Source organism: Muntiacus reevesi, chromosome 1, assembly GCF_963930625.1.
Source record: "Muntiacus reevesi chromosome 1, mMunRee1.1, whole genome shotgun sequence".
In the NCBI taxonomy this organism is placed as follows: Eukaryota; Metazoa; Chordata; class Mammalia; order Artiodactyla; family Cervidae; genus Muntiacus; species Muntiacus reevesi.
In genome coordinates, this window is record NC_089249.1 from 195516891 (window position 1) to 195581305 (window position 64415).

The 64415-nt window shown below is 53.9% G+C and overlaps 3 protein-coding genes across 5 annotated transcripts in view; 1 reads left to right on the top strand and 2 right to left on the bottom strand.

Moving 5' to 3' along the window:
* LOC136166581 (CD209 antigen-like protein C) overlaps nucleotides 1-2819 on the bottom strand; it is a 3306-nt gene extending 487 nt beyond the window's left edge. The window contains exons 1-7 of the mRNA XM_065933034.1: nucleotides 2682-2819; nucleotides 2458-2532; nucleotides 2252-2341; nucleotides 1897-1986; nucleotides 1548-1625; nucleotides 1164-1315; nucleotides 561-673 (exon numbers count right to left, since the gene is read on the bottom strand). Coding sequence (XP_065789106.1) covers nucleotides 561-673; nucleotides 1164-1315; nucleotides 1548-1625; nucleotides 1897-1986; nucleotides 2252-2341; nucleotides 2458-2532; nucleotides 2682-2721 — 638 coding nt within the window. The 5' untranslated portion in view covers nucleotides 2722-2819. The remainder of the gene's footprint in view (nucleotides 1-560; nucleotides 674-1163; nucleotides 1316-1547; nucleotides 1626-1896; nucleotides 1987-2251; nucleotides 2342-2457; nucleotides 2533-2681) is intronic.
* Nucleotides 2820-21538: 18719 nt separating this feature from the next.
* Nucleotides 21539-53790, top strand: EVI5L (ecotropic viral integration site 5 like). Of its 3 annotated transcripts, none has more exons than XM_065917876.1 (20): nucleotides 21539-21693; nucleotides 35870-36053; nucleotides 37352-37541; nucleotides 37854-38078; nucleotides 38160-38234; nucleotides 38817-38942; nucleotides 40082-40225; nucleotides 40362-40451; nucleotides 41582-41679; nucleotides 41767-41827; nucleotides 44844-44897; nucleotides 45715-45747; nucleotides 46756-46896; nucleotides 49757-49885; nucleotides 51171-51311; nucleotides 51392-51547; nucleotides 51634-51780; nucleotides 51859-51954; nucleotides 52037-52132; nucleotides 52305-53790. In XM_065917876.1, the coding sequence occupies exons 2-20, from the start codon at nucleotides 35917-35919 to the stop codon at nucleotides 52581-52583; spliced, it is 2418 nt and encodes an 805-aa protein (XP_065773948.1). In that variant the 5' UTR covers nucleotides 21539-21693; nucleotides 35870-35916; the 3' UTR covers nucleotides 52584-53790. The 3 variants fall into 3 exon arrangements, with proteins under 3 accessions (XP_065773948.1, XP_065773950.1, XP_065773949.1); XM_065917877.1 differs by lacking the exon at nucleotides 21539-21693 and adding an exon at nucleotides 25789-25931; XM_065917878.1 differs by lacking the exon at nucleotides 45715-45747.
* A 2988-nt stretch (nucleotides 53791-56778) lies between these two features.
* On the bottom strand, nucleotides 56779-60681 carry PRR36 (proline rich 36). The gene is made up of 5 exons (XM_065933048.1): nucleotides 60414-60681; nucleotides 60202-60301; nucleotides 59857-59969; nucleotides 57568-59775; nucleotides 56779-57377 (listed from the first exon to the last, which is right to left on the bottom strand). The coding sequence occupies exons 1-5, from the start codon at nucleotides 60679-60681 to the stop codon at nucleotides 56869-56871; spliced, it is 3198 nt and encodes a 1065-aa protein (XP_065789120.1). The 3' UTR covers nucleotides 56779-56868.
* Nucleotides 60682-64415: the final 3734 nt, after the last annotated feature.

Below are 64415 nucleotides of genomic sequence, written 5' to 3' on the forward strand. Positions count from 1 at the left end.
GCCCCCAATTTTGGAGGGGCTGGCCCCTGGACCTTGACAGCAAATTGCCAAGTACCAGCCAGAGGCTGGTGAGGAATTCGGAGGCAGGGTTTTTGAAATGTGGGTTCAAACACCACACCCACCAGAATCAGTTCTGGGAAAGTTAAATGTGGGCTTCCCTGGTAGCTCAGACGGTAAGGACTCTGCCTGCGATGTAGGAGACCCAAGTTTGATCCCTGGGGTTGGAAAGATTCCCTGGAGAAGAAAATGGGTACCCATTCCAGTATTCTTGCCTGGAGAATTCCATGGACCCAGGAGCCTGGTGGGCTAGAGTCCATGGGGTCACAAAGAGTCTGACACGACTGACAACACTAACACAAAATTAAATGCAGATTCCTGGGCTTGTACCTAGACTTACAGAATCAGAGTCCCACCCAGCTCCTATCCCCTACCCCCAGAGGAAGGCAGGACTCTGCATCTTCAACAAGCTTCTCAGGTGATGCTTTCCAGTCCAGAGTTTGCGCACCCTTGTTTTGGAGTTCCCGCCCACCTCTCCTGGACCGTTGTCACTGGGAGGTTACCTGAGTTGGACAGGACTGTCATCAACCCACCGCCAGGACCCCTCATTGTGGTGGTCGCTGAGGCCGATCCAGGTGGGTTTATTATTTCTGGCATACCAAAAGTTCAGGAATTTCTGGGGGTGGGTGGGAAGAGGAGTATCAGGAGGAAGATCCCTGAACGTGACACTTCCCATGTCTGCCCACATTTTCATGGTCCCCCGCCTCCCATAGAAGTTCTTCTCACAGTCTAGCCTAGAGGCCCTACTCAAGTTGTATATGTTTACACGTGCATGGAGGCTGTGGATGTGTGTTAATGTAATGCACATGTGGACATGTCTTAACTTATGTCTCAGTCAACAAGCATTGTATACAGCCTCAAGGGCACTCTAAATTCCCTTCCTATCCATACATGGGCTCCTCTCATCCATGTTCTTCTCTCACGTGACCTTCCTGAGTCCATTATGATTCCTCCTCCAAGAAGCCTTCCCTGATTGTATCTCACCTCTCACGCCCCCGCTCCACCCCCAGCTGCCCATCTCTCAGAGGGGCAGAAGAAGGAGGCAAAAGGTTCTTGGTTGGCCTGGCAATATGGCCCAGACTCTCGGGGGACCTTGCCCGGCCCACCTCCTCCTCAGTACTCTCGATGATAACTAGGTGGGCCCCAATAAGCAGACAGGCGGAGACGGCAGATCTCCAGTCACTCTGGGTCCAGGAGAAGAAGTAGCAGCTTCCATCGAAGAACTCCCAGTTCTGAGGACAAGGATGGCACAGGCCAGCTGGGGAGGAGGGGTAGAGTTGGGACAGAGAGGTTGCTTGACTCCGAGGCTCCAGATCTTCAGAACCCAGGGCTGGGCCCTTCTATTCAGCTGTCAGAGCAGTTTCTCAAGAAACCCATGAGGAACACCCCAGCTCTGCTCTGCCCTCCTCAGCCTGGCAGCTGCAGCAGGTGTGGCCCAGCCCCACCCACCATCCTGTGACTTCCTCTTGACTTTGGTGTGGGTCCCTTACCCAGGGTGGCGTTCATCCGGGTCAGGTGCTGTAGGATCTCCTCCAGGTTTGATTGCATCTGCTTCTGTGCAACTTCAGCTGCAGGGGAAGGACATCAATTATTACGCACCTACTGTGTGTGTTGTGCAGAGAGCCCCATGAGAACATCATGCGTGGATGTCAGGTGACCTGGAGAGCCCATCATACAGACGAGAAAACTGAGGCTGAGAGAGGGACTTGCCCGACATCGCCAGCTCACCAGGACCTCTTGCAGGGGTCCGGTCCCCTCCCCCACCCCTGCCCTCTCTCCTCCACCCCCGGGCAGTGGTGGCTTGTCCACAGCTATAGAGCCCCAGAGCCCCCTCCCTACTCAGACTCCGGAACCTGGTGTCCAGCCACTTATCCAGGCTGTTGTTCTCACGGTCTCCCGAATCTCTCTGCAGACACCGGATCCTGGAAACTACAACGGGGCAGAGAATTCCCCCGTTAAGCACTGACCCTGAGCCAAATCTACTTTCAAGGTCTCCCCACGGGGAGGCTGAGCTACCTTTCACATGAGGAAACAAACTTAGGGAGAGTGACTGGCCCATGGTCACACAGAAGGTGACACAGAGCCCGAACGACCCAGCCCTAGTAGGTCTAAGGACTGTGAAAAAGGGCAAAGACCATCCCAGAGAGAAAACCCAAAGGGACCGAGGACCCCAAGCCCCTCGAATCTCACTCACCTTGAACCAGAGTGGTCAGCTGGAGTGTGAAGAAACCCAGGGAGACGAAAAGGAGCAACAGGAGAAGCAGAGGGGCCCAGGTCACACACTCTGCAGGACCAGCAGATGGGTGGGGTTTGGGGCTGGGGGCAGAGTCTGCCCCCACTCCACCCCCTAACCGCCCCCTTTCCCCCGGCTGCCTGCTCCTGAACCAATCACCCCAGTACCTGGCAAGCTCCTCAAACTGTGCAGTAGTCTAGGGTGCCTCTCAGCCAGTCTCTGGCCCCCAAATGTCTCCTCCTCTGGAGAGAAGAGAGCACACGCACGTGAACTTGGAAGTCTGCGGAGCCCTGCTCTCAGAGTTGCAAGCTGGATGCCAGCCCCCAGCACCATTAGGACCCTGGGGCCCTGTCATCCCCACCATCACCCCAGACCGGGGGCCCAGCCTCACCAGAGTCATCTGGCTCCTTGGGTTCATACATCTCTGCCATCCTTCTCCCCTTTCTGTTCCCCTTTCCAGCTCTTCTCTGGACGATGGTTTTTATAACCTCACGTATTTCCCTCTGTAGCCCCTCCTCAGACCTGTTCTTTCTCAACTCACAAAGAATGAGGAACACGATAGGGATAACACTTCCTCCCAGAAAAATCTGGGGAGACATGAAGCGGCTGACACAACTAAAGGAAAGGTCACTTAGGGTGGGGCAGAGGCTGGGCCGTCAGCTTTGCAGCCAGAAGGCACTAGTCCAACCCCTATCCAACTCTGGTACCTTCAGCCTCACGGTTCCAGAGCCTCAGTTTCCTCACCTGTGAAATGGCACAATTAGCCTGCCTAAAGGAAATTGACCCTGAATATTCCTTGGAAGGACTGATGCTGAAGTTGAAGCTCCAATACTCTGGACATCTGATGCAAAGAACTCACTTACTGGGAAAGACCCTGACGCTGGGAAAGACTGAGGGCAGGAAAACGGGGTGACAGAGGAGGAGATGGTTGGAGGGCATCTTTGACTCAGTGGGCATGAGTTTGAGCAAAGTCTGGGAGATAGTGAAGGACAGGGAAGCCTGGAGCGCTACAGTTCATGGAGTCACAAAGAGTTGGACAGGATTTAGTGACTGGACGATAGCAATCCTGCTTCACACTATAATTATGAGGTTGAATACAGTGCACTAGTAATGTATATAAACTGCCTATTCTAATGATGAATACACAGTAATAACAGCACTTAAGCATGTGCCAACCATTCTCCTTGGTGTGTGTTCTCCCTCACTGCTACAAGTAATAAATCTAGATTTGTTAGCCACAGTGTGTTCCTGATGGTCTAACAGTTCTCACAATAGCCCTGCGAGAAAGGTAGTTACTATCCTTCTTTACAGATGAGGAAATTCAGAAACAGAGAGGGCAAGGAACTGCCTGAGGTCACACAGCTCAAAAGCAGTGGGGCTGGGAGTTGACCCCCGAATCCCTGCTTAACCACTACACAAAGCAGTGACTTTTTCCCCCTTTGTAACTACAAATATAATATAGACAGTCACCTGGAAACTTTGTGTATCGAACTTCCTATTTACTTCTATATGGACCCTATCTGATTCAACTGAGTATATACAACTGTCTTTCCCCCCTTAATCTAAAGTGGGTGTTTTGTAGACAGCATATAATGGGATCATCTGTTTGATTCTTTCTGTCAATCTTTACCTTTTAGTTGGAGAATTTAACCCTTTTATATTTAACATAATTACTGATAAGGTAGACTTTCCATCTACCATTTTGCTATTTGTTTTTCATATGTCTTATTTCCTTTTTATTCCTCAGTTCCTTTGTTACTACCTTTTTCATGTTAAATAATTTCTTCTTTTTTTAAAAAAATAAAGAATTGATTTACAGTGTTAATTTATGTAAACTGGGAAGCCAAAGAATTTATGTGGTTTGCTTCATTGCAAAATTTGCTTTATTGTGCTAGAATCAAAATTCACAATACCTCCAAGGTATGCCTTGTAATATAATATGGCAACTATGGATATCATATTCTACCTCCTCCTGAAGGTTTGTTGTCATTGCTATTTTCCATAGTAGTTGTTTCTTGTTTATTTAATGATTTTTCTGAACTAATTCTGCAAAGTCTCTATTCTCTGTCATGTACCATCACTTAAATCTCTACTTAGCTTTGTGTTTAGCTAGTGATTGAACAGCCTTCCTTGAAAATCTGAAACTAAAAGTCTTCACCCAGGATCTCTCTGTGTTTTGACACATAGTCAACACTCAGTCAGGAAGCTTGCAACCCAGCCTTAGCTGCCACTTCCCGCTTTCTTGGAGCCTCGAAGTCAGCCAGAATTAAGAGCTTAGGAACTTGTCAGATCTTTCCTGGGTATGCACATGGCCCTCCACATGCATGTGGCCTTCCAGATTCCCAGGAAAATGTTGGAACTTTTCAAAGCCTCTTATGTGCATGCTCAGTCGCTCAGTCATGTCTGACTCTTTGCAGCCCTATGGACTGTAACCCACCAGGCTCCTCTGTCCATGGGATTTCCCAGACAAGGATACTAGAGTGAGTTGCCTTTCCTCCTCCAGGGGGTTGTCCTGACCCTGGGATTGAACCCTTGTCTCCTGCATCTCCTGCATTGGCGGGTGAATTCTTTACCACTGAGCTACCTGGGAAGCCCTTTCAAAGCCCCTAGGGACATCTCATTCCTTAACTTTTCCTTTTAAGACTTTTTGGTTATGTTATTATTTGCCCCAGCTGTTAGCCACTTGCTCAGGGAGCTGTGATGTTAAAATATTTGACAGACATCCCCTGGGGAGAGGTTTTTAGCATTGGGCAAGTTCGAGTGAGGTTAATGAAAGACAATCTTTGCAAGGGTGGTCTTCCAGGGTACCACTAGATAGACCAGGTAATACTATTCCTTGGGAACGAGGCTTTATAAGAGCTCTGACTCCATTTTTCTTCCTGTACTAGAAATGTGACTTGTTATTTTTTAAGGCTATCTTGTTTTTAAATTTTATTTTATCAAAGTATAGTCAGTTTACAATGTTGTGTTCATTTCTGCTGTATGGTGAAGTGGTTCAGTTACTCACATATATACGTTCTTTTTCATATTCGCTACCATTATGATTTATCACAGGATATTGAATAAGGTTCCCTGAGCTCTACAGTAGGAACTTACTATTTACTTATCCTATATATAATAGTTTGCATCTGCTAATCCCAAACTCCCAATCCTCCCCACCTCCTTGGCAACCACAAATCTATCCTCTACGTCTGTGAGTCTGTAAAGCTATTTCTGGGTTGGAGAGTGGGGAATGGGACTAGGGTGAGTTAAAATTCCACCAAGCTCACTATTCTTTATTGAGATTCAGCTGTATTGCTTGTCTAAATACTCCCTGAATTACTGTAAGCTTTTGGTTGATTGCCAGCATTCTAAAAGTGTTGATTCTGACAAATTCTGCAGTTTTTCCATTGCTTTCATGGAAGGGCAAAATTTTTACTCTGCCATTTTTGCTGACATTTCTTTTTTTTTTTTTTATTCTGTTTTTTGATGCTTAAAGTGTCTTTGATTTGGCTAGTGGGAGCCTTTCACTCTGGCTCTGTGTCCATTTGACATGTGCTTATCAGTTTTTTGCTGATCAGACTTTCCTTGCCCAAACCCTGGAATCACCCATTTTCCAAGAGACCTGGTTGCTTTTAAGTGGAGAATGACATTTAGAAACCAAGACCTGAGTGTTAAGTGCATCATCATTATTAGGGTGTCATTGATCCCAGAACCTCTGAGTAGACACACAAGAAAACAGATACAAGCACATATATGTCTCTATCAGTTAGTTCAGTCACTCAGTCGTGTCAAACTCTTTTCGACCCCATGGACTGTAGCACGCCAGGCCTCCCTGTCCATCACCAACTCCCAGAGACTGCTCAAACTCATGTCCACTGAGTCAGTGATGTCATCCAACCAGCTCATCCTCTGTCGGCCCCTTCTTCTCCTGCCTTCAATCTTTCCCAGCATCAGGGTCTTTTCCAATGAGTCAGCTCTTCGCATCAGGTGGCCAAAGTATTGGAGTTTCAGCTTCAGCATCAGTCCTTCCAATGAACACCCAAGACTGATCTCCCTTAGGATGGACTGGTTGGATCTCCTTGCAATCCAAGGGACTCTCAAGAGTCTTCTCCAACACCACAGTTCAAAAGCATCAATTCTTCTGCACTCAGCTTTCTTTATAGTCCACCTCTCACATCCATACATGACTGCTGGAAAAACCATAGCCTTGACTAAACGGACCTTTGTTGGCATATTTCTCTATATCTATCAGAGAGTTGGAAACGACTGAGCGACTAAGCGCACACACATATATGTTGAAAACCATGAGTTCACACCAACACTAAATACAGTAGAGTTCATTTCTAATTTACCCTCTGTTCTTCTTCTTTTTTTTTTTTTTGGTCACACAGTTTGCGGCATCTCAGTTTCCCAAGCAGAGACTGAACTAGGGCCAAGACAGTGAAAGCCTGGAATGCTAACCACTAGGCCACAAGGGAATTCCCACTCCATTCATCTTTGTAACACTCCTCTCTGATGGTGGGAAACCTGGTTCCCATTATCCTGGATGTATTTATTTACTTATTTCATCAATCCCACCATATGCATAGCCAACCTCATCTTCGCATCACCAACCCTTATATTGTGTAGATTTACTGGGCGCTGACCCCCTCCGGCCAGGCAGACGGGCCCTCATGTTGTCCTTCTTACCTCACTTGGGCTCTGACATCCCACACCACTCGTCTCTCCACTAGGACGCTCTCCTCCCCACGTCTGGACTCCAACACTCTAGTGGCCATCATTTTGAATGCTTCCTTCTGTCATCTAAGAACTGACTGATTTACCTTGTCCCCAAAACACTTCTCCATCCATGTAAGCCTGTCCATACTCAGAGCTTGTGCCTGCTTGTCCCCTGGTATAGAAGCTGCAACTGCTCTTGGCTCACCTACTAAGAGTTCTTTTATCGTTAATTTAAAAAAAAAAAAGGTCACCCCATATGGCACTTGGGATCCCAGTTCCCTGGCCAGGGGTCGAACGTGTACTCCCTGCAATGAAAGCACAGAGTCTTAACCACTGAACCACCAGGGAAGTCCCTGAAGGGCTCATTTTTACTTCTGAAACCTAGCTCCTCGAGGCTTCCTTGCATTTACCACCCTGACTAGTTCTATTGAAAAGTATGGGGTCTTCTAGTTATCACCGTAGAAAGGAGGATCTTTGGGAAATTTCTGCATTCTCACCAGCGGAAATCCTGTCATCACCCTTTCAACACTTATTTTGTGCTAAATGCTTTTCAGACACCATCTCAGCAAATCTCCACAACACAGCTGCTACTGTCCCCATTTTACCTATGAGCAAACAGATTCAAGGGCTTCCCAGGTGGTGCAGTGTTAAAGAATCCGCCTGTCAATGCAGGAGGTGAAAGAGACGTGGGTTCGATCCCTGGGTTGGGAAGATCCCCTGGAAGAGGAAATGGTAACCCACTCCAGCATTCCTGCCCGGAGAATCCCATGTACAGAGGGGCCTGGCAGGCTACAATCATAGGGTTGTAAAGAGTTGGACATGAGTGAGCAACTGAGTACACACATACAAACAGAGGTTCAAAGGTCACATCAATTGTCCATGATCCATCAGCTTATAAATGCTGGAGTTTAATCCATGAAAACACATCATTTTCTTTTCTTATATAGGTTTGTTTGTTTTTTTTTTTTTTTTAGTTTTGGTCATGCCCTTTTGCATATGGGATCTTAGTTCCCCCACCAGGGATGGATCCCCTGCATTGGAAGCACAGAGTCTTAACCAAGCACATCATTTTCATTCATCACTGTGTCCCCTCAATTCAAACCAGCTCAAAAAATACCCATTGAAGTGCAGAGTGGGAATTGATAGTTTCGCATCTCTTAACTGAGAAGTCTAAGAGAAAGAGAGCACCAAAGAATTGATGCTTTTGAAATGTGATGTTGGAGAAGAATCTTGAAAGTCTCTCGGACAGCAAGGAGATCAAACCAGTCAATCCTAAAGGAAATCTGTCCTGAATATTCACTGGAAGTTAAAGCTGAAACTGAAACTGAAGTTAAAGTTAACTGAACTTAAAGCTCCAATATTTTGGCCACCTGATTCAAAGAGCTGACTCATTAGAAAAGACCCTGATACTGGGAAAGATTGCATCAAGAGGAGAAGGGGGTGACAGAGGATGAGATGGTTGGATGGCATCACCGACTCAATGGAAATGAGTTTCAGTGAACTCTGGGAGATAGTGAAGGACAGAGAAGCCTGGTGTGCTGTAGTCCATGAGGTCACAAAGAGTTGTACACAACTGAGTGACTGAACAACCGCAATAAGAAAAAGAGAGAAGAGGACAAGATTCAGGTTCAAAATCTGAACCTAGCTGTCTCACCCAGAAGGTAACCTTCTAGACCAAAAATTGGCAAATGTTTTCTGAAAAGGACCAGATATCAAATATTCTGGGTGTCATTTCTGCCACAGTTATTCCACCGTACCCCTGTAAAAACTGGGACAATATGTACCAGTGGTTGGGTGGGGCTAAGTTTCACTAAACTATTTATAAAAACAGCTGGAGCCAACTGTTCAGAGGAAGGAGACCGAATGTTTTATTCACTGCTACATCCCAGTGTTAAGAACACTGACTGGCAAGTGATGAGAAATTCAAAGATGATAATAAATGAATTATTACTTGTATATTCTTTTTTCCCTTCCTCTATTTCTCTTTTTAAGTTTTTTTTTTTGGGGGGGGGCGCATGCCATATGGCTTGAAGGATCTTAGCTCCCCAAACTGGAATTGAATGCACGCCCTTAGCAGCGAAAGCAGAGTCCTAACCACTGGTTGTTGTTCAGTTGCTAGGTTGTGTCTGACTCTTTGCCACCCCATGGGCTGCACCACGCCGGACTTCCTGTCCTTCACTGTCTCCCGGAGTTTGCTCAAACTCATGTCCATTGAGTCGGTGATGCCACCCTCTGTCGCCCACCCCTCCTCCTGCCCTCAATCTTTCCCAGCATCAGGGTCTTTTCCAATGAGTCAGCTCCTCACATCAGGTGGCCAAAGTACTAGAGCTTCAGCTCCAGCATCGCTCCTTCCAATGAATATTACCTAACCACTGGACCACCAGGGAAATCCCATCACTCGTATATTCTTAATGGAAAAGTAGTGATACAACCAGAGTGAGCTGTGCTGGTGGGATGGTTGGACAGAGCATGGGAGATTCAAGTGTGCAACATGTTCAAGGTGTTTTGGAGGAGTTTCTGCTCTTTAAAGAAAGGAGGAGGAATGGGACTCCCATGGGGGTCCAGTAGCTGAGACTGTGCATTCCAATGCAAGGGACACGAGTTCGATCCCTAGCTGGGGAACCAAGATCCCACATGCTATGGCCAAAAAAACAGTTTCTTTAAAGGAGAGAAAGAAATGAATTTTATTGTGCAACTGTTTGGTACCAAGAGACCTAACTTTTCTCATGACAGACCTCTGAGGTGGGTCTGAATCATAGACTGAATGCTTATGTCCAACATCCCCACCTTGGTATTCCTACTTTGAAACCTAATCCCCAGTGAGATGATATTCAGAAGTGGGGTATTTGGGAAGTAATTAGATCAAGAATGGGGTCAACACTCTTATAAAAGAGACCCCAGGGACTTCCCTGATGGTCCAGTGGTTAAGATTCCAAACTCCCAATGCAGAGGACTACCTGGTTCAATCCCCTGTCAGGGAACTAGATCCCACATGTTGCAACCAAGGGTTCACATGTTGCAACTAAGACCCAGCACAGCCAAATAAATTTTAAAAAAAAATTTTTTTTTTAAAGAGAGACACCAGAGAGCTCTTTTCTGCTTCCGCCACCTGAGGACATAGCCAGAAGGAGCTGGTCTTCCATGAACCCGGAGGCATATCCTCAGGTTGTGCTAGTGGTAAAGAACTTGCCTGCAATGCAGGAGGTGAAAGAGACGTGGGTTCAATCCCTGGGTTAGGAAGATCCCCTGGAGGAGGAAATGGCAACCCCCTCCAGTATTCTTGCCTGGAGAATCCCATGGACAGAGGAGGCTGATGGGCTACAGTCCATGGGGTCACAAATAGTCGGACACAACTGAGCACACACACACAAAAACGCAAAATTCTCAGCAGACACCAAACCTCTCCACATATTGATCTAATTATTTTATTTTTTGGCTGCACTGGGTCTTTGTGGCAGCATGTGAGCTCTTTGTTGTATTGGGCAGGCTTTCTCTAGCTTAGTTTCTAAGCTCAGGCTTAGTTATTCCCTGCATGTGGGATCTTAGTTCCCTGACCGGGGATTGAACCCCCTGTCCCCTACATTGAAAGGTGAATTCTTAACCACTGGACTCCCAGGGCAGTCCCCTCACATGTTGATCCCAGACTTCCAGCCTTCAGAACTCTGAGAAATAAATGTTGGTTGCTTAAGGCCTCAGAAGTCTATGGTATTCTGTTACAGTAGTCTGAATGGACTAAGATGATCTGTGTCCCCATTTCTCACATGGGGAAAACTGAGGCTCAGGCTCAAGAGTTGCGGAGACACACCACTCATGGCCTCAGAGTTAGACACACAGCTGGGAAGATGGTGGCTTTCCCATCTCCAAAGACACCTCGGCAGAGTGGGAACACCAGCCTCTCAGAAAGGTGAGACAAGACACTCTACTGGACGGGCTATTCCTACTACGTTCACTGCAAACCTCTCTGCCTTGTAGGTCTTCCTTGGTGGCTCAGCTGGTAAAGAATCTGCCTGTAATGCGGGAGACCCAGGTTCAATCCATGGGTTGGGAAGATCCCCTGGAGAAGGAAATGGCAACCCACTCCAGTATACTTGCCTGGAAAATCCCATGGACAGAGGAGCTTGGATGGCTGCAGTCCATAGGGTCACAAAGAGTCTGACACAACTGAGCAACTAACACACACTGCCTGGTGTTCAGTACTTGGTGATTGGATCCTGAACTGGCCACCCAATTTTTCTCTCCTGGGGCTGCAGAGGCCTGCTGAAAAACTTTCTGTTCCTCTAGGAAGCCACATTCTCTTTCACTTCCTGACCTCTGCACGTGCTGATTGCCCGAACAGAAAACACCCATTCTCCTACCACCCTGTCCCATCTCCTCTTGAACAATCAGTCCTTCAGGATGTAGCCTTTCCCCTAGAATATGATCTTAAGAAAGCTCCAGAGTATTTTCCAGCATCCTTGAGCCATTCTCCAAGTCTCACCGGACTCCAACATGGTGTCCTGCAGACTGAAGGCAGTTCTGACATCATCCACCTGGAGACCAAATCAGATCTGTTTAAAAAAAAAAAAAAGCAACTGCGTATATGTTAAAGATCTCGTCGGCTTTATTCAGTGATGCATGAATTGGGCAGCATCCAGTTTGGCAGACAGAAAGGAGCTCTGAAGGGCTGTACAAGGTTTGAGGTTTTCTAGGCAGACGGGAGCAGGGTCAAGGAAGTTGTATCTGAAAAAAAAGTGGGTGGGTCATTGCAAAGTTACTTTCCAATAGAGGGATGGCAGGGGTCTATCAGATGATTCCTGATTGGCTGGTTTAAGATTTCATTTCTGAAACAGCTGAAACTGTCATGAAGACTGAGTTAGGCTTTATTGAGGCTTTCACCGGCTAAGTCAAAGATATCCCTTGGTGTTAATAAATGTCACATTGCACTTGAAAATATGTGGGTTATTTTTAAATATCTTTTGACATTGATTTCTGACATAATTCCACAGTGATAAAACAACAGACTCTGTATGGTTTCAATACTTTTAGACCATGATATTTTTGCACCTGTTTTATGTCCCTAGATATGTTCCAGTGTCTCCTAGTTTGTAGTCTATGGGAACTTGAATAGAATTTGTATCCTACTGTTGTGTGAAAATTGTATAAATTTTAATTATGTTGAATTGGTTCATACTGCTTTTCAGGTCTACTGTATCCTTCTACTTTTCTATATATTCATTCTATTAATTTTTGAGAGTTTTATATTGAAACTCCAGCTAAAAATCTTAACTTATCTACTTAAAAAATTTGTAATATATAGTGGAACAATTGGAGAAGGAAGTGGCAACCCACTGCACTATTCTTGTCTGGGAAATCCCATGGACAGAGGAGCCCAGCATGTTACAGTGCATGGAGTTGCAAGAATCAGACACAACTGAGTGACTAAACCACCACCACCAGGTATATGTAACTTTGTATTTTCCAAGTCTCCTGTAAATGTATTATCATGCCTTCATAGTTTAAAAAAACTTTTTAAAGAAATAAAGAGAAAGAAAACCTGGGTTAGCTGTCATGAAACTTACCATAAGTAACTCCACTTTTGGTCTGTTGCCTTATTATTTTTAAAATATTTATTTCTAAGTTGCTAAGTCATATCCGACTCTTTGCGATCTAATAGACTGTAACCCACCAGGCTCCTCTCTCCATGGGATTCTCCAGGCAAGAATACTGGAGTGGGCTGCCATGTTCTCCTCCAGGGGATCTTTCCAACCCAAGGATCAAACCCACGTTTCTTATGTCTCCTACGTTGGCAGGCAGGTCCACTAGCGCCACCTGGGAAGCTCCATTTATTTCTGAATGTACCTTTATTTTTGGCTGTGTTGGGTCTGAGTTGTGGCGGCTAGCTCAGTAGTTGAGTCCCTCGGGCTTAGCTGCACCCTAGGCATGTGGGATCTTAGTTCCCTGACCAAAGATTGAACTCATGACTCCTGCATTGGCAGGTGGACTCTTAACCCCTGGAGCATCAGGGAAGTCCAGATATATTTCCTATTGTATCACAGAAGCTGTCCTAGGTTCCCTCCAGGCTGGGTCAGGTGCCTCTTCTGGGCAATCCCAACCCCCTTTTCAGGTATCACACAAAAGTTCTCTGCTTTCAGATCTGTGTCCCCCTCCAGATTGTGAGTTCTACAGGAGAACGTGTCCTTGGAATCAAAGCAGGTGTTCGACAAATGTCTAGTAAACAGATGAGATGAGTGAAGAAATCTTGTCTCATTCTATTGCCTATTATCATCTTCTTTACCACCCAGACATGCACAACTGCCCAGGCCTCCATTCCCACCCAGAATCTCACCTCTCTCTTCCACTGACAAATCACATCTTTTAATACCATCTTCCTCCAGGAAGCCTTCCTTTCTCAGCCACTTGGAGCCCCATCCAAAACCAGGTGAGGAGCAGACTCTGTCATCCCTTAGAAGATCTCATCTGACAGCAGGAAGATTTCCTCACAAAGACTTGCCCCCGGTTAGACCCCACTTTCCTCCACAGCTCTCTGACGAGTGCCACCCGCTGCTATAGAGGTATCATTGAAATAGGGCTCAATGGGCTGGGCTGGCGTCACAGAAACTTCCCAGCACCAGAATTCCAGAACCGCAGCTAACATCGAAGACCAGGAGAAGACCATGCTGGGCTGTGGGCCGGAAATCAGGAAACCAACAGCCTAATGGGTTTCTCGCCAGGCTGGACAGCGCCACCCAGTGGTCAAGAAGGCTTCGACATAGGTTAACAGAGCAGACCCCTTCCTGCCTCCTTGACTTCGCCGTGGGCTGGTCCTTCTGCCTGGCATGCCGCTCTTCCTCCTCTCTCAACGTCTTACCTGCTCTTTAGAGTGACATCACAGTCCTCCAGTTTGCTCGTTTCCTCACTTTAAGCCTTAGCTCCTCTAGAGCCCCAGGAAGGAAGGCATGCCCCACCACACATTCTGCCCTGCAGTAAAATGTCCTGAGCCAGATGTTCCTCCAGCCTCCACGGCTCCACTCCTGGCCTTGTGGGTAAACTGCGCCCCACGTCTTGGAACAGGAAGACTTCCAGGAACAGGACCACACTTCTTCCATCTTTGGGGGGAAACCTCTGGGTATCATCACACTTCTCAGAAGAGGGCTGTTCTCATTCCTGCCTTCACCCTTGCCCCAAATCACCAGTCATGGTATCTACCTTTCCTTTGTGAAAAACAGCAGACCCATTTTTGTCTTGGTCCCACCCATGATAAAGGGGGCCACTTCCTCCTTCCTGCCTGAACTCCACTTTCCTGGGACTTCCCTGATGTCCTTAGCTGCTGTGTCTCCTTCTTCCTCCTGGGCTGCTCCAGCTCCATCTCTCTTCCTCTTCTTTTGCCTGACCTTGCAACTTGCCTGTCATTGATGAATCTTTGCTATCCAAATCCTCTTCTTCTGTTGGGAGGACGAGAAAGGAAGAATGCCAGGGATGGACTGATTGTCCAGTTTCTCCAGGATTGCAGCCAGCCTGAGGTTGCAGAAGGCAGCAAAGTCAGAGGGAGACACCAGGGCCAGAGCCGAGTAAGAAGCCATCCAAGATCCAATAGGTCAAAAGTGAAAGCCCAGGGATTCCCCTGGTGGTCCCGTCATTAAGACTTCACGCTTCCAGCCCAGGGACCTCCCTCCTGGCGCTAATGATAAAGAATCTGTCTGCCAGTGCAGGAGATGCAAGAGATGCAAGTACAATCCATAGGTCAGGAAGCTCCCCTGAAGTAATAGGAAATGGCACTCTGCTCCAGTGTTCTTGCTTGGAGAGTCCCAGGGACAGAGACGTCCATGGCGTCACAAAGACTGAGAACATGCACACCTGTGCAAACACACATACACACTCTTTTCCAGTGCAGGGGGGCATGGATTTGATCCTTGGTCAGGAAACTAAGATCCCACATTCTATGTGGTGTCACAAAAAAAGAAAGAAAGCCCAAACTGGTTTTAAACGCCAAATGGCCACAAGCTAAGGTATAGGGAGACCAGGGTGAGGCTATACAACCATCTTATCCTGATGCTATTTTAGGTACTTGGTCTTTAATCATCTTCCTTTTGAGCATCTCCTATGATGTTTAGTCTGCTCAGTTTCCAAACCTCTCCTTCTTGGATCCCTTCGGATATCTTGTGTCATTCTATGATCTATTTCCGAATTGTTCTTTGATTTGTTTGTTTCAACTCTGGCTCCTCTACACAAAAGTTATCTATTATTGTATAACTAATTGCTACAAACTGAGTGGATTAACACATATTTATTATTCCAGGTTTTTGTGGGTCAGGAATATAGCCATGACTTAGTGGATCCTTTGCCTAGGGTCTTTCTTGATGACCTAGGGGGTGGGGTGGGGAGTTGGAGGGAGATTCAACAGGGAAGGGATGTGTGTATACATATGACTGATTCACAGTGTTGTGCAGTAGAAACTAACACAACCATTGTGAAAGTGAAGTCGCTCAGTCGTCTCCGACTCTTTGCAACCCCATGAATTATACAGTCCATGGAATTCTCCAGGCCAGAATATTGGAGTGGGTAGCCTTTCCCTTCTCCAGGGGATCTTCCCAACCCATGGATTGAACCCAGGTCTCCTGCATTGCAGGTGGATTCTTTATCAACTGAGCCACAAAGCCAAACCCAAGAATACCAGAGTGGGTAGCCTATCCTTTCTCTAGCGGATCTTCCCAACCCAGAAATCAAACTCGGGTCTCCTACATTGCAGGCAGATTCTTTACAAACTGACCTATCAGGGAAGACCAAAAACATGTGAAAGTAAAAGCTGCTCAGTTGTGTCTAACTCTTTGCAACCCCATGGACATTTCCAGGTTAAAATACCGGAGTGGGTAGCCTTTCCCTTCTCCAGTGGATCTTCCCGACCCAGGGATCAAACCGGGGTCTCTTGTATTGCAGGCGGGTTCTTTACCAGCTGAGCCACAAGGGAAGCCCAAGAACACTGGAGTGGGTAGCCTATCCCTTCTCCAGGGGATCTTCCGGACCCAGGAATCAAACCGGGGTCTCCTGCATTGCAGGCGGGTTCTTTACCAACTGAGCTATCAGGGAAGCCCACAACCATTGTAGAGTGGTTATATATTTCAGTAACAAAATAACTACCTTTAGTGTCAAGCTGGAGGACTCATACCTTATGATTTTAAACAATGCAAATCTATGGTAACAAAAAAGTTCAAAACAGTGTGGTTCTGACCCAAGAAAAGATGTGTTACCAGTGGAAAAGAATTGAATGTCCAGAAGTAAACCCATACATCGATGACCAGTTGATTTTTCACAATGGTGCCAAGTCCATTCAAAGGGGGGAAAGTAGTATCTTCAACAAATGGTACTGAGACAACTGGATTTCCACAAGCAAATGAATGAAATTGGACACTTGGATCACATTGCACATAAACATTAACTCAGAGTGGAACAACAGCCTAAATGTAAGAGCTAAAACTATTAAACTCTTAAAAGAAAGCATAAGGGTAAACCTGTATGACATTGAATTTGGCAACAGATTTTTAGACATGACATGCAAAGCACAGGTGACCAAAAAAAATAGATAAACTGGGATTTAGATTTTATCAAAATTTAAAACTTTCATGCATTAAAGGACATCTTCAAGAAGGTGAAAACAACCTACTGAATGAGTGAAAATACTTGTAAATCACATGATAAGTGCTTGATATCCAGAACATATAAACAAATTCTGCACCTCAATAACAACAAAAACATACAATTCAGTTTAAAAATGGGCAAAAGACTTGAATAGACATTTTTCCCAAGATGATGTACAAATGACCAATAAGCACATAAAAAGATATTCAATATTATTAGTCATTAGGTAAGTGCAAGAAAAGCCACAATGAGATAACAATTCACACCTACTAGAATAACTATAATTTTTTAAAAATAATAAATATTGGTAAGAAGGTAAAGAAATTGAAACCCTCAGACTTTGCTGCTGGGAATTTAAAATGGTGCAGCCACTGTAGAACATACTTTGGTGGCTCCTCAAAAAGTTAAACATAGAATTATCATATGATCCAACAATTCCACTCCTGTTGTTGTTCACTCACTCAGTCATGTCTAAGTGTTTGCAACCCCATGGACTGCAGCACACCAGGTTTCCCTGTCCTTCACCATTGCCCAGAGTTTGCTCAAACTCACGTCCATTGAGTCAGTGATGCCATCCAACCATTTTGTCCTCTGTTGTCCCCTTCTCCTCCTGCCCTCAATTTTTCCCAACATCAGGGTTTTTTCTAATGAGTCAGCTCTTTGCATCAAGTGGCCAAAGTAGTGGAGCTTTAGCTTCAGTGTCCGTCCTTCAAATGAACATTCAGGATTGATATCCTTTAGGATTGACTGGTTTGATTGCCTTGCAGTCCAAGAGACTCTCAAGAGCCTGCTGCTGCTGCTGCTAAGTCGTGTCAGTCGTGTCCAACTCTGGGCGACCCCATAGATGGCAGCCCACCAGGCTCCCCCGTCCCTGGGATTCTCCAGGCAAGAATACTGGAGTGGGTTGCCATTTCCTTCTCCAATGCATGAAAGTGAAAAGTTAAAAGTGAAAGTGAAGTCACTCAGTCGTGTCCAACCCTCAGCGACCCCATGGACTGCAGCCTACCAGGCTCCTCCATCCATGGGATTCTCCAGGCAAAAAGTACTGGAGTGGGGTGCCATTGCCTTCTCCACTCAAGAGTCTACTCCTGGGTATATATCAAAATAATTGAAAGCAGGGACTGAAACAGTTACCTGTACACCTGTGTTCATAGCAGCATTATTCACAGTAGCCAAAAGGTGGAAACTACCCATGTCCATTTACAGATGAGTGGATAAGCAAAATACAGTTTGTGCAAACATCAGAATATGATCTAACTTTTAATAAAAGGAAAGAAGTTCTAACACAACATGAATGAACTTGAAAATATTTGCTAACTGAAATAAATCAAATACAAAAGGACAAATATTGTACGATTCCACTTAGATAAAGTGCCTAAAGTAAATTCGTAGAGACAGAAAGTGAAATAGAGGTTATCAGGGTCTGGGCAGGGTAGGGGGTGGGTAATGGGGAGTTTTTAAATAGGGACAGAGTTTCTACTTGGGAATGATGAAAAAGTTTTGGAAGTAGGTAGTAATGATTGCACAGCATTGTGAATGCACCTAATGCCACTGGATTGTACATTTAAAATTGCAAATGTTAGGTTATGTATATTTTACCACAATCAAATATTCTCAAAAAAAAATAAGAAGAAGAAGAAGCTGCCTTGTCTCTTAAGTTCTAGGCTCAGAACTAGCCCAGCATCATCTCTGATGTATTCTGTTGGCCAGAACAAGTGACAAAACCAGCTCAGATTCAACTGATGGGAAAACAGTCTCCACTTCTTCATAGGAGGAGCTATATGTATTATCCCCCTGTCTGCTCTTTTTAAGACAAAGTATCTAGTCTCAGCCCTCGTTGATCAATATTCACAATAAACAAATTTTGAGTTAAAATCTTAATCTCAAAAAAAATTGTGCTAAAACTTCTTATCCGCTAAATACTAAGAGAAAAGTAATTTAATAAGTTGAAAGATGCAAAATTTGACTCTGAAGAAATGATAACCACCTCCCCCCTACTGAAAAAAAAAGAGGGAGAATTGACAGTTGGTTAAAAAAAAAAAATTGGACAAAAATAACCCAATTAATCAGTCAAATGTTTACTGCAAAGATCACATGGAAAAAACGTTCCAGATAAAAATGATTTCAATCAAATAAAAGTGAACACTGAAACAAAAATTGGGGACAGTTTAAGTGCACTGAATAAAAGCAAAATTATCCAGGAATCTAGTTGGCTAGATGCAGCTTAGGATTCAAAATCTTTTCCAACAGAAATGTGTTGGATTTTTTTTTTCTCACTGAGCTTTTAAAAATGGAATCAAAGTGTCCCCAGAATAAAACCATCCTTTGTGTGAGCATGGCAGGGTGAGCAAGAGAGGGTCAAAAGCCCTGGGCATCTTTCTGGCATTTAATTTTATTCCCCAGACACCAGATGCCAATTATCTCCTAGGCAAATTCCCAGAAATGATCCAGTCCTTATATCTTTCTGGGCTTCCCTGGACCCCACCCAGGTTTCTGTCTCTGCAGACCCCTGTCTCCTACCTCCCATAACAGTCCAGGTATTTTGTTCCTTGAAAGCTGTGGGTCACACTAAACTGTTCTTTTCTGGGGGTGAACCCCAAGATGGCACAGTGGTAAAGAATCCACCTGCCAATGCAGGAGATGCAGGTTCCATCCCTGACTTGGGAAGATCCCCTGGAGGAGGAAATGGCAACCCACTCCAGCATTCTTGCCTGAAGAATCCCACGGAGAGAGGACCCTGGTGGGCTACAGTCCATGCGATTGCAAAGAGTCAGACACAACTGAGCGACTGAGTACAGACACACATCCCGTATCTAACCATGTCCACAGGGATCCTCCCCCACTTCTTAAGTCTGCTAGGAATCAATGGACAATGTCCATGAGGTTCACTTCAGCTTCATACTCTGCAAATACAAGGCCACCTTGTGACTATGTCAGGACTATGAAATGTCCAGCACATAAATTTTAAAGGAAGGGAACAAATAGAGACTTCCCTGGTGGTCCAGCGGTTAAGGCTCCACCCTTCCACTTCAAGGAGCATGGCTTCAATCCCTGGCCCAGACAAAAAGATCCTCCTCCCAAAAAGGAGGGGGAAGGCAAAGATATGCTTTTTTAGCCATGTGGCATGCAGGATCTCAGTCCCCCAATCTGGAGTCAAATCCCAGGCCCTCAGCAGTGACAGCACAGAGTCCTAACCACTGGACTGCCAGGGAATCAAAGATGTGTTCTTTAAAAAAAAAAAAAGAGGAGTATGGGGGAATATGGGCATGTGGAGGAGAAGGAATTCATTATAATTATTTTTACCATTGAGTTTTTAGAAATATGCTTCAAAGCTTTTCTGAACAGTTCCAGAATTTTAATAGATGCAATGTACAATAGATAGTAAGAGAGAAGGGGAGAGAAGACACACAATGAGGGAGTATAGACAGTGGCAGAGACGGTGTAGACAGTTTCAGAGTGGAGACAGAGACAAAGAGAGAAGGAAGGCAAAATGTAGATTAGACAGAGTGTAGACAGGGGCGGAGACAAATAACAGGGGCAGGAAGTGTGGCCCGATGTCGTTCACTACTCCCCAAACCAAAAGGAACCCCCTACCTACTATTTAGAAGATTGAGATCTCAGACCTCAGTATGTCCTGACATGGCCCATCTTAGGTCCCAGGCTTCCCGTTCCCATTTCTGTCTCTTTCCATTTTCAGCTCCCATTCTGAGCTGATGATATCACCCTATCTTCTGTGACAGGGTCCTTCTTCCCCGCCCCAGCCCCTCGAGGACCCTTCCTTGCATCTTGGGGTATAAGCGTGTCCTTTTTGCTAAGTCTTGTCCCCCTATCAGTAACTCCCCAGCCTAAATGATCCTTCCTTCCACCCTTCCCTTCACTGTTAATCATCTTGGGCCCGCCATTCATTCACTTATCAAACATTTTATAAGCAGTTCCTATGTGCCGGGTCCCTACTCAGCAATGCTGGGGACCCGCCGAGGAAACCTGACTTAGGTCCTGCATCACTTCCACCCTGCCCCCGTGTGTCTAAGAGGTATGGGGGGGGGTGGGGGGGGGAGTCATGTAAGCAGTGATAACGACATGCTCAGAGTTTGATGGAGGAACATTAGACACTTAAGATATTTAACCTGGCCTAGACTAGAGCAGGGCCTGAGTCCCCGGTGTGGAACCCCAACCCCCCAAAGTCCCGCCCCCAACACAAACTGGGCTGTGTGAAGATGCTGTCCCTCAGCCGCAGGGACTTCTCTGGCAACGCCCCTTCTCAGACCCAACCCTTTGGCCGCTGCCTGCTCAGCCCCTGTCTCAGGGCTGATCTAGGCCACGCCCCTCTCAGCTCCTCCCCTATTTCATTCACTCCGGGTCTTAAGTCCCACCGCCCGGGAGGGGAACTGCACAATAATATTGCAATTTCATTGGTCAGAAAGCGTTACTTCACCGCCCTCCTTCAGTGTCATTGGCTTGCTAGATGTCAATTTTCTTTATAGCGGCCCAACAGTTGCCATGGCCGAGGTTTGAGGGACAGATAATAATGGACGTCCCAGGACGTCTCTTTATTGGGCAAAAAGCCCGACTCTGGGCGGGGCTTAGCGCCAAACGCTCGCCTGCCTCTGTCTGCGGTTCCTCAGGGACGCAGTCTTTTCTCAAAGACACACCCCTCTCTCTTCGCTATTGGTTCTGCCAAGTGTTGATCAACAGGACGCCACGTTTCGATAGGCAAAACTACCCGTCCTTCACTGCTTCCCTAACTTCAATTCGCTTCTCTCCTTAAAGGCGGCAACCTTCTGGCCGTAGCCAGGGCCCGCCTTACGGTATGGCCACGGATTGGCCAAATACGCCATCACTCCTTGATAGTGGGCGGAGCCAGAGCGGCTGGGGGCGGTGAATTGGTTGACTGGGCCTCGGGGGCGGGGCAGCGGCTCCTGTCAGCGGGTGAAATGGCAGCGGCGGAGCCGGCGGCGACCGCGGTCCCGGGGGGCGGCTGAGGGGGCCGGGCCGGGCCGGGGCTGCGGGGCGAGCGACGCGGCGGGGATCCGGCGGCGCGGCCCGGGACGGCGAGACTCGGCATGGCGATGGCGGCGTGCTCTTCACAGGTAGGTAGGCGGCGCGGGCCGGGCCTCCCGGGCGCCTTCTCAGGCCCGCGGCTCCGCGTTGCGGCCCACGGGGGCCGGGCAAGACCGGGACTCCGGGCCCCTTGCCCCGGAACCCGCCCCGGGAGCCCTCGGCACTCCCAGCACGGACACTGGCCGTCGACCTCGGGCCTTGGCCCCTGCACATCCTCGTTCCTGGCGTTTCCCGACCCCTCTGGGCCCCTCCCAGCACCCTTCCAGGTGCCCTTCTCCCCCACACCGCCCCCTTCCCGGGAGCCCCCCTCAGGCCCGTGACCCCCGCTCACCCTCTTTACTGACCCTCAGGACCCCTTTCCGGGCCCTTCAGGGCTCCCGCAGTCACCACCCCACAGACCCGCCCCCTACAAGCGTCCCCCACCCCGCCGCAAGCCCAGGACCCCCGCCCTCCCTCTCTCCGAATCCCCCAAGACTCCTTTCATCTGTAGACCCCTGGTCACGCCGTCCCTTTCCTCACTTCATATCCCATCCCTGGGCCCAGACCTGCCCCCACCCCCAAAGATACCAGCCTTAGAGCCATACCCCTCCAGTGTGACCCCTCCTCAGCCTCTGTAAATCTGAATTCCTGCCCACAAGCCTCACCTCAGCCTGCTGGCCCATCACCCACCCCCAGCAGCCCCATGCCCAAGGGCACCCCTGAAAACCACTCCTGGGATCCTCCACACACATACCCTGATCCTGATTCCTCTTGATCCTTGCTTCCTGAAAGTCCACCCTCACCTTGTTCTCGGGACAGCCCAACAGATGGTCTGAACCCCCTCCCCAACCAGGGACACCCACCCCTCTGAGGGCCCCACTCACTTGCACACACACACACACATATATACACACTCACACCTGAGAGCCAACAGAACGAAACCTGTGAATCCTCAACAGCTCATACTGATATGAGTATGAGGGGCCCAGGGTGGGTGTGATAGATGGCCTGGACCCCTCATACGCAAACATTCAGGAGCCCTTCACACAAACACACACACACAGACAGAGTCTGACTCTTGGATCCCCAACACACATAGAAACACTTAAGACCTCCAACACAGACCCAGGCAGTTGGGAACCTCCCCCCCCCACTTGCCTCCCATACACACACAGACACACACACACACACACAGCTCCTCAGCACTTTAGCACTCCTCCGGAATTCACCTGCCCAGGTCCTCCTGGAAGCCGCCACCAGCTCCCAGCTTAGGCAGAGACTCCGATGTCAGCTGCCTGCCCTGCCCCAGGTGGCCAGCCTTCCCATCCACACCAGCCTACCTGAACCGGTGGCCCCACTGGGGCCTTGCAGGTGGTGGAGTGACCCAGAATCTCCCAGCATCCCTGTGGACTCCTGCCCCAGACCTCTTCCCATTCATCCATCTCTCCCCATTTTTTCCCCCTTCAAAGGGAAGGATGCTCCCTCTTTCTCTCCCCTACACCAGTCTCCCCCAAAGACCCAGTGCCTGCCCCCTGATTGATGCCAACCCGTGGCAGAGGGCGGGGGTACCGGCTGCTCCTGGCCCCAGTCCTGCAGTCTGATGAGACTGGTAGGACCAGCATTCTGACCCCATCACGCCTGCTGGCCTCTGATGGCAGCAGCTACCAGGTGCTGCCCCTGACTGGCCCAGGAGCTCCTTCCCCCATGGCCAGTGTGTCATGAGAAAATGAAACAGCTTCCACCCACCCTGGCATTTGGGACCTGTGTGGGGCTGGGTTTGGGCCTGCCAGAAGCTGGCAGCTCTTTGTTAAAGAATATTTTCAGAAGGGAAAAATGTGCTGAAGAGGCTCGGGTGGAACACAAGTGAGGAGTCGGCTTGGTTTTCGTTGTTGTTTTTTTTTTCCCACCTTGGCCTGACTGGGATGGAGCTGGGGGACCCGTGTCCACATGTCTTTCTAGGTGTTCTGGCTCTTTCTGCCCAGCCAGCCCTGGCCGGCTGACCCACAGCCCACCCCCTCGTGTCCATCCTGTGGGTTCCCCTGGGCTTCAGCGGTCGCCCGCAGGTGGTCCGGCCCTGGCCCAGGAAGGGGGCAAGTCACAGAGGGGGGCAGATCAGAGAACTGGGGAGACAGCATGTCCAGGACCACAAGGTTGAGGAGGAGCCCCAGGTCGCCCTCAAGGGGAATCTGGATCAGTCCAGCGCTGCCTGCTGTCTCCTTCGTCTAACCTAAGCCTGCCTGGAAAGCTCCAGAGAAATAAGCCCAGATTCTCTGTAGACATTCACCAGTAGTTTCTGGGTGGTTCTGGGGGAAAGCGCATCTTGGCTTGAGGCCTTGACTTACCCATCTGGAAAGTGGGGAGAGAAATCCCACGACCAAGACTTGGGACTTCAGGGGAGCCAGCAAGATTAGGATGTGTTCCCGAGTGTCCCCCTGGGCACCATGTGGAAGAGGGGTCCATGGGGTCTGTGGGGCAGTCGCCCCACCTGTGGGCGCTAGCAGAGTCACTGACCTTCTCTGTCCCCTGGTTGTAATTTGCTGATGCCTCGGTGAATAGTGGCTGTCCTTCCATGGCTGGGCTATGCTCAGGGCTGAGAGACAGTCTGTTATGGGATTTGTGGTCACACGTGGACCTCCCAGAGGGACAGAGGGCAGTTGGGGTTCCACTGACTGGTGATGCCCATGCCCCATGGAGCCCTCTGACATGGGGCAGACCGAGATTTGTTCTGTCCACGTGCTGAAGGGAGGAGAGTAGGGGAGACTCCTGAAGGTCACAAGGCACACAGGAAGCAAACTCCACAGCTTCCCTGGGGAGGGGGAGACTTTGTGCTGATGCACTGGGGTCAGGAGGCTCCTCAGGACAAAACGAGAAGGCTCCCAAGGAGGGCTGGTGAGCGACATCAGTGCCCTTTTACCCTGGCCTGGGGGTCCGGGCAGGTCTTTGTGTCTGTGCTGTTGATGTACGGTACAGGGGGCATGGAGCATCCTGATCTCAGTTTCCCCTTGCAGAATACAGGTGCTGGTTGTTCCAGGTGAGGCCCCCCAACAATGAACTGGGAATTGAGTCAGGGGTTAGGGTATGAAGGAATGTCAGGTGTGGCCCATGCCCTGTGTCTAAAGCCCCTCTCCATGTCAGGAGGCCAGAGCTGAAACCAGTAGCTCATGCCAGTCAGGCCATGCCATGTGCCATGCCTGGTGCCAGCCCCATTTACACGTCATCTCACTTAATCCCCCCAAACCACCCAGAAGAAGTGGCATTCCAGCCCCTGCCCTAACCACCACATCCCGTGTGGAAGCAGGAGACAGATTAATGGATGGCATGTGCTGGGAGCAGAGGAAAGGGCCTGGCGCATCCCAGAGGCATCAGGGAAGGGGGAGCAGGGATGACGTATGAGTTGGGAGAGGAGCTCTCTGGCTCTCCAGGCAGGCGTGGCTGGGAAGGGCGTTCAGGCAGCCCGAACGCTTGGACCAAGGCCTGGGCAACAGGAGTGAGCGTGGCGAGGTGCACCTCCTGGGTGGGTTTCATCCTGTGCACCTTCATGTCCTGCATGCAGGCCACGGGGCTCACGCCGGGGGACCCTCCCTGGTCAAAGGGGTCAGTATTTGGAACTGAACTTGGAACAGCAGTCAACCCCACCCTGCCCAGGGATGTCTGCAGCACGCATGCTCTAGAAGCTGAACACAGGGCAAGGGGGAGGTGAGTTAGGAGAGCTGACCGCCAGGGCCGAGGAAGAGATTGGGCCCTCCAGGGAGATCTCAAGGGCCTCACTGGCACAGTTCACCTGCACTTCCATTTCATTTCTCATCATGGTGTGTTGGTGAGATTGTTTCTTTTCTTTTTCTTTAATCTTTCCACTGTGCCATGCGGCATGTGGGAACTTAGTTCCCCAACCAGGGATCAAACCTGTGCCCTCTGCATTGGAAGCATAGAGTCTTAACCACCAGACCTCCACGGATGCCTCCATGAGATTGTTTCATTGGTAGCTGTTTTCCAGCCCACAAGTCCCACAAGGGCAAGGCGTGTGTCTGTTCATGGCTGAGTCCAAGGCAAGAACAGGGCATGCAGATGTTCAGTAAACACTTGGTTGGTTTCAGGAGCTGAGCGTCCTCCCTACTCACCCACTTCTGCAAGAGTGCCTGGATCTCTTCTGCAGAAAGAGGTTGTGTCCATCTACTTGGAGATTCCCCAAAGACAGGACAGATGAACCCCACCCCAGCCCCCAGCCTAGCCAGCCTTCTTCACAGCAGGAAAGCTACCATCTTGACTTGAGAGCCAAGAGCCTGTACAGGTAGCAATTTCTCTTACTCACCTGTCCCTGGAGGGCTTCTGGGGGCTTTAAATTGTTTTCTTTGTCATCCTCAGGGACACGGAAATATAGAGAAATGAAGGATTTGCCAGGAAGGAACTTGTGACAGTGGCAGGAAGTATTAGCTGCTGACATGAAGGATAGTAAAGTTTTGGGTTTTTTTTTAGGTCAGAAGAGATTCCACAGGTCATAATGATCATCTACCCCTCAGATTTTAGCCTGAGGTTGTTTACTGCTGCTGCTGTTACTACTAATAAAGATGATTATAGTTTTACTGCATTTCACATTTAAACAGAGCCACCATGGAAGCGATGGGCCTGCTGAGGAGGGGAAGTTTGTTTCTTCAGTCCGCAAATGTCAGATGCCTGATGGTACGCTGGATGCTGGGGATCCAGTAGTGGGCAGGTCAGCCCCTGCCCTCATGGAACTTTCCATCCAGGAGAATATTACAGGCCAGTTCCCTCCTAGGCACTTGACAGGTTTTAGCTTGTACATTCCTCCCAACAAAACCTGTGAAGTCGGTACTGTCATCAGCCGTGTTTTCAGATGAGGAAATTGGCATAAAGTGCATCATACCCAGATCAGAAAGCAAGAAACTGGGAGAAGAGGGATGTGAACCCAGGCTTCTGGCCCCGAAGTCCTCCTCGGAGACCAGGAGACCTGGGATCAGTTATCTACACACATGACCAGGGTGGGATGAACATGGACATGGAAACATTCTGTGTGGCACAGAGGAGAGGCTAGAACTGGGGATGAGAGGAGGGCCAGCAGTGATCACTTGGATTCCAGCAGCCATCCTTGTTACCCAAGGGGCAGCTCGCCCATCAAATGCCCACCCCATTGCCGAGGGAAAGTGTCCAAGACATCAGAGTCAGGGTGGTCTGTGTGGCCCAAATGACAGTCCGTCAGGCTGGGTAGATGGGGTCAGGTATCTCTGAAGACTTCAGGTTCAGAAATGATTCTGTGTCCCTATAATACTTAGAGGTAGAGCAGGGGACCTCCAGGCCAGGGACCAGTACTTCCTGTCAGATCAGTGGCAGCATTAGATTAGAAATAAATTGCATGATAAGTGTACTGTGCTTGAATCATCCTGAAACCATCCCCCCGAACCCCTGGTCCGTAGAAACACTGTTTTCCATGAAATCAGTCTTGGTGCCATAAAGGTTGGGGACTGCAGAGGTAAGAAGCTGGGGTGAGGGGTGGGGGGCAGAGGCAGGGCAGGTAGGGAAACAAAATTAAAGGAACCATGGGGTCTTTCTTCCTGCCTCAGAAAGATGGAGGACACACACTCTCCCCGCTGAGAAAGAGTAACTCATTTACAGAGTGCCCACTGCACTCCATGTTTTACGTGAGTTATTTCTAAAGTATGCAGAGAGAGTGGCAGCTCAGCAGATCAGCTTGGGGTTAAGACTCTAGAGTCAGAAATCCAAGTGCAGGGGATTCTCTAGTGGTCCGGTAGTTAAGACTCCATGCTTTCAGTGCTGCGGGCTCAGGTTCGATCCCTGGTCAGGGAACTAAGATCCCTCAAGTCATGTGGTGCGGCATGGAAGAACAAAATGAAATGATTTTTTACAAAAATACTTGAGTCACTCAGTATTTTAAAAAAGAAATTCCAAGTGTAAACCCTTCCCCTACGGCCTCATCTGGAGACCTTGTGAATGACACTACCTGCAAGGGCACCTCTCACTTGTTGTCACTGTCCTGTACTTTTCTGTCTGCCCTGGTACAGAATCTTCTCTCTCTCTTTTTAAAAAAATTTTAAATAGACTTTAGGGACTTCCCTGGTTGGTCCAGTGGTTAAGACTCCACAATTCCACTGTAGGAGGCACTAGTTGTATCCCTAGTCTGGAAACGAAGATCCCACATGCATCATGATGCAGTCAAAAAATAATAAAATTTTAAAATAAAGTAAATTTAGTTTTCAAAACAGTTTTAGGTTTACAGAGAAATTAAGATAGCCCAAAGTGTTCACACAGACCCTACACCCACACCCAGTCTCCCCATTAGTAACATTATCTGGTATGTTTGTTATAATGCAGGACCAGTATTCAGTTCAGTTCAATTACTCAGTCGTGTCCAACTGTTCACAACCCCATGGGTCACAGCACGCCAGGCCTCCCTGTCCAGCACCAAGTCCTGGAGTCTACTCAAACTCATCTCCATCGAGTCTGTGATGCCATCCAACCATCTCAGCTTTGTCATCCCCTTCTCCTCCTACCTTCAATCTTTCCCAGCATCAGGGTCTTTTCCAGTGAGTCAGCTCTTTGCATCAAGTGACCAAAATATTGGAGTTTTGGCTTCAACATCAGTCCTTCCAATGAACACTCAGGACTGATCTCCTTTAGGATGGAGTGGTTGAATCTCCTTGCAGTCCAAGGGACTCTCAAGAGTCTTCTCCAACACCACAGTTCAAAAGCATCAATTCTGCGCTCAACTTTCTTTACAGTCCAACTCTCACATCCATACATGACTGCTGGAAAAACCATAGCCTTGACTAGACATACCTTTGTTGGCAAAGTAATGTCTCTGCTTTTTAATATGCTGTCTAGGTTAGTCATAACTTTCCTTTCAAAGAGTAAGCGTCTTTTAATTTCATGGCTGCAGTCACCATCTGCAGTGAGTTTGGAACCCCAAAAAATAAAGTCAGCCACTGTTCCCACTGTTTCCCCATCTATTTCCCATGAAGTGATGGGACCAGATGCCATGATCTTAGTTTTCTGAATGTTGAATTTTAAGCCAACTTTTCACTCTCCTCTTTCACTTTTATCATGAGGCTCTTTAGTTCTTTACTTTCTGCCATAAGGGTGGTGTCATCTGCATATCTGAGGTTATTGCTATTTCTCCCAGCAATCTTGATTCCAGCTTGTGCTTCTTCCAGCCCAGCATTTCTCATGATGTACTCTGCATATAAGTTAAATAAGCAGGGTGACAATATACAGGCTTGATGTACTCCTTTTCCTATCTGGAACCAGTCTGTTGTTCCATGTCCAGTTCTTTTTTTTTTTTCCTCCATGTCCAGTTCTAACTGTTGCTTCCTGACCTGCATACAGATTTCTCAGAGGCAGGTGAAGTGGTCTGGTATTCCCATCTCTTTCATAATTTTCCACAGTTTATTGTGATCCACACAGTCAAAGCCTTTGGCATAGTCAATAAAGCAGAAATAGATATTTTTCTGGAACTCTTGCTTTTTTGATGATCCAGCGGATGCTGGCAACTTGATCTCTGGTTGTTCTGCCTTTTCTAAAACCAGCTTGAACACCTGGAAGTTCACGGTTCATGTATTGCTGAAGCCTGGCTTGGAGAATTTTGAGCATTACTTTACTAGGGTGTGAGATGAGTGCAATTGTATGGTAATTTGAACATTCTTTGGCATTGCCTTTCTTTGGGATTGGAATGAAAACTGACCTTTTCCAGTCCTGTGGCCACTGATGAGTTTTCCAAATTTGCTGACATATTGGATGCAGCACTTTCATAGCATCATCTTTTAGGATTTGAAATAGCTCAACTGGAATTCCATCCCCTCCACTAGCTTTGTTCATAGTGATGCTTCCTAAGGCCCACTTGACTTCACATTCCAGGATGTCTGGCTCTAAGTGAGTGATCACACCATCGTGATTATCTGAGTCATGAAGATCTTTTTTGTACAGTATCTTCTGTGTCTTCCTGCCATCTCTTCTTAATATCTTCTGCTTCTGTTAGGTACGTACCATTTCTGTCCTTTATTGAGCCCATCTTTGCATGAAATGTTCCCTTGGTATCTCTAATTTTCTTGAAGAGATCTCTAGTCTTTCCCATTCTATTGTTTGCCTCTATTTCTTTGCATTGATCGCTGAGGAAGGCTTTCTTATCTCTCCTTGCTATTCTTTGGAACTCTGCATTCAAATTGGAACTCTGCATTCAAATTCAAAATCTTTCCCTTTCTCCTTTGCTTTTGGTTTCTCTTCTTATCACAGCTATTTGTAAGGCCTCCTCAGACAGCCATTTTTCTTTTTTGCATTTCTTTTTCTTGGGGATGATCTTGATTCCTGTCTCCCTTACAATGTCACGAACCTCCGTCCATAGTTCATCAGACACTCTGTCTGATCTAGTCCCTTAAATCTATTTCTTACTCCCACTGTATAATCGTAAGGGATTTGATTTAGGTCATACCTGAATGGTCTAGTGGTTTTCCCTACTTTCTTCAACGTAAGTCTGAATTTGGCAATAAGGAGTTCATGATCTGAGCCATAGTCAGCTCCCGGTCTTGTTTTTGCTGACTGTATAGAGCTTCTCCATCTTTGGCTGCAAAGAATATAATCAGTCTGATTTCGGTGTTGACCATCTGGTGATGTCCATGTGTAGAGTCTTCTCTTGTGTTGTTGGACCAATATTGATACATTATAATTAACTAGATGGTAATGTGGTAAAGAATTCACCTGCGAATGCAGGAGATTCAAGAAATCCATGTTCTATCCCTGGGCCCAAAAGTTTCCCTGGAGTAGGAAACTGGCAACCCACTCTCTGAAAAATAGGCAGAGGAGCCTGGTGGGCTACAGTCCATGGGGTTGCAAAGAGTCAGACACAACTGAGCGCCTGGGCACGCAAAAGATTAACTAAAATCCATATTTTATTCAGATTTCCTTAGCTTTTCCCTTTTTCTGTCTTAGGACCACATCCTGGATCCCACAGGACATTTTGTCATCACATCTCCTGAAACTTCCCTTATCTGGAGCAGCTTTCTTAGGCTTTGCTTGTCTTTGATGACTTTAACACTTGAGGAGGACTAGTTAGGAATGCTCTAAAGCATCTCTTAATCTGGATTGGTCACATGATTTTCTCATAGTCTTGGGAAGGAAGACACAGAGATGAAGGGCCCTTCTCACGTCAGCATATTAAGTGCACATGCTCTCCACGTGACTTATCACTAATCCTGTTGACCTTGATCACTTGGCTGAGTGGCACAGGGACTTTTCTCTTCATTCATCCAGCAAAGATGTTGATTGAGTACCTACTAACAGCCAGATGCTGCATTAAAGGCTTGGATTAGAAAATTAAGAAACCAAGCCTTTGCCCCCAGTATGTTCATGACCCAGTAGGGCAGGCAGGTGTATATACAAAGAATTGCTGTAGAATGTGTCTTGAGGGACTTCCCTGGCAGTCCAGTGGTTAAGAATCTGCCTCCCAGTGCAGGGGATGTGGGTTCGATCCCTGGTGGAGGAACTAAGATCTCACATGCCACAGAGCAGGTAAGCCCGTGCGCTGCAACTACTGAGCCTGCGAGCCTCAACTAGAGAAACTCATGTGCCACAACAAAGACCCAGTGCTGCCAAAAAAAAACAAAAAAAGTGTGTCTTGGGCTGGGGTGTAGGGTTAGATATTTTTGAAGAGAGGGGAGAAAAGTGAACCCGCATACTGGAGGCAGTGGGGTGGGGGGATTTACCAGGAAAGAGTTCACCAGAAAAAGTCTGTTCCTTTTTTTATGACTGAATACTATTCCATCATATGGATAGACCACATTTCATTTATCCATTCATCCACCAATGGACATTTGGGTTGTTTTCACTTTCTGGCTATTGTGAATCGAGCTGCTGTGAACAATTGTACACAGGTTTTCATGTGGATGTACGTTTTCCATTCTCTTGGGTAGAATTCCTAGAAGTGGAATTGCTGGGTCATATTGGTAACACTTTTTTTTTCCTTAAGAGAGAGCCTATTTATTTATTTGACTGCACTGGGTAGGCCTTAGTTGCAGCACACAGGATCTTTTCAGTTGCATCATAAAGGGTCTTTAGTTGCAGCATGTGGGATCTAGTGCCCCAAATAGGGACCAAACCCCAGTCCCCTGCACTGGGAGCATGGAGTCTTAGCCACTGGACCACCAGGCAAGTCCCATATTGGTAACTGTTTACCTTTCTGAAGAACTGCCAGACTGGTTTCCACCCTTGTTGTTCAGTCGCTAAATCCTACCCCAAGGACTGCAGCACACTAGGCTCCCCTGTCTTTTACTGTCTCCCAGAGTTTGCTCAAACTCATGTCCATTGAGTCGGTGATACAATCCAACCATCTCATCCTCTATCACCCTCTCATCCTCCTGCTTTCAATCTTTCCCAGCATCAGGGTTTTTTCCAATGAGTCAACTCTTTGCACCAGGTGGCCAAAGTATTGGAGCTTCAGCTTCAGCATCAGTCCTTCCAGTAAATATTCAGGGTTGATTTCCTTTAGGATTGACTGCTTTGATCTCCTTACAGTCCAAGGGACTCTCAAGAGTCTTCTCCAGCACCACAATTTGAAAGCATCAATTCTTCAGTGCTCAGCCATCGTTATGGTCCAACTCTCATATCCATACATGACCACTGGAAAAACCATAGCTTTGACTATGTGCACCTTTGTGGGCAATATGATATCTTTGCTTTTTAATATGCTGTCTAGGTTTGTCATAGCTTTCCTTCCAAGGAGAAAGACTCTTTTAATTTCCACTATACCTCATCTTTTATTTCATGAGTTTCTCTCAGTAATAGAAAGTTCAGATGATCATTTCTGAGTCTCTTCTCCTCCCTGCTCCACATGCTCTGGGCCGGCAGGGGCTGTGTCTCTCTTTTCCCAGGAGTCTTCAGTCCTCACCTTGGTGAGGTGAGGAAAAAGAGAGAAGGGAAAAGCTGGGGACACAGGTGTCACAATCACAGACAAGCCTTTCTGTTCATTTAAGTCCTGAAAGGAGCACCACTAAGAGCCTGAAGGGATAGGGGCCAAGGCGGGGCCTGTGGAAATAGGGGCCTCTCGCTGGGCTGAGGCAGAGGAGGAGCCCCAGGAGGCCAAGGAGCCCAGTGTCTCAAAACCATATGGGAATGGACTTTGAGAAGGAAGAAATGTGGGGGATTTCCCTGGTGGCCTAGTGGTTAAGACTCCAAGCTCCCAGTGCAATGGGCATGGGTTCCATCCCTGGTCAGGGAACTAAGATCCCAGAAGTCACATGGCATGGGAAAAAAATAATATTAACAGAAAAAAAATGTAGCAGGAGGAAGAAGCATGGTTGTCAGTGTCCAAACGCTCCTGCAAAGGAGGAGAAAAGAGAGGTAGAGCGACCCTGGCATCTGGACCTTTCTGTACCAGCCCTGCCCCACCCCCGGCCCCAGCTCACCAGCAGTCTCCTCCCACTCCTCTGGCTTGGCTCAGCCTCCTAAGCCATGTGGCCAGCGTTTGGGGGCATGGAGGGTAGTGGTGCCAGCAGAGGCTGTGTTAGGTGACCCACCACCCACTCTTTAGGCGGGACCCCACTTTGGGTGGCCATAGTGGAGCAGAAACAAAGGGCCTTGAAGTTGAAGCTGTTGAGAGGCTGGGACCCCAGACCTGCAGGGTCTGTGCATGGATCTCAGAGGCTAGTGGCTCCTCAGCACTCGACGGAACCTGTCTTGTCTCTGTGCCCAGCCAGCAAAGGGTGGGACGGCTGCATGCCCTGAGTGTGTGTGGGGGGCAGGGGGGGCTCATTCGCCTTGTTCCACTCCACATCCCCGTCCCTAGGACAGTGCAGGCCCTCAGACAACACCCAGTAAGTGCCAGGGGAGGAGAGGCTGAGCCAATAAGAGTCCAGGTGCTCAGAGTAGAGTGGGGTGGGAGACAGGCCTGCTCACCGAGCTCGGAGGGCAGAGAGCCCACGTTCATTCCTGTCTACTGGATTCAGGCATGGGGAGCCTTGGTTAGTGCAGGAAGCGTGAGTGTGAGCATGTATGTGTGTGCATGTGGGCAAAGGGGTGTGTGGGTGTGAGATCACGTGTGAATGTGTATCTGAGTGTGTAGGTGTGTGACTGTGTGTGTGTGTGTATCAGAGCATGTGTGCATGAGCACGCAAGACTATATAAGTGTATCCGTGTATTAATGTGTGAGATGGTTTGTAAGTGGGAATGCATCTGAGTGTGTGGGGTGTGAGGAGTGGGTAAATGTGAGTGCATGAGTGTGAAGTAATGTGTGTGCATCAGCTTCCAGGCTGTGCAGTGTTTAGAGAGTCGGGGATGAGTCAAGAGAAAGTGCCTGACGGATTGGAAGATCCCGCCTCTCAGACTGCATATTTAAGCCCTGGGTGTGGGATCAGGTTTATTTCTTGTGTGAAGTACACATTAATATGTGATAAGTATCTGAGCAAACTCTGTGAGCAGATGGCCCTAGTTGTTTCTTTTCATCAGAAACCCAGAGCTGAACCACTGGACTCTTTGCAGGCCAGGGTATGGGGTAGTGGGGCGGGGAGGCAATGTACTTCTGAGATTAGGGTCCCCTGGGTACAGCGGGGAAACAGTGGGCCCCAGCCCCAGCCACATGTGGCCTTTGTCCCTGAGCCCCACATGACTCCTCAAATCCAGCTGTGCTTCCGGGGCTCTGATCCTTCTCTCCACCTCTCCTCTCCCACCCCAGTCCTGATGTCAGGAAACCGACACAGCCTTTCCTGCCCCTGCCTGCACACAGAAAGCCTTCCAAGTCAGCACTTCTTGTCCGCAGCCCATCTCTGTCCCACAGCCACAGATTTGGACTCTGCGGGAAGCCCCAAGCGGCCCCCACAGTCCCTCTCTCAGGAATGATCAACTCCTGGCTTGGAGGTGTGCATGGCTTGGTCTTCAAGGCAGGTGGTCCCTGGGCCAGGCAATAGGAGGAAAAGTTCTTCTGGTTCTGAGGGGAGCCATCACCTCAAGTTTGTACCACTCACTAAAGCTAGAGCCCTCAATGCCCTTGGGGGCCAGAGAGAGAACCAGTTCCCTGGGGAGCCACAGAGTCCTGGGGTGAGAGGGTTCTGGGTACCCCCACAAGGTGAAAGAAAACTGGTGCCCCCCCTCCCACCCCATGACAGCCCTGGGAAAGGAGACTAGAATCAAGTGCATGGCCAGGGTCAAGTCCCACCGACCTGTGGGCCTGCAAGTGTGGGTGGGGGGTTGAGCTTGGGCTGTGGGAAGGTGCCCAGTGACCTGAGGGTGCCAGGCAGGTATGTTTTTGTCCTCTGACTGTCCTGCTGCCACCTAGGGGACTAGATGCCCCTTCTCCAAAAACTGGCTGAGAGACCCTCTGTGCTTGAGCTGTCCGAACCTCTACTGGGATCCAGGGGAGCCTCACTTCAGACACTGGTCCATTTGAGTCCAGAGCCTCTGTTTTTGGCATAGTGCTGAGCCACTTCTCCTGGGACTGGCAGAGGGGAGATGCCAGTGTCCCTGAAGCTCCCAGGAGGGTGGGAGCAGACACTCCCCAGGAAGAAGAACAGAGATGGGCCAGCACCAACCCAGCACATGGCAGGCCAAGATCAGGATGCCAACCAGAGCCTGTGCCTCTCACTCTGTGGCCGCCAGAGCACAGATTCCCAGCACTTGGACGTGTCCGTGGCTTCCCAGCCCAAGAGGAGTCGGCTCTTCCGGCCATTGGCAGCACCAGACAATTAACAGTGGAGAATAATTGCTTCTGGCTGTGCCAGCAGCCCACTCTGGTTGATGAGACAGGGCAGGTCGGATGCTAAGGCAGGGCTCTCAGGTCAGACCACAGCTGGGGACAGGGACCAAGGCTGACTAGAACAGTCACCAGAGCAGGAGCGTCTGCAGGTCCTGGCAGGGGCCCTGGGTAACAAGCAGCCTTGGCCCCTGGCCCTACTGAAGACTCGGGGGTGTCCGCTGAGAACTGGTGTCCATGCCCAGGGAGAGCAGAACAGCACAGGCCCTGGCCATGACCCTCCTGACTCCTCGCTGGCATCTGGACCAAAAAGTGGGGAGCCTAGTAGCCAGCACCCAGAGCAGAAGGAACCAGCAACTGGACTGGGGTGCCTGGGGACAAGGGGTGACCGAGTAGACAGACCCGAGGCGGGAAGCCTGGGGTGAGGAGGTGTCTCAGGTGAGCAGCAGGCTCACTGGTCCAGAGCCAGCAGGACAGGGTGGGCACCCCTCCCAGTGCTGACCGCGTGTGTCTCTGGTCCCCAGACAGTGCTGTGACCTGGCCCTGCTCACAGCTGAGGAGCCTGACCGCCATGGCAAGCCCCACTCTGAGCCCCGACTCCTCATCCCAGGAGGCCCTGTCAGCCCCCACCTGCTCTCCCACCTCCGACTCCGAGAACCTCAGCCCCGATGAGCTGGAGCTGCTGGCCAAGCTTGAAGAGCAGAACCGGTGAGTTGGGCCTTGGGGGACAAGGTGGGGCCCCAGGGTACAGCCTGGGCCCCAAAGAGAAGCTCCTGGGTGCCCCCTGCACTCAGAGCCCTGGGTCAAGTAACACTCCTGCAGAGGCTAGGCAAGAGCATTTGCCATCACCTCCCAACAGACATTCTCCCATTCAGATGAGGAGATCATGGGATCAGGGCCCAGTGAGCCCCGCCTGCACTTTCAAGCCTTTGTTGAAGGGAAGAGTAAAACTTCTGACTCTGGAGCTGGCCCTTCCCAACCGTCTCCTCTGGCTTGGCCCCTGTTTTAAAGTGTGGGTTTTATTATTATGCCAGTAAGTCAAGGCCAGCAGATCAGATGACCCCAGGAACTCTGGGGACTTCCCTGGTCAGCATTTAGAACACTGAGCTTCCACTGCAGGGGGCATGGGTTCAATCCCTGGTTGGGGAACTAAGATCCTGCATGCCACATGGTGAGGCCAAAAAAAAAGAAAAAGACAGTTTGTTACTCACAGATTCCAAGGGGAGGAGCACAGCACATCATACACCTTGCAGGGCGACCCAGGGAAGCACCAGGATCAGTCAGGAGGCAGAGGGAATGAGAAAAATGTGGGTGAGAACCTTTACTGTGGTCTCTGCCAGGAGTGGTGAGGCAGTGTAATCAGGGTTAGGACTGGCTAGTCTGAGTAATTTCAGCAAGCTGGGGCACAGGGGCTGGGTCTGTTAGTCTAGTATCCAACCCTGGGTAATTAGGGCAGAGGACAGTGGCCCTGAGTGCTAGCACCTAATTGAGGTGGCTGGTTTGTGGACTCTGGATTGGTTGGTTTGCATATAATAGGTACACTGACAAGCAAGTCTGTAACCACTTCTGGATGTCTGCTAGGCCTGGGAGGGGCTGTCCCTCCAGGGTCAGGGAGGCCCCAGACATCAGAGCATCAGAAACAGCTGGTTAATGCAGCCTCTTGTGGGCCGGGGGCCCCCAGCCAGCCACTCACCCTCTCTGTACCTCATCTGTAAACATATCTTAACAAAGACTGCCCCTCGGGACTAAATGAGCTGATCCCCAAGCTTCTCATCCCAGGGCACAAAGTGGGACATGTGCCTCGCAGCCTCTCCAGGGACCCAGGATCAAAACCAGGGCTCAGAGAGGTTAGGGCACCGGCCAAGGTCACACAGCAAGTGCCATGCAGGAAGAACAACTAAGATCCAATCCGGGACTCCAGGGAGGAGGGGCCGGGCTCTCTGGGGCCCAGGGGCTGGGGCTGGAAGTACCTGCAGCCACCCCCCACCCCCTGCCTGCCTGCCTAGGCTACTGGAGGCTGACTCCAAGTCCATGCGCTCCATGAATGGCTCCCGGCGGAACAGTGGCTCGTCGCTGGTGTCTAGCTCCTCAGCCTCCTCCAACCTGAGCCACCTGGAGGAGGACACGTGGATTCTGTGGGGCCGGATCGCCAACGAGTGGGAGGAGTGGAGACGCCGGAAGGAGAAGCTGCTGAAGGTGGGGGGACTGTGGGGCCAGGGCGGGCTGATCGGTGGCTGGGGGCGGGCAGGGTCCAGGGCTGGAGGTATGCCAGCCGGAGGGAGGGGAGTGGGGAGAGTGGGCGGGTCTGGCGTCCTAGACACCCCTGCCTGCTTCCTGCCCGTGTGCTCAGTGACACTCTGTGCCATGAGGTGGTTTAGCCAAGCTCTCTGGGCCTCCGGGGAGGCATGGACAGGCCCCATCTCCGAGGCCGGGCTGGGCAGCCGTGGGGAGGCCACTCTGGGGCCGGGTCCAGCCCGGTCTTCCACATCCCCTCTGACGGGTCTCCAGGAGCTGATCCGCAAGGGCATCCCGCATCACTTCCGGGCCATCGTCTGGCAGCTCCTGTGCAGTGCCACAGACATGCCAGTCAAGAACCAGTACTCAGAGCTGCTCAAGATGTCGTCCCCCTGCGAGAAGCTTATCCGCAGGGACATCGCCCGCACCTACCCAGAGCACGAGTTCTTCAAGGGCCAGGACAGCCTAGGCCAGGAGGTCCTCTTCAACGTCATGAAGGTGAGCCCTGGCCCTGGAGAGATGCACCGTGGTCGCCGGCCCCGGGGGACCCCGCCCTGATTCCTGTGTGTTCCCGTGCAGGCCTACTCGCTGGTGGACCGGGAGGTGGGCTACTGCCAGGGCAGTGCCTTCATTGTGGGCCTGCTGCTCATGCAGGTAGGTGGCCTGGGCCAGCCTAGCCCGCTCTGTCTGTCCCCTGGAGGTGGACAGAAGCAAGTATTCCCTCCATCAGTGTAGGTCTGGGGTCAGAACCTCTCCCCGCCCGCCTGTGACCTCCGACAGTCTCCCAACCAAGCACAGAGGGCTGGTCCTGGCCACTTTCCCGTCCTGCTCAACCACCTCTCAGGGTCAGATGGGGAACCCAGGCGGAGGACTTGGTTCGGCCAGTGCAGTGTTTATGGGGCTGGGGGTTTCCTCTGGAGGCTCCAGCAGGCTCAGGAGGGGAGAATGGCAGGGACTGGACGAGAGACTGCCTCTACCATGGGCTCTGGAGTTCAAGTCCCAGCTCCACCGTTTCTTGCCAGGTGGCCATGGGCTCGTGACTTCAGCCTCTAGACGCTTCCCATCAGTGAAACGGGGACAATATTGACCAGAGGTTTGCTGTGGGGGGTCCGGGCAGCCTGGCGCCGTCTATGTTCAGTCAAAGTAAACCAAGCAGAAACAAGCGAAGTCAGGAGAAGAGTAGCGGGCACCCCCTCCCATGCCATGCCCACTCACAGACACCCCCCCCTTCCCCAGATGCCTGAGGAGGAGGCCTTCTGTGTGTTTGTGCGGCTGATGCAGGAGTACCGGCTGCGGGAGCTCTTCAAGCCCAGCATGGCGGAGCTGGGGCTCTGCATCTACCAGTTTGAATACATGCTACAGGTGAGCATGCCCAGGTGGTCATGCCTGCCCACTCCACCCCCCATACCCTGCCAGCCCACACTCACAGGTGCTGACCTTGGCTCTCCCAAGGAGTCTCTTCTACTGAAAATTCCAGGCCTGAGAACCCACCCAGATGTTCCAGGGCAGAAAGGGGTCCTACTCCCCATGGGGCCAGGGAGTACTGAATAAAGGATACTTCAGCAGCCAGACAGGGGCTAGTCCTTACAGTGGGGGCTTCTCAGAACTCAGGGTTCCCAGAGTCATCCAGGCCAGGATGGAGGGGTTGGCCTGCCTCAGACACACCCCCACACCATCCCTTTCTATCTGCTCCCCAGTGTGGTGGAAAGGGAAAAGTGTTGTCTGCCTGCCTTTGCTGATTACTAGAGAGCCGCAGCCGCCTCTGTTTATAAATAGCAGCACCCGCAGGGCCCACTCCTGGCTGGCAGACAGCACCGGTGTACATACACATACACACACACTCCAGCCTACTCTGGAAGCCGGTTGCAGGTGAGGCTGTGTGTCTCTGCGCCAGTGGGCAGGATGCGTCTGGTTGTAAAAGCCCCCTCCTCAGGCCTGGAGGACCAGGAGGTGCTGTCAGTCAAGGGGACCGGAAATGCCAGCCAGCAGGTGGCCCGGGGCCACAGAGAAGGAGCTGAGAGTTCCTGTGGCAAAGTAGCTGGCCACCACCAGAGAGTCCCTGAGGTCAGGAGGAGGCCCAAGGCAGGCCAGGCAACAGCCAAGGGTCCGTTCTCCCAGTGAAGGGCCACCAGGGGCTCCTAACATCTTCTCCAGCCTCAGTTTCCCCAGTTTCTGTCAATTTCCAGCCGTCTAAAGTTCAGGCCAGTCAGACATCCCTTAAGCATGTCTGGGCACAAAACGCAAAGCATTGTTGGGGGGGCTGGTGAGGATCCCCGGGCAGCCGGGCCTCCTGCTATCCCTGCCTGGGTCTCCCCTCATGCTGCTCAGAGCCCTGGGGTGCTTCTGCCCCACCCAGGGACAGTGTGGCAGGGGTGCTGCCCAGGGAAAGTCAGGGAAGGCTCCCTGAAGATGCAGGCACTTTCGGGAAGAGGGAACCTAAGGGTGTGGACTGCTACGCCCAGTGCCCTCCTCATGGTGCCTGGCTGCCTCCCTGACTCCAGGAGCAGCTCCCGGACCTGAACACCCACTTCCGCTCCCAGAGCTTCCACACATCCATGTATGCCTCGTCCTGGTTCCTCACGCTCTTCCTCACCACCTTCCCACTGCCTGTCGCCACCCGTGTCTTTGACATCTTCATGTATGAGGTGAGGACCCCTTCCTCTCCTGCGTGCGCTGGATGGAGTGACTCAGGCCCCACTGGAGACGATCCCAGGGCTCAGGGAGGGCTCAGAGGCCCCCGGCAGAGCAGAGCTGGAGATGCGCTGCCCCTTGCCTTTGCAGGGCCTGGAGATCGTCTTCCGGGTAGGCCTCGCCCTGCTGCAGGTGAACCAGACGGAGCTGATGCAGCTGGACATGGAGGGGATGTCCCAGGTGCGCAGGGGTCCAGGGTGGTGGATTTGCCCCTGTCGGGGCACCTGGGCAAGTGAACCCTTCCTGAAAGATGGGGAGACCCTGGACTTCCTGAGCGCCCTGATCCTTTCCCATCATCTCTGCCCCCCAAGATCTCCCTGAAGGGCCGGGGGCGAGCCCTGAGGAGCCCCCACCTCTGCCAGACTTGGGCCAGGGCCAGCAGCCTGGCAGCAGGGAGAGAGGAATGCCAAGCCCAGAAGTCCACTCCCCTTCACGTGCCCCCAGCTCCAGATCCCGTAGAGCCTAATGTGACAAATAGCAGTCCTAGCCACACCTGGAGGCCTTGGGTGTGGTTTCAACCCCAGCAACCAGGCCAGGCAAGGGCCCAGGAGGGAGTGAGGGTCTGGGGCTGACCCTCCCCCTGCCTGCCCTGGCCAGCTGCCCTGCCTGCGGAGAAGAGGCCGGCCTGCTTCTCACCGCCGTGTCCCCATCATGCAGGCCCCTGCCCCCTCCCCGCATTCTCCAGCTGGTGGTCTGGGGAAGAATGCACAAAGGCCACAGTTGTGTCCACGAACACGGGCACCCATTGTCCGCAGCTGCCGGAGGGGGCCAGCTGGGCTGCAGAGCAGAGCCGGCCCAGTCCCAAGCCGCAGCGAGCTATGTCCGCCGGCAGCGTGCGCTTCAACCCTGGGTGGAGGCCCCAGGGGCCCTGAGCGAGCAGGCAGGCCCCCAGGGGCTCCTTCTTTCGGCTTCCTTCCCGCCACCCTAATCCTTCAACCTCTTCCATCTCTTTTCATGACCCTGGGTCAGCGGCATGGCTCCCCTTCCCCCCATGAAGGCCCCTCTTCTTAGACCGCACCCCGGCCTTCCCCCTCAGGAGCTCCCGAAGCCTACTTCTCCTGTAGACAGAAGTCCTGGCCACAGGCAGCTCCTTCTCACGATTCCTGCTTCTCATACTCGCTCACTCGATCCACATACACTGATGGAGCGCCCACAGGGGGCCGGGCCATGCGAGGCCCCAGGCCAGCGGGCTCTGGCTGACACTTCTGGCATGCCCAGGCCCCTCCTCCAGGGAAGCAGGGCCTCCCAGGGGCTCGGGTGGTCCCAGGTGGTCAGGGCCCACACGTCAGTGACCACCCATGTCTCCACAGTACTTCCAGAGGGTGATCCCCCATCAGTTCGACAGCTGTCCCGATAAGCTGATCCTCAAGGCTTACCAGGTCAAGTACAACCCCAAGAAAATGAAGAGGTCAGTAGCAGGCATCCACGGTGCGGGCAGTAAGGGGGTCTCTGAGGGTGGGACAGTGAGCACATCGGCCCTCCCGTCTCTCTGCAGGCTGGAGAAGGAGTACGCGGCCATGAAGAGCAAGGAGATGGAGGAGCAGATTGAGATCAAGGTGAGTTTAGGTGGAGACAGGTCGGGCTGGGGCAGAATGCTCCGGGAGCCCCCTCGATGAGGGTGGCCCCACCCAGCATGGGCCACACACCAGGACGTCCCATAGCCACGAGGGTGATCCCTTGGCCCAGCTGCCCTTTCACTCACCACCAGGCCGCGTGAGAGCAAGGGCCACCCCCACCCCCTAAACTGGGGACACAGTTTAACAGGTGGACAGTTCCCTGTGCACAAAGATTCGACTCTTAGCCCTCTCCCTTCCCTGAGGTCAGGCAGAAAGTTCCAAACCTCTCATCACAGGATCTGGTCACCTGGCTACCAGCCCCTTGCTTAGGTGACCTGGGGGATTTCCAAAAGTCACCTCATTAACATAAGTGACACCTTGATTCCTTTCTAAGAAAATTCCCAGGGTTTTAGGAGTGCTGTGCCGGCACCAGAGATGAAGACCAAATACATATTCCTGGTAGATCACAATATCAGAGGGGCTTTCCTGGGCACACAGAGCCTCTACACACAGACTCCCTTCCATCTCCTTCCCTCTGCTTTCAACCCTCCAGATGTGATCTTGGTTATCTCTCCACAGGCATCTACCAGGCACCTACTGGATGCCAGAGTCACGGCAGAGACTGAGGGCCCCCAGTCCAGTGGGGGTGGGGGACAGACACAGATGCAAACCCCAACACAGCCTGGCTCTGTCTTCTTCAGGGACAGAGTCCCACAGTGCCTAGGCCTGGAGTCCCACAGACCAGAGTTCAAATCTCAGCTCTACTACAAACCAGCTGGGTGGCCTGCCAGGAACGTGAATTCACCTCTCTGAGCCTCAGTGGCCCTTCTGCACAATGGGATGACACTTGCTCTCCTGTTCAAGTTATTATTATGAACCACCACCATCATCCCAACTTCCTCTCGAAAGACAGAAACAGAACCTAGGTTAGAATCCAGGTCACACGCTGCCCATATCTGAGTGGGGAAAGAGGACCTTATTGTCCTGGCCCTGTTGGGAGGTTTTCTGAGAACCAGTTTTGTGTGCTGAACTTTTAAGCATCTCCCTTTCTCAGGAATGGCAGCATTACTGATGCACCAGTCCAAACATGTACATGTGTCTTGCTCATGCAGACAAGGGCCTGCTCTCACCTGGTGGCCAGGAGGGCTCAGCAGTAGGGAGGGATGCAGCAGACCCTCAGACCACATGCCCAGCCTGGAAATTTCCCACAAGACAGGCCTGAGCACCGCCAAGGGCAGAGCAGGACAGATGCCTTCTCCCTTGTCCCTGCCCTGTACCCTTTCACCTTTTGACTGTTTTAAAGCAAACCTGGGATTTGTTTTCATCACGTACAGCGAGGTGACAAACACAGACAACCGCCTTTAGAAGGAGAGTTTGTTACTCAGAGTTCCCAGAGGGGCACACCTCTGCTGTGTGTGCGGGGTCACGTGGGGAAGCATCTGCGCAGGGCAGGAGAAAAGCCTGGGCCAGAGCCCTTGCTGGGATTTCCATGGGAAGGGGTGGGTGAGGGTTCAAGAGCGTGTGTAGGCAGGTTCAAGAGAGTCAAGATTGACTGGTTTGAATAATTTCCAGGGCTCTGGGCTACAGGAGTGGTCACCACCTGTCCTGGGACAATTGAGGGCATGAGAAATAATGGTTTGGTGTGTGAGAGGTAAGGGGGGTAGGCAGAGGTGTGACCGGTTAGGGTGTAAAAGGCAGACCAGCAGGCATGTTGTCTACTCTCCCTAGGAATTAACTGGTCCTAGGAGCAGCAGTGTCTCTGGGATTAGTAAGGTGGCAGGATATCAAAGTATCAAAAATACGAAACAAAAAATTTTTCAGTACTGTGATTAGTATGTAGGCCTCCACAGTCCTTGTTCACACCCTATCTGGTTTTCCCCTGGGAGGAAGAGGAGCGAGGCGAGGTGTTGGTCAGCACACCCAGCTCCTCCAAGGATGGCTGAGCTTGGCCATCTGTGCGTTGAGACCAGAAAGTGGACAGAACTATCCAGGGGTCAGGGTTCAGGACTCTGGTTCTGTATCCCTATGATGGACAGAAACCCAGGCCTGCAACAGCTCCGACTCTGGCAAGCCAGGAGCCTCCAGCAAGACCCTGCCCGCCTCTGACTTAGTTTCTCTTGACATGAGTCAGCGCCCATCAGTCAAGTCTGTGATCCTCTCTGACCATAGCTGCTTCCTGGGTGTGTTTTGCATGTTTCCATCACCTTCTTCTCCCTGGAAGAATGTCTTGTGTGATACACAGGGAAGCCGGACTCTTGTTGACCTGCTGATGGAAATGATTTCTGTACCCACTGCTTAAAGGGCCCGGGGGGTAGAAACTAGGGGCGAGGCGGATGTCAACCTCCCCTGCTTCCCAGAAGGCTGTGGGGAAACCTAAAACCACAAGTACCCCACCAAAACCACAAGCAGAGCATGGAAGGCGGCAGGAAGGAAGACTGCCTCGAAAATTAGTGGGGGGTGTGGGGGACACAGTGACAACTGTCGGGCACAGCTGGTTCTCAAAGGGACACAGAAATGTAGTCATCAACAGCACGCATGTTCCACAAGACCCCTTTCCTTTCCTGGACCTAGACTCAGAGTCTGTCCTCTAAGCCTTGGGACTCAAATCCAAGCCGTGAAGGGTGGGGACTGTCTGCCAGCAGCTTCCCCCGAAACGCAGAAGGCTCTGCCCTTGACAGGCCCAACTCAACTCTACAGGAGGACATGGGTGCTAAGTGCCCCCTCATACCCGCTCCATCCCTGACATACCCCCTCACACAATGCATATCCACCCAAGCCATCACATTGGTTTTCCTGAACCAAGATTTGGTTTGGTTTGGTTTGGTTTTAAATAGCTAGTGGGCCATTCCAGATGGGAATTGGCCTTGACTGTTTTCTGGAATCACCAACTTGGACCATTAGACGCTGGCACCCTCCTGCCCGAAGATGGCCTGACCCCAAGGGGACAGACTTCTGGGTGCACAGGAGCAGGACACGGGGCTCTGACACACTCCCCCCCCCCTTCCCCCAACTACAGAGGCTTCGGACGGAGAACCGGCTCCTGAAGCAGCGGATCGAGACCTTGGAGAAGGTGAGGGGTGCAGCCGCCAGCCTGTGGCACCAAACCCTCACAGTCCTGAGCAGGACCTAGCAGCCAGAGGGCCGGCCAGCCAGCCTCCTGCCCCAGGCGCGACCCCCCCTTAAACCCCATGGCATAAATCCCACGGGCCCCACCATGTGTTTCCCTGAGACTTGGGCTGCTGTGTAAATTGGGGACTGAGGGGAAGCTTTGCCTGAAGGGGGACTGAGTTATAACCCCATTTACTGCAAACAGAAATCCATTTGGGTCCGGCGCCCTCCCGGGCTGCCTGGGTGTGGGCTGCTCTGACAAAAGAAAGGAGAGGGTGGCCATGCACCATGGAGGGGGTGCCACAGCCTTGACCCTTGCCCCCAACCCATTTTTAAATACAGGAGTAGAGACGGGGCATCTCAACTTCCAGCTCCCCACTCAGTCTCTCTTGACTTACTACTGACCACAGGTGGAATTTGTCCTTGCCCCAAAGCCTTGAGTCTTGTTCTGCCTCCAAATTAAAACTGCACTCACGGGGCCCAGGGCTGCCCCCCACAACCCTCCTCACGCAAGGCCCCAGCCCCGCAGCGCCCATGGGTGACCCTGCCCCCCCCACTCACACAGACTCCACCCCAGGACAGAGCTCACTCTGGCTTTGGTCTTCCTCCTGGCCCTCTCCTGCTGGTTCTCTGGTTCTCCGGTCTCACTCCTCTCTCCCGCTTCTAGAGGTAGCCCACCGCGTTAGTGACATGTGGTTCTTGTCTGTCTCCCCTCTCCTGTCCCTGCGCCTTCCGCTCTGCCTCCTCCCCCTGTCGCTCGGAACCCCTCCGCCGGGTAGGAGAGCGCTGCTCTGGCTGATAGGTTAATACAGGTACTGTAGCTTTTCCTCTCCCTCTCCCACTTCTTCCCGGTGCCCACACATGACCACCAGATGCCTCTGCCCTGGCCGCTGCCATCCCTCGGGGGAGGAGGGGGGAGGAGCAGACCTGGCGCTATGCATGGGGGCGGCTGGGGACCGCTTCTCCAGGAGACGGAGACTTCCCTCTGGGGGAGAGAGCATGTGTGTGAAGGCCTGATGCCTGTGGGCGCGTGTGAGTGTGCACACAATGCACAGGTTTCCACTGATAGGGATAAGGGTGGGGACCCTGAGGCTACATCAGCAACAGGCCCTGGTTGGTGTCTGCACAGCTGAGCCACCCCAACACAGACACAGACACACACACACACACTCCCCTACCCCTTATGGCCCCTCACGCTCTTCTCTGCTCTGACCTGCAAGGCCTGTCCTCTTCTCTCACTCGCCTGCTTTTGCTGCTGCCTCATCTTGAATGGCTTTCTCTGGAAGCTTCTGCCTCACCACCTGGTGGCTCTGAGCCTGGAATGGGGGGCCTAAATTGGGGGTTGAGGGGATGAGGCTGGGAAGTCTTAGTCTTGGGCAGGTGGAAGTCTGGGGGCCCAGGACTGAAGAAGGTTGGGGGAGAGGTGTACCCCCCATCCTGGCCCCCAGGAGCCCATCCTGAACCTCTGGGCCCTCGGCTGTCCCCAGATCCCCGTCATCCCTGGCAGATCCTGGCCTCTGCTGTGCTGTCCACCCTGTGGACAAGGACTTATTTCTCCTCACCGGGACAGAGGCTGCACGCGAGAGCCTGGGCCCCGGGTCGGTCTGTTCCTCCAGGTTCCTCCTGGTTCCTGTTCCTGCCTGCGCCTCCCCCCCCCAATCCCCGGGCCCCACGGGGCACCCCATCCCAGGCTCTGAGTGTGGAAGGTCCTTCTCCTCCCACCCCGCCTCCACCCTCTCTGAGCCTTCCCCCAGGCGGGCCCCAGGCACAGCAGGGGGTATGAGCGTAGAGTCACGGCACCCCATCCTCGCTGTCCTCAGGGGCAGGTGACGCGCGCACAGGAGGCGGAGGAGAACTACGTCATCAAGCGGGAACTGGCTGTGGTGCGGCAGCAGTGCAGCTCGGCGGCCGAAGACCTGCAGAAGGCGCAGAGCACCATCCGGCAGCTGCAGGAGCAGCAGGTACCAGGCCGGTGGGCAGGGCCCCAGGCCACGCCCGGCGCCTGGCTGCCTGCAGGGCTCTGGGGCACCTGGCCCCAGTCAGCCCTGCCTTAGCCCCTGGCCCTCCTGTTCCTTCCTGGGGGACCAGTGACCCAGAGTCTCCCCCAGCCCCACACCCAGGGGGGTCCTGTGGTTTCCGTTTCCCACCCCCTAGTGAGGTGTCTGGCCTACCACATTACCACACTGAGGGCAAGACAGTCAGCCTCCCCTCCTCCCCCCAACACAAGGGCACCTGGGAACCAGCTGTCCCTGCAGGGACCCCACCCTCCGCTGATAGAGCTGTGATTCCTTGGGGAAGCCTTGATGTCTCCCCAGGGTCTGAAGGGCCGTTGAACTGTTATCAAACCAAACCCAGGTCCACTCATCTGACATGCAGCAAAACCAGCTACCAACACGGGTTGTGGTGAAGGAAACTACAGCATCTTTTGCAAATAAGGAGAAAGGGCAGCTCATGCTCAAAAGAACCCAGAACGTCCCTGATGGCTTTTAGGCAGGGGATTTTTTAGTACTTTCATTTATTTATCTGGCTGAATCAGGTCTTGGTTGTGGCACTTGGGACCTTCTATCTTCACTGCGGCACGTGGAATCTCTAGTTGCAGCATGTGAACTCCTAGTTGTGAAATGTGGGATCTGGTTCCCCAACCAGGGCTCAAACCCAGGCCCCCTGCGTTGGGAGTGTGGAGTCTTAGCCACTGGGCCCCTAGGGAAGTCCCTAGGTGGGTTTTTTTAAACGCAGTGCCAGGGGAGAGGGTCCTAGGATGCAGGGTCAGGTCGTGGACCTTCTTCTGATTGGTTGGTGGTGAGGAAACAGGGTGATGTTTAGGGAACCTCAGTCATCATCAACCCTCTGGCTACAACCAGTCTGGGGTCTGGTGCTGGTGGTCAGTGTGTAGTCACCATGCTCCACCTGGCTGGGGCTCTTAGTTTCTGCAGAAGAAGTCAAAGACCCATGCCAAGTAGTTATCTCTACTCCCTCAGGAGGACCTAGGCGTCCTGGGACTCTATGGTTCTCATCATTTACTGCCTGAGGCTGCTATCGAGAACTCAGTGGAGGCCTTGGAGACTACAGCCTTTTTCTACAAGCAAGAAACAGGGACACGGAAGGGCTTTTGTATGCAGGAGGGCCCATGGGGTCCTGTTGGTTTCAGCCCACCATTTTTTTTGAAACTCAAGAGAAGGGTGGCACATGAAAGGCAATAAAGTTTTGGGAGTTAGAGAGGTTAATCATACACTCGGCTGGGGAGCTGTTTCAGGGCTTCCTCAGGGGATGGGTAGGCAGCCATGCATGGTAGGAGCTGGGACAAGGGAGGGTAACCCTCTCCAGTGCCCAACACCTTGCCCTCAGAAGAGGGTCTGGTCCGTGCCCACCAGCCTGATCTGATGGGTTGGGAATGAGGTGGGGGCAGCCCAAGTCTGTTGTGGAGTCATGAACTCGGGTGGGTGGTGGAGGGCCCATGGGCTGAAGCATGGCAGAGTCTACTTCTCCCAGAGAGGACTTCCAGAACTCTCCTCCAGCCACACCCAGCAGCTGCCTTCCTGATGGGGTAACCCACTGGCAGCTGTGGCCTCCAAACTCAGCAAGTATGCCTGAGCACAGGCCCCGAGGGGCAGGGAAGGGTGCTGTCAGCTCCCCACACCCCAAGGCTGAACCAGCAGGGCCTAGCAGTGAGGTGAGGCTCCCTGATGTGGAGAAACCACAGGGTGCTTGAGAAACAGTGAAGAGAAGGAATGGTCATTGGCTGAGGAGAATCCCTTCCTTACGTGTTGACCCTCTGCTCCTGGGGACAGAGGGGCAGAACTTCGCTATTGCTTACCCACACCCACCTTCCGGCCAAGTTCACATGCTGTAGCCCTCCCTGGCTCTGAAGCAGCCAGGCCAGTGGGGAAGCTGAGGCTGGGCTAACCCTACCCATGGCACAACGCCCTCCGTCAGGCCAGTTGGAGAGACAGTCACCTGCCCCCTCTGGGCTCCTGCCCTTAGGCCTGCTGCAGAGCTGGTGAGGCAGGGAGGTCGCTGCAAGGCAGAGGGAGGCAAGGGGGGAGTGTGGAAGATGCCGGTGGGGCCCCTGGAAGAGATGCAGCCGGGCAGAGCTGCCACGGGGCCCAGAGCCCATCTGGGCCGAGAGAGAGCCACCCACACTCCTGGACTTCAGAGACCTCCAGTGGTCAAGGGTAGCGAGCAGACCTGGGCAGTTAGGCAGGAGGGCCCCATAAAGACCTGGTCAGTGGGGAAACGGGGGGTGGGGCAGCTGAGGAGCAGGGTGGCTGGGGCAACTTGCCAGAGAACTGCCCTGCCAGGCCACCCAGGCAGCAAGATGCAGGCTGTGCTTTGACCCCAAGCGCTTCCTCCCTCACTGTCGAGGTCTTCTGTATGGGGCCCACCCATCACCCCTGGGACCCCCAGGTACCTCTGAGAAGCCCGTGGACACCGACCAAGAAAGTGGTCTCAGCCAACTCTTTCCCCCACAGTGCTGTCAGGCCACAGACCACACAGTAGGAAGCAGCACCCGGAGAACTCGCTCTGCATACTCCCCCCAATGATCCTGTGAACCAGGCACTGGTGTCCCTCAGGGGGCTCCTGAGGCCATGTGTGGTGTCCCTAGGACCCCAAGACAAAGCATCAGGGCCCCCGTGGTGTTCTGCCCCTCCAGGGGATCTGGACTTTCTCCTTGCCCCCCTCTCCACCCACAACCTAAGCCCTGCTCCTGGCCCTGGGGATGGAGGAGGTGGGACCAGGCCTGGGCCCTCACCTGGCTGGCAGGAAGGCTGCCCACCTCCGGTTGCAGCCTGTCGCCCAGCACCACCCTCTGCCTGCCCCCAGGATAACCCGCGCCTCACCGAGGACTTTGTGGCCCATCTGGAGACGGAGCTGGAGCAGTCACGGCTTCGGGAGACTGAGACCCTGGGGGCCCTTCGGGAGATGCAGGACAAGGTTCTGGACATGGAGAAGGTGCGACTGGGTGGCCGCCGGGGGCACCCTGGAGATGGGGCAGTGAGGGCGCCCTCGCTGTCAGGGGCAGCCCCAGGGACCTGAGGGCCGGCTCTGGACACAACACACAGACACACACACACACACCACGACTCCACACACACACACACACACACACACACACCACGACTACACACACACACACACACACCACGACTCCATGAGAGGCACGCCTGCCCTCACATACCGCGCACCAGGCCAGTAGCACAGCAGCCGCCCCGGGCCTCCGGGACAGCCCATCCTGCCTGTGTACGACCCCCTCAGGCCCCGAGCTCCAGGGTGAAGGGAAGGCGCAGGCCCGTGAAGGCTGCCCCCCTCCACAGCCCCACCACCCAGGGGACCGCCTTCTCCCACCTGCAGCCCTTCAGGTTGCTGCAGGCCTCTTGGGGGGACCAGGCCTCTTGGTCCCTTCCCAGTTCTTCCACCATGGTGATTGTCTCAATTGCCCTGAGCCGCCAGAAGGGAAATGCCCTGGCCACCAGAGGGCAGCACTCACCCACTAGCGGAAGCCGCGGCCTCACAGCTTCAAGCTGCAGTTTGGGGTGTCCTCCTAGGTGGGGTGTCTCTGCCACAGCCTTGCATGGGGCCATCGGCCTCACAGTCCCTAACAGACCCACCACCCAGATTGGGCTTTCCTCTCCCCTCTCTACATCAGAGGGAAATGTGGGCCCAGAAGTTCCACCACCCTCCCCCCAACTCCCAGACAAGGGGCAGGGAGAACCTCCTGCAGCGAGATGGCTTTTGGTCCAAGAGGCTGGAGCACAAATCTCTCATCACTGAGCCCTTGAGAGACCAGGATAGGGCCTAGGCCCGCCCTCTGCCCCCAAGGAGACAGTGCCCACACCTGCCATCTGCTCAGCTTCTGTTGGGCCAGGTCTGGGCTGGGAGGGCGAGGATCTCAGACTTCCAGGTGAGGAACACCTGGCCTCCCGCCCTCTTGGTATTATTAACAACCATGTGTGGTGTGGGGGTTGCCCTGGACCACCCCCCCCACCCCCCGAGAGAGCAGGTGCTGTTACTACAGCGGCTTTACAGACCAGGATTTCTAGCCGGGTCTGCGAGGGTGGGGTCTCCTCCCCTGGGGGCTCGTCCTCCTTCGCTGGGCATCCGGGCGTCCAGGGTGCACCTTCTCCCAGCCCGGCCGCCAATGGTGAAGCCCAGAGGAGAGGGGGGCGGGGAGTGAGGCCTGCAGGCAGGGCCACGTGGCCGCAGTTCCTCTGGGCTCTGAGCGCTCCTCTCCCCACAGAGGAACAGCTCGCTTCCCGATGAGAACAACGTGGCTCGGCTTCAGGAGGAGCTGAAGGCGCTCAAGGTTCGGGAGGGTGAGGCCGTGGCCTCGGCGCGGGAGCTGAAGCTGCAGCTGCAGGAACTCTCGGACACCTGGCAGGTGAGGGCGGGCCTCGTTCCAGGCGGTCGATGCGGCCTCGGGGCCCCCGGCACAGACCGACTGCCGACCTCTCCCCGCAGGCCCACCTATCCCGCGGTGGCCGCTGGAAGGAGTCCCCGCGGAAGCTGGTCCTGGGCGAGCTGCAGGACGAGCTGATGAGCGTGCGGCTGCGCGAGGCCCAGGCGCTGGCCGAGGGTCGAGAGCTGCGGCAGCGCGTGGTGGAGCTCGAGACGCAGGTGGGCCGAGGCCGGCCCGGGGAGGGAACCCGGCGCCCGGGGTCGGGCCCTCGGCAAGTCCGTGACCCCCGCGCATCCGCCCCCAGGACCACATCCACCGCAACCTGCTGAACCGTGTGGAGGCTGAGCGCGCGGCGCTGCAGGAGAAGCTGCAGTACCTGGCGGCGCAGAACAAGGGGCTGCAGACGCAGCTCAGCGAGAGCCGCCGCAAGCAGGCGGAGGCCGAGTGCAAGGTGCCCGCACCCCCACTCCCCCCATCCCCTAAGCCCTGCCGCGCCCATTGACCCCTTTTCCCCCACCCCCGCCCCCAGAGCAAGGAGGAGGTGATGGCCGTGCGCCTGCGGGAGGCGGACAGCATGGCGGCGGTGGCCGAGATGCGGCAGCGCATCGCGGAGCTGGAGATCCAGGTGAGCGGTGAGGCGAGGGGGGGCGCGCCGCGGACTGGCTCCGGGACCGGACCCCGTGCTGACTGGCACGGCCCGCCCTCAGAGAGAGGAGGGCCGCATCCAGGGCCAGCTGAACCACTCGGACTCGTCGCAGTACATCCGCGAGCTCAAGGACCAGATCGAGGAGCTGAAGGCCGAGGTGAGCGCGGGAGAGGCGTGAGAGCCCCGGTGGCCGCGGCCACTGATGGGCCAGGCGTCGGCGCTTCGGGGAGCGGGAGAGGAGGGGGGCCCGGCGGCCAGACTCGGTCCTTGGGGACATCGATGCACGCCTCCAGCGCGCGGGTCCCACCCACCCCAACCCCCCGCCCCAGGTGCGGCTGCTGAAGGGTCCGCCGCCCTTTGAGGACCCGCTGGCCTTCGACGGGCTGGGCCTGGCGCGGCACCTGGACGAGGACTCGCTGCCGTCGTCCGACGAGGAGCTGCTCGGCGTGGGCGTGGGCGCCGCGCTGCAGGACGCGCTCTACCCGCTGTCCCCACGCGACGCGCGCTTCTTCCGCCGGCTGGAGCGGCCGGCCAAGGACAGTGAGGGCAGCTCCGACAGCGACGCCGACGAGCTGGCCGCGCCCTACAGCCAGGGCCTGGACAACTGAGGCCGTGCCCCGCGTGCTCGGAGCCAGGGGGTGGGGGGTGGGGGCCGCCGCCAGCCCGCACCTGCGTCGGCGCCAGCTCTTCACAGACTCCAGCCCTCTGCGGTTTCACCCACCCAGAGGGCCAGGCCCAGCGCGCAGCCAGGCACAGAGGGTAGGGCCGGAGGCTGGGGATCCTCACAGTGCCCTGGCAGGCCCACTCTCCCTAGCAGTGTTTACCCATCTTGGTCCGTTCCCCTCTCGGCCCATTTATCTGGAAGTTCTGCCCCTCTTAACAGCCAGGGCCAGGAGGACCCAAGGGTCCCAGGACTGCACCAACAGAAGCTCTCCTTCCTAGCCGGCCTCCTCGTGGGACAAGAGCGGCCCTGCTGGGAAGGGCCCAGGCTCTGGGGCAGACCTGAGGAGGAAGGTGCCCCTGTAGGCCGGACTTTACCACCCATGCAGGCCCTGGGGACCTTTGGCCTCTGGAGACAATGGCCAGGCGGGGCTTCCCTGCCTGGAGCAGGCATTGTGGCCCCTGCAACAGAAACCAAAGTCCCCCTACTGAGTGCAGGGCTGCCAGGGTGTGAGTGGCCAGCTGGAACCAGCCAGGGCCTGGGCAGTATCTGTCACTGCTTCCTGGGGGCCAGAGCAGCTGTAAGGAAGTGGAGAGACCTCCCCCTCCCCAGCACCCCACCTCTTCCTCTGTGGCAGTCCCATCACCTCAGCTTGGCCAGTGACGGAGGGAGGGGGGCTCCCCGCACAGGCTAGCCTCCTCTCCAGGGGGTCCCCAGCCTACAATTCCCTTCCTCCTCTGTATCCCTTGCCCCACCCTCCAGCCCCAGGGGAGGAGGCCTCCTGGCTGAGTGCCCCCCCTACCACCTGCTCACAGTGGTCCCGTGGTCTCTGCTGAGTCAGAGCCAAGAACGGTGCCAAAGTCCAACGATGCCCCCAGACCCGACCCCCCGGGACCTCCTGACCCCCGGGCTGACCTTCTCGGTGCTCCTGGAGCCTAGAACAGCATCACAAACAGTCCCCCTGGCGCTTCCTGGGGTGGGGATCCATGTCAGTCCCCCCTTCCCGGTCGCCCACTCAGTGTTACAGTCTGGGGACCAGGGTGGGCATCCCAGGGGCTCACCCACATGCCCCTCGCACTGCCCACCACCATTTTGCACACTGCCTGTTCACACTCCACATGCCCAGGCGGGAAAGATGAAAAATAAAGTGTATTTACACAGTCATGACAAGGGGCACTGAGCGGGGTAGGTCTGGGGGTCCCTGGCCCTTTGTGAAGCAGTAGGGAGGGGAGGAGGCTGTCTATGCCCTTAGGAGCCGCCCACTGTCTAAGAGAAACAGGGGTACAGGTCACAGCAGGCCAGCAGGGGCCCAAAGAGGCTGCCCAGGACGGGGTGCAGCGTGGAAGAGCAAAGTTCACACTGTGCGTGTGAACATTAAGTGTGGGGGTAGGAAGAGATAGGTTGGTATTGGAGGAACAGGTCACCAAGGACCTGGGACGTCCAGCCTGCAGATGCACCCTTAGAGCAGGCATTTTCAGGAGGATGGCTCTGGACATGGGGAGAGTGGGCCATGATTTCCCACCAGGGCAATTCAGCCAGGGCCTCCCCTGAGAGTCATGGAGAATGAAGGGGCTTGGGATAGGGGCCTCAGGAGGATTCAGGATCTAGTTTCCTCCATTTGGCATGTACTTCCTGAGGCTTTCGGGATTTTCTGCTCTGAGCCTGGTTCTGAGGGGTCCCAAGTGCAGTGAAGGAGACAGACATTGGTGGGGGGTGCGGATAAGCTTGCGCTAAGAGTGGTGAGTGCCTAGATGAATGTGTAGGGAGATCAAAGAAGGTTTCTTGGAGGACATGGGGGTGGGTGCATCTCCAAGGGCAGAAGCATAAGGGTGAGATGTGGCGGGATCAGCAGGAGACACGTGAGATCTGTGAAGAAAGAACAGGAGAAAGTGGCCATGGCCAGATTGGGAAGGGGGTTTTCAAGTCAGGAGAAGAAAGACTTTGCACTGTGAAATGAGGGTACTGGGGAGCCATGGAGGGCTTAGGTGAGAGGGGCACCATCAGAGGGACTACAGTCTTGGGGGTCAGCACAGAGACAAAACTGAGCCAGCGGTGGGTACTGCCCTAAGGAAAGAAGACCCAGAGAGGCGGGTCCTTTGTAGGGTTGCCCACGGAGCTGAGGTGTAGTCCCAGCTACTGCAGGGAGTCAGATCCAGGGATGGCAAGGAAGGCTTCCTGGGGGAGACATTTAATGGTCCATCCAGATACCAGCCTGGCCCTGGCCTCTATGCCCAGTGTGGGCCCACAAAGCGTACCCCACTCTGCTGCATGATACCTGCAGAGCAGCAAGCAGGACACCTGTCATGCACCAGGACAGCTGAGCCCCTCTCACGCCACAGCTCCTGTGGGTCCATCACCATCCCCACCACACAGTTTGAACACTGAGACCTCGACTGTTGCTGCCTGCCTCTCCTGCTCCCACTGAGTAACTCCACCCGGTTAGCTCCCAGAATGGGGCATAAAGTTGGGAGAACTGGGGCTCTGCCCTGCTCCCTCTCGAGGGCTGGTCTTGGGGTCTCAGCTACCCAACATGTCATGAGTCAGCTCAGGCTTGTCTCAGCATCTGAAAACAAGGACACCCAGGTCCTCACCAGGGCCCAGCTTAGAAAAGAAACCTCTGTAGTTTGTCAACTTAACCGATTGGCTCCCAGGGATGTAGGTGACAGTATCCCATCAAGACTGGGCCAATTTCTCTTCAGATCCTAGGTTGGGAGGCAGTTGTTTCTGGGGTGGGGACCAGCAGGAACCCAGCTTCAGGGACTGGGTCTATGGGCAGAGAGATAACCCCACATAGGGTCATCTCTCTGTCCTTCTACCTGTCCTGAAGATTGTGGTTCCCCTCGGGCCACCATCATTTTGGGTGTAAAGCAGGACACCCATGGGGAGGAAAGGCCTAGGGGGTCCATTTCCTGCACAGGTACTTGGGAAAAAGGAGGGCCTGGGCTGTGGCTTAAAGGAGCTAGAGTCAGGATGACTGGACTGTGGGAGGAAGGGCAAGGAATTCTGACTTGGGGAGACAAGCAAAGGCAGTGGTTGGCTCTGGTGAGGACCCATGACACTGGTGCACAGGCAAGGATGCCTGGCTAGAGGGCTTAGGGGGGACACCCTAAGTTGGGATGAAAGGCAAGGCCCATGGCTGGAAGGCTGGCACAGAGGGGCATGGTGAGGGCACCTGGAGAGGAGTGGGCAACAGAAGGATGCCTAGATCGCCCATCAGCCTTGGAGAGACTGCTCCTTCCCTGCAGGCTCCTCAGCGTGGTCCGCCCAGGAGGCAGTGACTCCCCTTTCCAAGCCCAGGGTTCAACTGCGGGCCTGCCTTTTGCACTGCAGCCTCCTTGGTGAGCAGCTCTTGGGAGGCCCTGGAGGGACCCGAGATGGCCATCAGTCTCAGGCCTCTCCTGTCTCCCTCTGACAACCCAGGGCATGGAAAGTAAAGGGGTGCACACTGTGAGGAAGAACCTCAGGAAGTGGCTTGCGCCCTCTCCTGAGATCCAAGCAGTCCCTCCCTGTGTCTTCCCCGACCCCCCAAGGAGTGCCTGCTCCTGCAGCAGAGTGTGAGAAGAGCTTGGTCAGCTGGCCACACCGGGCATACCTCGTTCATTCACTTGGTCAGGCAGCCCCACCTGCACTTGGTATTTCCATAAGAAGTCAGGCATAAGAATGCCTACATTCACGCACGCGGATAGGTGCACGGTGCTAGACCACAGGGACTCAGCATCTCCTGATCCCACCACAGCTCCTCCTTGCACACTCCTACCCTCAGTGGAGGAACTTTGGGGAAAGCCTTCAACCAGAGCTAAAAATGCTGTGCACAGCCTCCAGCATGGCCCACCTGGCCCCTCGTGCCGCTCTGCTGTCGGATGCACCTGGTAAGCCCCCAGCCCGCGACCGCGAAGGAGAAAGTAAACAGACCTCAGTCTCCACTTTATTGCTGCGCGCGGTAGACAATACACTGGACACCGGGAAGAGCCTAGGCCGAGGGAGGGACGGGGCTCGAGGGGTGCAGGAACGCGTTCTAGGCCAAAGGCGAGGGGCTCAAGGAGAGGGCCTTGGCCAAAGGTGTTGGGTCGCAAGTCAAGACCAAAATTCTAGGGCTCTAAAGGGACTGAGACCAATCCACGGGAAGCCGGACTCCTGGAGGAAGGGAGGAAGAGATCTAAGACCTTTGAGGTGTAACCAGAGGGGCGAACCTAAGGCAGGGGTGGGGTGGGCGGGCGGGGACAGGGTCGGGCTCAGTGGAAGGTCTCCACCTCTACCACGGTCCAGTCACCCTGCGGGGAAGCCACGTCATCTGGGGAGAAGCTAGTGACTGAGGTGATGCTGGCGCGGGACTCGTCCAGCGGCGACAACAGTTCGGCCCAGCGGCCCAGTTCGGCGTCGCTCAGCGCAGTGCGGGCTCCCCCCGCGCTGCCGCCACCCCCGGCGCCACCTGGACCACCGCTGCCTCCCGCGGCCTCCTCTGTCGCAGCTAGCAGCAGCGTCCGGCTCAGCAGGTGCTGCACGACGCTCGCCTGCAGCGCCCCCAGCGGCAGCTCTCCCAAGCGCGCCGGCTTCGCGCCACGAGAGGCCGCACTAGCCGCAGCTCCGGCCGCCGCCTTCCCACCGCCCGCGCCGGGCCCGGGCCCGGGATCCAGTGCGTCCGTGGCGGGGCTCGCCGACTCGGGACCTTCAGCCTCATAGATGGTGCACAAGCCATCAGCAGAGCCCGACCCGGATGCAGGAGACCAAGGCAGGGGCGCTCCTGCGGGGAGAGGAGCCGGGATGCTCAGGAAGAGCGGGAAGCCCCACCCCCGCCACGAGACTCCGCCCCTCCCTTCAGCTCCGCCCTCAGACCCAACTGTCTTGCCCCCGAGCCTCGCCTCCGACCCCGCCCTCTCACATCCCAGACCTCACCCCTTCTACTGCTCCGCAGAGTCCGGAGGACTGCCTACCTGGGGTGCTGCGGATGGCAAGAGGCGGAGCCGAACCTCGGCTCCAAGCTGCAGGGTGGCAGGCGGCGAGCTCGGCATCGGCAGGCGGAGAGGCTGCGGCGCCGCCCTCAGGCCCACTGTCGTAGCCGCGCAGCTCCTCGGGCGTGCTAGTGGCGCTGCTGCTGTGGCCCGCCAGGTCCGGGCCACTCAGCGTACTAGACGGGCTGCGCGACGGCGGCGGCGGTGGGCCTGGGGCCAGCGCCAGGGTCAGCCGTGGGCCCGAGATGGGGGCATCGGGACCCGGGGTTGGAGGGCGGCGTGGGGCCTGCAGAGGAGGTGAGGCAGGGGGAGAGGGAGGGGTCTGCAAAGTCGGCAATGCCAGGGAAGGTGGAGCACGTGGTGGGGGCGTGATCAGAGAAGAGGGAGGGTCTTGCAGAGGGGATGAAGCAGAGGGAGAGGGTCCCCCCTGCATTGGGAGAGAGGCCAGAGAAGGTGGAGCCTGCAGAGGAGGCAGACTCAGAGGAAGAGTGGCCTGTAAAGGGGGTGTGCTCAAAGAAGAAGGATCCCGCGGAGGGAGTGTGGCCAGGGGAGATGGAGAGTCTTGCAGAGGGGGTGAAGCAGGGGGAGAAGGAGGGGCCTGAAGAGGGGGCAAGGCCAGAGAAGGTGGAGCCTGCAGAGGAGGCAGGCTTGGAGGAGGAGTGGCCTGTAAAGGGGGCGTGCTCAGAGAAGGTAGAGCCCGCGGAGGAGGTGTGGCCAGGGGAGAGGAAGAGTCTTGCAGAGGGGGTGAAGCAGGGGGAAAAGGGGGGGCCTGAAGAGGAGACGAGGCCAGAGAAGGTAGACCCCTCTGTGGGGGCTGAGCCCGAAGAGAGGGAGGATCATGCAGAGATGAAGCAAGGGGAGGAGAGGGTAGGGCCTGCAAAGGAGGTGAGGCCAGAGAAGGTGGAGCCAGCAGAGGAGGCAGGCTCTGATGAGGGGGAGTGGCCTGTACAGGAGGCGTGGTCAGAGAAGGTGGAGAGTGCGGATGAGGCACGGCCAGCGGAGGAGGGGTCGCCCGCAGAGGTGGTGAGGCTAGAGATGGGGACTGTATAGGAGCGGCCTGTCGAAGGGAAGTAGCCAGAGGAGGTGGAGTCTGTAGCAGGGGCCTGACCAGGGGAGAGGGAGACTCTGAACGGGGAGGACCCTGAAGAGAGAGTGTGGTCTGAGAGGGTGTGGCCTGTGGAGGGGGTGTGGGAGGCGTGTCCAGTGTATAGGGCGTAGCCTGAAGAGGTGGAGACATAGGACTGGCCTGCGGAGGGGGCGTGGCCAGAGTGGAAGGAGCCTGAGGAGGGGGTGTGGCTAGGGGAGAGGGCAAGTTCCTCACAGATGCTGCCTGAGACAGAGGGGCTTGTAGGGGGGCAGCGGCTGGTGGTAGAGGACCTGCGGAAGGCGGTGTGGCTAAGGGAGAGGGGAGAGCTGGAAAAGGAGGTAAAGTCAAAGACGCCTCGGTGGGGAGTACACTATGCAGAGCAGGTGAAACTGATGGAGGGACTGATGCCAGAAGAGGGGCCATGGCCAAGGGAGAGGCGGACCCCTCCGGAAAGGATGTACCCAGGTGTGTGGGTGGAGCCTGCAAAGGAGGTGTGGCCGGCCGAGAGGGGAGGGTCAGCAGAGAGGGCGGAGCCGGAGAGGGAGGGGCTAGTGGATGGGGCGTGGTCAAAGGCCGGCTGAGGGCCTGGGAAGGGGGCGTGGTCGGTGGAGAAGGAGGGAGCGCGTCCCGACAGGGAGTGGTTGGACACCGTGGAGGCGGTGCGGTAGGACAAGGTAGAGAGGATGTGGCCAGAGGAGGAGAAAGGCCCCTCACTGGGGCTGCGCCCTTCCTGGGGGATGTGGCCTGCGGGGCGCGAAGAGTCTGCAGTCCTTTCGACTTGGGCTGAACAAGAGCCCGGGGTGCTCCAGCCGGGGAGGCTCCAGAGCGGACTGGGGAGGATACAGGGGTGACGCTAGAGCCCAGTGGACGTGAGGTTGGCCTCTGGAGGCTCCCGCCGGCGCTGGGTCGCCTCCTGGAGGCAGGGCTCGGCTCCGCCGCGCTGCGCTCTGGGGCGCTGCTCACTGACTTCCTGGAAGCCTCAGTCATCGGGGGCCGGAGCCGGGCACTTGGAGCTGCCCGAGGGACACCCACCTCAGCGCCCGCAGCCCGGGGCCGACGGGAATTGACCGGGGAGGGGATGGCTGGGGTGGACCCAGAAGAGTCTGGGGACAAAACAGAAGGCCGAAGGTCACCAATACTTCACAGCTCAGGAACCCCGCTGGTTCCTCCCCCAGGTCACATACCTCTCCGTGCCCCAGTACTCAGGGTGCTCCTTCTGGGTGAATCTGTGGCTTTTCCTCTGGCTGCAGGTTCCTCAGCTGGGGGACGGGGCCCCTTCTGCCCAAGAAGGCCTGGTCTGGGGACAGGAGGGCCTGCGATCAGGGCAGAGCTCCAGCTCCTATTTCCTCTCCCAAGTCTACATTTCCCCATCTGTAAAATGGGGCATATGCTCTCTGCCAGCCAATAACAGCTTTCACCAACTTACGCCCAGTGATCAGCAAGTGCTCCCACACACTTTAATTAAAGGCTTCCAGATGGAGACACTAACCCTTGCCTAAGGGACTGGGGGGTGGGGGCGGGTGTGTTACCTGGTGGGCGCGCTGGCATGCCCGGGGCTAGAGATACAGCCTGAGCCTGGGGTCCTGGCAGGGGCCCGCTCCCCTCTCCCAGCTGCTGGGGGCCTGGAGGCTGTGGGGAGAAGGCCGAGTCAATGCAGGTGCCCCAGAAATCAAGGAAAAGCTGGTGCCTCAGAGGAGGGGAGGCAAGATAGGGTCAGAATCAGGGAAAGAGGCTGAAGTACCTGGGCTCCGGGGGCCCGTCCCAGCGCTCCGCGTTGGTCCCACCTGGGGAGTAACCTCCGGGAGAGCGGCTCCCCGGATGCCCCCAGTTCGCTCTGCCAGGGGCCCTCGCCCTGCGGCTGCTGCTGCTCCCAGAACTCGGAGAGCCGCGCTGGTTACTGGAGGAGGGGGTCGTGGAGACCCTGCGGGCTTGGGGATTGGAAGGCCGGGAGGGCGAGAAGCGGGCGGGCGACCAGCGGCCGCTGCCCTGGACTTGTCCCTCTTGTCCATCCAGCACCTGACGAAGAAACAGATTAATCAGCATCCCAGGTCCTGGATTGCTATGCTGCCTGCAAGGCTCTGGGTCCTGGAACCTCTCTGCTCCTTCTCCTGCGTCACCAACCATGGGCGCCCAAACCTCTGCTTGGATCCACTTCCTTCCACCCACCACTCACCAGCGCAGCTGCTCACGGTGGTCCCCAAGCCTCGTCCTTATCGCCTTTCCTCCAGGCCACGCCTGCCTCTGCTCCCTCTCAGGACCAGAGATCAACCCACCTACCCCTGACCCTCTCAGGGCCTTGACCACCAGCGTCGGGCCAGGGAGCTGCCACAGGTTCCAGATGAAGGGATGAGCACACGCCCGGATCCCCTCGCCAGCCCCCAGAGCAGTCCCGGGCCTCCGGGAGAGATGCCGGCACCTGCCGGGAGGAAGAGAGGTCCCGGCTGCCCGCGCACGGGCTTGCGGAGACAAAGAGCCGCGTTCCAAGCCCGTCCCCCGGCGCCCGATGGGCCCTGGTCCGCGTCGCCCTTCCACCTGCTCGCGCCACTGCTCACCTCGGACTTCAGTCTCCCTCCGCTCCACGCTGGATCCCCTGGGGTGGGGCCGGGTGGGAGCGCCGCGGCGGTGGCTGCGGAGGGCAGGCGAGGGGAGGGGGCGGCGGACGGCAGCGCCGTGAGGCGGGCCCGGCCTTTGGCGGCGGGCGGGGGAGAAGGGGGCGCGTGCGCTGGATGTAGACCGGGAAGGCGCAGGCGGGAGCGCGCGGAATTGAGTGGGGAGGGGGGAGTGCGTGGGAGGCAGAGGCGGCTTCTCTGCGGCTGCGCCTGAGCACCTCAGACACCCAACCGGAGGGGCTTCGGGGAGGGGGGGTAATCCCTTGGGGTCTCCGATCCAGTCTAACCCCCTCTTCCCCAGCCGCCGCCGCACACACCTGCCCAGGCCCCCACCCAACCACCTGGAGACCCGAGGCCCGCCTGAACGCGGATAGGCTGGGCCCTGGCAACCAGGGGGCGGGACCATCGCGCCTCGTGCCCAGTTCGCCAATCCGGCCTCTCGATGTCCCTGGCCCAGTCTTCGCCTTCGCTGCCACAGAGGCTGCCCCCAGACCCAGGTTTCCTGGGGCTTCCACCTCTCTTTTACCCAAAGCTTTTTCACAGACCCCCTATCTCGTTGAGCTCGGGGGACTGGTGGGAGAATGAAGCCCTGGGAAAGTAGGGGTAGCCCCCGATTTGGGGGAAGAGAGGAAAAAAGAATAAGGGGGAGAGAGAGACCGAGGCTGGTGAGAGGTGACCCAACCTTCTACAGGGCAGCGCACCCCCACTCTCCATACCCTCCCAGGTCACATAAAGTCAAGTCAGCAAAGGCTTCCGGATAGAACCAGGCTTTGAGGAGATGAGATTATTGGGGGGGGGGGGGGGGGCTGGAGGTGTCAAAACTGGTGCATGAAGGAGCTGAAGAAATTCCGTTCGAGGTTTCCCAGCCCAGCCTGAGGGAGTAGAGGTGTCATTGTGGTGACTTGCCAACTGGTGCAGGGGCCACCTGGAGTATCTTGATAGGGGATTGTGGCATGGAGGGGATAGAAGCATAAAGAGGGAGATGGCCATCTTCAGCCGCCCTGAGCTGGGGCACAGTGTCAGGTGCCCTCCTGCACCTCCGCTTATACTCAAAACCACATTGGGGACTTCCCTGGTGGTCCAGTGGCTACCCTCCCAACACAGGGAACTAGACCCCACATGCTGCAACTAAGGGTTCGCCTGCTGCAACTAAAGGTCCCGCATGTCACAACACAGACTGAAGATCCTGTGTGCTGCAACTGAGACCCAGTGCAGCCAAATCAATTAATTAAAAAATAAAAGACCACATCGACCCCACAGAAACACTGGGCTCTCTGCTCCCAAGCCCAATCTCTCCAGACTCTTAGCTACCCACTATCCCATCCCAAGGAACTGGTTCCCTCTGCCCCACCTCGTCCCCATCACATTTGTTCATATAGAGAGCTTGAGAATGCCCTGTGTGGTCCCATTCATACAACCTTCTGGAAACTGCAAGCTAATCTGTAGACAGTGATAGAAAGCAACTCAATGGTTGTTGCGGTCCAGAGAAGGGAAACTTTTGAACCACTCATTGTAGCCACTCTGACTGATTCCTGACCCTGAGAAACTGCATGTGTGCTCAAGTTGCTGTCAAGTCTGACTCTTTGTGACCCTATGGACTATAGCCCACCAGGTTTCTCTGTCCATGGGATTTCCCAGGCAAGAATACTGGAGTGAGTGGCCATTTCTTCCTCTGGGGATCTTCCCGACCCAGGAATCAAACCCTTTATCTCCTGTGTCTCCTGCATTGCAGGTAGATTCTTCATTGCTAAGCCACCAGGGAAGCCCTGAGAAACTGTCAGACAGTAAATTCCTGTTGTCTTAAGGAGCTAGGTTTTGGGGCAGTTTGTTACACAGCAATAGATAGCTACCTCAGGCTCACAAAACCTTAAAAGCTGGTTATAAACAATCAAGTATTGGTGAGAATATGGAGAAATAAGAACACTTGTGTAACATTAGTGGGAATGTAAAATGATACAGCCACTGTGATCCACTTATATGATGTCCCCAGAGGATTCAGATTTATTGAGATGGACAGTATAATGCTGAGTGCCAGGGGCTGGGGGAGAGGAATAGTGAATTCATGTTCCATGAGGACAGAGTTTCATTTTTTTCAAAATAAAAAAGTTCTGAAGATGGATGGTGGGGATGGTTGCCTAACACTGTGAAATTACTTAATGCCACTGAAGTGAGAGTATTGGTAGCTCGGTTGTGTCTGACTGTTTGGGGACCCCAAGGACTACAGCCCTCCAGGCTCCTCTTGTCCATGGGATTCTCCAGGCAAAAATATTGGAGTGGGTTGCCATTTTCTCCTCCAGAGGATCTCCCTGACCCAGGGATCAAACCTGTATTGCAGGGATCAATCTGCATTGCTGATAGATTCTTTACCTTCTGAGCCACCAGGGAAGCCCTTAATGCCAGTAAGCAGTACTCTTAAAAATGGTTAGGATGGCAAATTCTTTGTTATGTGTGTGTACATTACCACAATTGTTTAAAAACTTGGATAGTATGCATGTGGGGAAACTCATGAATTACCAATGGGAATGTAAAGTAGGCAGTCTTTCTGAAGGACCACTGGGAAGCATTGCATGTATGTCATATGGCTAAGACATTCCACTCCAGATTTGTGGAAACACTCTAAGCGTTTGTACCTGTGACAGATCCCATACAGCCCCTGCTATATCCTCTGAGCACCCAGAGTCCCCACATGCAGGGAAAGTCAGGAGTCCCAAGGCGTGAACGCCCCCCTCCACCCCAGTCTCCAGCAAAGCCCTCAGCTGACAGAAGCTGGTGCAACACTGCTTCCACTCCTCCGCCACTTGGGTGGGACACCTTGGAGGTGCATCTGCCATCATCTCCCAGAGCTGCCATCATTAACACGTACTGGCTCGGTTCTCTTCTCCACTGGCTCACCGTTAATCCTTCCTGAGTTCACCTTCCAGAGAAACTATTGCCATCTAATTCCTTGCCTTGGGGTCTGCATGAAGAGCCTGAACTAAGCATCCATCCATTATTTACTGAATGCCCACTGTGTGCCAGGCACCATCTGAAGTGTCAGAAAAGATATGTGTCTAGGGCCCGTGGGGCTTCAGTTCCAGTGACTGCAGAGACTATTGCACAGGAGTGCAAAGCAGTGTGTGACAAGACACGCATCC

What these genes read in the sequence shown, in the direction of transcription:
- EVI5L (XM_065917876.1), top strand. Translation starts at nt 35,917, where the DNA reads ATGGCAAGCCCCACTCTGAGCCCCGACTCCTCATCCCAGGAGGCCCTG. An exon ending in GGATCGAGACCTTGGAGAAG is followed by an intron (nt 44,898 to 45,714) that starts GTGAGGGGTGCA and finishes TCCGCCGGGTAG; the next exon opens with GAGAGCGCTGCTCTGGCTGA. An exon ending in GGCAGCTGCAGGAGCAGCAG is followed by an intron (nt 46,897 to 49,756) that starts GTACCAGGCCGG and finishes GCCTGCCCCCAG; the next exon opens with GATAACCCGCGCCTCACCGA.
- PRR36 (XM_065933048.1), bottom strand. Translation starts at nt 60,681, where the DNA reads ATGGACAAGAGGGACAAGTCCAGGGCAGCGGCCGCTGGTCGCCCGCCC. An exon ending in GACGGGCCCCCGGAGCCCAG is followed by an intron (nt 60,302 to 60,413) that starts GTACTTCAGCCT and finishes TTCTCCCCACAG; the next exon opens with CCTCCAGGCCCCCAGCAGCT. An exon ending in TGCCATCCGCAGCACCCCAG is followed by an intron (nt 57,378 to 57,567) that starts GTAGGCAGTCCT and finishes CTCTCCCCGCAG; the next exon opens with GAGCGCCCCTGCCTTGGTCT.